At 43.4% G+C, this 72089-nt stretch overlaps 1 protein-coding gene across 1 annotated transcript; it reads right to left on the bottom strand.

The window, feature by feature from the left end:
- Positions 1-37707: 37707 nt before the first annotated feature.
- On the bottom strand, positions 37708-67917 carry LOC120050307 (tumor necrosis factor receptor superfamily member 11A-like). The gene is made up of 9 exons (XM_038996886.1): positions 67629-67917; positions 53617-53692; positions 52798-52923; positions 51907-52056; positions 51664-51748; positions 44610-44794; positions 44420-44469; positions 43380-44337; positions 37708-38787 (listed from the first exon to the last, which is right to left on the bottom strand). Exons 1-9 carry the CDS (start codon positions 67701-67703, stop codon positions 38471-38473), a joined length of 2022 nt encoding a protein of 673 aa, XP_038852814.1. The 5' UTR covers positions 67704-67917; the 3' UTR covers positions 37708-38470.
- Positions 67918-72089: the final 4172 nt, after the last annotated feature.

Here is a 72089-nt window from a genome sequence, read left to right as displayed (position 1 = left end):
TTGCCGACTCCCACCCAAGGCCAAAAGGGGGTGCCACTACATCCAGCCAGCTCCCTGCACCAGGGAGATGGGTGATATGGCCAGAGAGGGCTGGGGCCGCCCCAGGGGGTGTACCCCGGAGAGGGGGGCCAACCTCCTGCCCTCAACACCCAGGCGGCGCCACTACATCCACCCTGCTCTCTTCACCAGGAAGAGAGGGGGGAGACAGCCAGAGAGGGATGGGACAAACCCAGGGAGGAGGGGCTGACCGTCGGAGAGAGGGCCCGTCCCCTGCCCGTGGCCACCAGGGGGTGCTACTAAACTCACCCAGAGAGGGCTGGGACCAACCAATGGAGCCGGAGCCAATCCCAGGGCAGCAGGCACTAACTACGCCATGGTTCATTCGAGAGCCTATAGGGTAATAAATGGCGTTTTTGTATTATTTTGTATTATTATTGCCGAAAATGACTTATTTGGTAAATACAAAATAAAAAAATAAGTTTTGTTCTACAGTTTACATACACCTTAGCCAATACATTTAAACTCAGTTTTCACAATTCCTGACAATTAATCCTAGAAAAATTCCCTGTCTTAGGTCAGTTACGATCACCACTTTATTTTAAGAATGTGAAATGTTAGAATAACAGTAGAGAGAATTATTTATTTCAGCTTTTGTTTCTTTCATCGCATTCCCAGTGGGTCAGAAGTTTACATACACTCAATTAGTTTTTGGTCGCATTGCTTTGAAATTGTTTAACTTGGGTCAAATGTTTCAGGTAGCCTTCCACAAGCGTCCCACAATAAGTTGGGTGAATTTTGGCCCATTCCTCCTGACAGAGCTGGTGTAACTGGGTCAGGTTTGGAGGCCTCCTTGCTTGTGATGGCCACTCCAATACCTTGACTTTGTGGTCCTTAAGCCATTTTGCCACAACTTTGGAAATATGCTTGGGGTCATTGTCTATTTGGAAGACCCATTTGTGACCAAGCTTTAACATCCTAACTGATGTCTTGAGATGTTGTTTCAATATATCCACATAATTTTCCTGCCTCATGATGCCATCTATTTTGTGAAGTGCACCAGTCCCTCCTGCAGCAAAGCACCCCCACAACACGTGCTTCATGGTTGGAATGGTGTTCTTCGGTTTGCAAGCCTCCCCCTTTTTCCTCGAAACATAACAATGGTCGTTATGTCAAACAGTTCTATTTTTGTTTCATCAGACCAGAGGACATTTCTCCAAAAAGTATGATCTTTGTCCCCATGTGCAGTTGCAAACCGTAGCCTGGCTTTTTTATGGCGTTTTTGGAGCAGTGGCTTCTTCCTTGCTGAGTGGCCTTTCAGGTTATGTCGATATAGGACTCGTTTTACAGTGGATATAGATACTTTTGTACCTGTTTCCTCCAGCATGTTCACAAGGTCCTTTGCTGTTGTTCTGGGATTGAGTTGCACTTTTTGCACCAAAGCTCGTTCATCTCTAGGAGACAGAACGCATCTCCTTCCTGAGCAGTATGACAGCTGCGTGTTCCCATGGTGTTTATACTTACGTACTATTGTTTGTACAGATGAACGTGATACCTTCAGGTATTTGGAAATTGCTCCCAAGGATGAACCAGACTTGTGGAGGTCTAAACATTTCTGAGGTCTTGGCTAATTTATTTTGATTTTCCCATGATGTCAAGCAATGAGGCACTGAGTTTGAAGGTAGGCCTTGAAATACATCCATAGGTACACCTCCAATGGACTCAAATGATGTCAATTAGCCTGTCAATTAGCCTATCAGAAGCTTCTAAAGCCATGACATAATTTTCTGGAATTTTCCAAGCTGTTTAAAGGCACAGTCAATGTAGTGTATGTAAACCTCTGACACACTGTAATGTGATACAGTGAATTATAAGTGAAATAATCTGTCTGTAAACAATTGTTGGAAAAATTACTTGTGTCATGCACAAAGTAGATGTCCTAACTGACTTGCCAAAACTATAGTTTGTTAACAAGAAATTTGTGGAGTGGTTGAAAAACGAGTTTTAATGATTCAACCTAAGTGTATGTAAACTTCCCCCTTCAACTGTATGAGATAATCTTCATCAGCTAACGTCACATTTCATGATTTTTTAAAAAGCATTTACGCACATAAAGCACATATTGGCTTCATAATTGATAAAGGTGTTAAATGACTGATATTATCTCATAGAAGATGAGATGATCACCTAAGCCCATCTTAACTTCAGACCTTATTTTTTGGCATTTTGTCATATTTCTACCATTATTACATTTACATTTTAGTAATTTAGCAGACGCGCTGGTAATATTTTACTGGATACATATACTGGGACATCTTTTAGCATTTTCCTCACAGTAACACACATTTTCAGTCTTTATTTGTCTTATTACACCAGTTATTTACAGGATCGATGGGTCCCCTAGCGAGACAGTTGAGCTAACGTAGGCTAATGCAATTAGCATGAGGTTGTAAGTAACAAGAACATTTCCCAGGACATAGACATATCTGATATGGGCAGAAAGCTTAAATTCTTGTTAAATCAAATCAAATCAAATGTTATTTGTCACATACACATGGTTAGCAGATGTTAATGCGAGTGTAACGAAATGCTTGTGCTTCTAGTTCCGACCATGCAGTAATATCTAACAAGTAATCTATCCTTACAATTTCACAACAACTACCTTATACACACAAGTGTAAAGGAATGAATAGGAATATGTACATAAAAATATATGAATGAGTGATGGCCGAACGGCATAGGCAAGATGCAGTAGATGGTATAGAGTACAGTATATACATATGAGATGAGTAATGTGGGGTATGTAAACATTATATAATGTGGCATTGTTTAAAGTGGCTAGTGATACATTATTACATACATTTTTCCATTATTAAAGTGGCTAGAGTTGAGTCAGTATGTTGGCAGCAGCTACTCAATGTTAGTGATGGGTGTTTAACAGTCTGATGGCCTTGAGATAGAAGCTGTTTTTCAGTCTCTCGGTCCCCGCTTTGATGCACCTGTACTGACCTCGCCTTCTGGATGATAGCGGGGTGAACAGGCAGTGGCTTGGGTGGTTGTTGTCCTTGGTGATCTTTTTGGCCTTCCTGTGACATCGGGTGGTGTAGGTGTCCGGAGGGCAGGTAGTTTGCCCGCAGTGATGCGTTCTGCAGACCTCACTACCCTCTGGAGAACCTTACGGTTATGGGCGGAGCAGTTGCCATACCAGGCGGTGATACAGCCCGACAGGATGCTCTCGATTGTGCATCTGTAAAAGTTTGTGAGTGTTTTTGGTGACAATCCGAATTTCTTCAGCCTCCTGAGGTTGAAGAGGCGCTGCTGCGCCTTCTTCACCACGCTGTCTGTGTGGGTGGACCATTTCAGTTTGTCTGTGATGTATACGCCGAGGAACTTAAAATTTTCCACCCTCTCCACTACTGTCCCGTCGATGTGGATAGGGGGGTGCTCCCTCTGCTATTTCCTGAAGTCCACGATCATCTCCTTTGTTTTGTTGACATTGAGTGTGAGGTTATTTTCCTGACACCACACTCCGAGGGCCCTCACCTCCTCCCTGTAGGCCGTCACGTCGTTGTTGGTAATCAAGCTTACCACTGTAGAGTCGTCTGCAAACTTGATGATTGAGTTGGAAGCGTGCTTGGCCACGCAGTCGTGGGTGAACAGGGAGTACAGGAGAGGGCTGAGAACACACCCTTGTGGGGCCCCAGTGTTGAGGAATTGTGGGGTGGAGATGTTGTTACCTACCCTCACCACCTGGGGGCGGCCTGTCAGGAAGTCACAGGGCGGGGTCGAGACCCAGGGTCTCGAGCTTAATGATGAGTTTGGAGGGTACTATGGTGTTAAATGTTGAGCTGTAGTTGATGAACAGCATTCTTACATAGGTATTCCTTTGTCCAGATGGGTTAGGGCAGTGTGCAGTGTGATTGCGATTGCGTCGTCTGTGGACCTATTGGGGCGATAAGCAAATTGGAGTGGGTCTAGGGTGTCAGGTAGGGTGGAGGTGATATGGTCCTTGACTAGTCTCTCAAAGCACTTCATGATGACAGAAGTGAGTGCTACGGGGTGGTAGTCATTTAGCTCAGTTATCTTAGCTTTCTTGGGAACAGGAACAATGGTGGCCCTATTGAAGCATGTGGGAACAGCAGACTGGGATAAGGATTGATTAAATATGTCCGTAAACACACCTGCCAGCTGGTCTGCGCATGCTCTGAGGACGTTTAAATGTTTTACTCATGTTGGCTGCAGTGAAGGAGAGCCCGCAGGTTTTGGTAGCGGGCCGTGTCAGTGGTACTGTATTGTCCTCAAAGCGAGCAAAGAAGTTGTTTAGTCTGTCTGGGAGCAAGACATCGTGGTCCGCGACGGGGCTGGTTTTTCTTTTGTAGTCCGTGATTGACTGTAGACCCTGCCACATACCTCTCGTGTCTGAGCCGTTGAATTGCGACTCTACTTTGTCTCTATACTGATGCTTAGCTTGTTTGATTGCCTTGCGGAGGGAATAGCTACACTGTTTGTATTCGGTCATGTTTCCGGTCAACTTGCCCTGATTATAAGCAGTGGTTCGCGCTTTCAGTTTTTGTGTGAATGCTGCCATCAATCCACGGTTTCTGGTTGGGGAATGTTTTAATAGACGCTGTGGGTACAACATCACTGATGCACTTGCTAATAAACCCGCTCACCGAATCAGCGTATACATGTAAGAAATAACACATAAAAAACAAAATACTGCACAGTTTCCTAGGAACGCGAAGCGAGGCGGCCATCTCTGTCGGCGCCGGAAGATCTAATCTAACTGCACTGTCCAATTTACATAGCTATTACAGTGAAAGAATACCATGCTATTGTTTGAGGAGAGTGCACAGTTATGAATTTGAAAATGTATTAATAAACCAATTAGGCACATTTGGGCAGTCTTGATACAACATTTTGAACAGAAATGCAATGGTTCATTGAATCAGTCTTAAACTTTGTACATACACTGCTGTCATCTAGTGCCCAAAATCTATATTGCACCTAGACTCCTAAAGTGATATAATGATATTTCTCTTGCATTTCAAATATGTTTTGTCTTTGTATTATCTTATATTTTACCAGATCTAATGTGTTATATTCTCCTACATTAATTTCACATTTCCACAAACTTCAAAGTGTTTTCTTTCAAATGGTATCAATAATATGCATGTCCTTGCTTCAGGTCCTGAGCTACAGGCAGTTAGTTTTGGGTATGTCGTTTTAGGCGAAAATTGACATTTATTCAGTTCCTCCACATTGAAATGAATGGCGGCCAACATGAAAATAGGCTGTTGTGACTGATTTTACATAAAATCTATGATGACTCTATGAAACTTTTCCAATGGGTCTCCTTCTTCTGTGGGAAGTTTGGTGTAGTTATCATCTATGGTACGATATGATAATAAAACACATCCCAGAGCTCCCCATTCTGTCTCATCAATATACCTCAAAATGCATACAGGTATGACCTTTGACCCCCCCCCCCCCCCCCCAAGGTGGACCCATTTAGATGTCATTAACATTCCAATTATTTTATACTTTATTTCATACCTCAAGTTAATAACATATCAAGTGCCTTATATTGCATAGATTGTTCCCTGATAATACAAAATTACATTGCATATCCTCAATCTTGTTGGTCCAAATAACCAATGTCAGTGACAACCACATTTAGCTCCCTCCTATAAGTGTTTATCATACCAAAACATAACCCACAGACATGGACCTTAATGAAAATTGTCATTAGACTTTGACACACCAAAGTGGGAAAATGTGTGAAATTTGGCCCTCAGGGCCATGGACTCAATCATTATGTAATCCATATCTGGCTCTTATTGTGTTTTTTTATGCTATTTTTATTATGTTAACTCAGAATGTATTTTTTTGTTTTTTACTGTGAGCCATAAAAACGAATTCTGTTGTCATTGATATCAGAAAAGTCTCTTTGGTGACAAACAAATGCCTTTCTAAAGCTCAATGCCACGAATACAGTTTATCTTTTTAAATTTCTATACATCAACAATTTTGCCTCTGAAGTAACAAGCTATAAGTCCATGTGAAAATAAATCCCTTCCATCGTTTATTCATTATTCTATAAAAAAATATGTTTCTTCAGCCTTCGTCTTGAATGGTGATTTCAAACTCATTCTAATGACACTATACATCCACTAGATGGGGGTGTTTTTATTAAAGTACCTTCTTTTCCAAAACCCCATCTGATTGTTAGATTAATGTATTAATAGTCACTACCCTTTTCAAGACAAAGCCTGGATGAAAATATTGTTTCATGATGAGTATTTAGGTATTTCACGTTGCTCTCTGTAATTATTCTGGCTGCTTTGGTGATATTTTTGATGGTAGCTGCAATGTAAAACTATGATTTATACCTCAAATATGCACATTTTCGAACAAAACATACATTTATTGTATAACATGTTATAAGACTGTCATCTGCTGAAGTTGTTCCCTGGTTAGTGACTAATTATATCTCTATTTGGTCGGTTTTGTGATAGCTACCTATGCGGTAGAAAAATTGTGAAAATATGCGGTTGAGTCTTTTGCTATTGTGGTTAGCTAATAGAAATACATATTGTGTTTTCGCTGTAAAACATTAAAAAAATCGGAAATGATGGCTGGATTCACAAGATGTTTATCTTTCATTTGCTGTATTGGACTTGTGATTTCATGAAAATTATATTATATGATATCCCTGTCGCGTTAGGCTAGGCTATGCTAGTCAGCTTTTTTGATGAGGATGCTCCCGGATCCGGGATGGGTAGCAATGAAAGGTTAATAACCTCTTGACACTAGGGGGGCGCCATTTCAACTTTATATAAATTCGTCCCCAAATTAAACTGCCTCGTACTCAATTCTTGCTCGTACAATATGCATATTATTATTACTATTGGATAGAAAACACTCTCTAGTTTCTAAAACCGTTTGAATTATTTCTCTGAGTGAAACAGAACTCATTCTGCAGCACATTTCCTGTCAGGGAGTGAGATTTCAGAAATCGAGGTCCCTGTTCTGAGGTCAGTTTATAAGTCCCCATGTAAGCCATCGGGCTACATGCACTGCATACGTCTTCCTCTAGATGTCAGTAAGCGGGGAGAATTTGAATGGAGTGGATTGCGCAATCTGGGGCCCTATATAAGACCGTGGAACGGAAGTACCGTTCTTTTCAACTGGGCGCCTGGCGCAAGAGGGACATCACAATGGCCTCCTGCAAAGCTTTCGTTTTAGCAGTTCTGTATCTCCGGTCATGTTTTTATTCGTTATAGTTGTTAAAGACATCATAAGGTAGTTAATTTAAACCGACTTATAGCAGTTTATAGCAGTTTATTGCGATTTTCCTGGATTTCTTTGTGATGCGCCTTCACGAGTTGGACACCTCTCCAGTGGGTGGCTAACGTTAGCGGCTATTTCGACAGGACAAGAGGACATCTTTCAACCCAAAGACGATTGTTCTGGAGAAAGGACACCTTGCCCAAGATTCTGATGGAAGCTCAGCTAATAGTAAGCAGTCTTTATGCTGTTAATTCGTACTTATGTTGACAAATGTCAAATAATAATTCCGCCATGAATTATGGTGCGGTCTCGCTTTAGCGCACGCTGTATTGCGCAGTAACGTTAATTTTAAAAATCTAACACAGCGATTGCATTAAGAACTAATTTATCTTTCATTTGCTGTCCAATCTGTATTTTTTAGTCAAGTTTATGAATAGTTTTCGATTAGATTAGGTGCCTCTCCAAGATGGCGCCGGACAGATTGCTTGAAGTTTTGGCCACTAATCACATTGTATAACCACGATTTGTGCCGCTAAATATGCACATTTTCGAACAAACTCTATATGCATTGTGTAATATGATGTTATAGGACTGTCATCTGAAGAATTCTGAGAAGGTTAGTGAAAAAATTAATATCTTTTGGTGGTTTATACGTTATCGCTATGTTTGGCTTGAATCAATGCTGTTGTGATGTTTGCTATTGTGGTAAGCTAATATAACGCTATATTGTGTTTTCGCTGTAAAACACTTAGAAAATCTGAAATATTGTCTGGATTCACAAGATCTGTGTCTTTCAATTGCTGTACGCTGTGTATTTTTAAGAAATGTTTTATGATGAGTAATTAGGTAATACACGTTGCTCTCTGTAGTTATTCTAGTCGCTTTGGTGAGAGTTGTGATGGTGGCTGCAATGGTAAACTATGATTTATACCTGAAATATGCACATTTGTCTAACAAAACATATGCTATACAATAAATATGTTATCAGACTGTCATCTGATGAAGTTGTTTCTTGGTTAGTGGCTATTTATATCTTTATTTGGTCGAATTTGTGATAGCTACTGATGGAGTAAAAAACTGGTGGAGTAAAAAAAGTGGTGTCTTTTGCTAACGTGGTTAGCTAATAGATTTACATATTGTGTCTTCCCTGTAAAACATTTTAAAAATCAGAAATGATGGCTGGATTCACAAGATGTGTATCTTTCATCTGGTGTCTTGGACTTGTGATTTAATGATATTTAGATGCTAGTATTTACTTGTGACGCTATGCTAGGCTATGCTAGTCAGCTTTTTTACTGATGGGGGTGCTCCCGGATCCGGGTTTGGGAGGAATTAGAGGTTAACAGTCTGATGGCCTTGAGATAGAAGCTGTTTTTCAGTCTCTCGGTCCCCGCTTTGATGCACCTGTATATACCTCGCCTTCTGGATGATAGCGGGGTGAACAGGCAGCGACTCAGGTGGTTGTTGTCCTTGATGATCTTTTTGGCCTTTCTGTGATATCGGGTGCTATAGGTGTCCCGGAGGGCAGATAGTTTGCCCCCGGTGATGCATTGTGCAGACCACACCACCCTCTGGAGAGCCCTATGGTTGTGGGCGGTGCAGTTGCCATACCAGGTGGTGATACAGCCCGACAGAATGCTCTCGATCGTGCATCTGTAAAAGTTTGTGAGGGTTTTAGGTGACAAGCCAAATTTCTTCAGACTCCTGAGATTGAAGAGGCTCTGTTGCGACCTTCTTCGCCACACTGTCTGTGTGGGTGGTCCATTTCAGTTTGTCAGTGATGTGTAAGCCGAGGAACTTAAAACTTTCCACCTTCTCCACTACTGTCCCATCGATGTGGATAGGGTGGGTGCTCCTTCTGCTGTTTCCTGAAGTCCACGATCATCTCCTTTGTTTCGTTGATTTTGAGTGAGAGGTTATTTTCCTGGCAGCACACTTCCAGAGCCCTCACCTCCTCCCTGTAGGCTGTCTCGTCGTTGTTGGTAATCAAGCCTACTACTGTTGTGTCATGTGCAAACTTAATGATTGATTTGTAGGCGTGCTTGGCCTCACAGTCATGGGTGAACAGGGAGTATAGGAGGGGGCTGAGCATGCACCCTTGTGGGGCCCCAGTGTTGAGGATCAGTGAAGTGGAGGTGTTGTTTCTTACCTTCACCACCTGGATGTGGCCCGTCAGGAAGTCCAGGACCCAATTGCACAGGGCGGGATTCAGACCTAGGTCCTTATTTCAGAATAAGGCTGTAACATACGGCTCCCGAGTGGCGCAGCGGTCTCAGTGCTAGTGGTGTCACTTACAGACCCTGGTTATATTCCAGGCTGTATCACAAAAGGTTGTGATTGGGAGTCCTATAAGGCGGCACACAATTGGCCCAGCGTCGTCCGGGTTAGGGCTTGGCCAGGGTAGGCCGTCATTGTGGCCCATCCCAAGATGGCATAGCAGTCAGATGTCCTTTGTCCTCGTCTTGTCGTGTCTCGTGTATATATATATTTACATCTTTCTTCGCATATCTTTTATATATTTTCTTTTCCAAAAACTCAACTTCAAAACACTCTCCTGCAACCCACCTCACCAATTAAAAAAAAAAGTATTATTTACCTCAAATCTGAAATCCACAATAGAAGCTAGCCAGAAGCTAGCCAGAAGCTAACCAGAAGCTAAGCAGAAGCTAGCCAGAAGCTAGCCAGTTTACTAGCTAATGTTAGTATTCAGCTAACCACGGTTTGTGGTCATCAGCTATCCTTTAGCTCGAAAAGCTATTGCCAGTTTTGTACAACGTTACTCAGACCAGAACATACCAGACCTATTTTTCTCTCCATATCCCCGGATTTCAACCGCAAGCTCTGGACATTTACACCTGGATCTCGCAGCTAGCTAGCTGCTATCCGTGTGACTATTGGCTTACGTCGATCCCGGAGAAAACATCAATTATTCCGGAGCTAGCCAGCTGAAGAGTTCCATCAGCCACTCCTGGGCTACAATCACCTGTCCGGACCCGTTTTACTGCCGATGCGGAGCCCCACCGGGCCTTCACGACTAGACTACCGACGTTATCTGCCCGAGGGAGTTATCCAACTGGCCCCTCCGTCGCGACGTTTCCTGAACGCCCATCTGCGGCCCGCTAATCGTTAGCTGTCTTATCGGCTGCTATCTGAATAGGTCTATCTATCGGACAATTTTCCTTGGGTCACTATAACTATATCTATTTTGCCAATTGGACTGATCCCCTCTACCACACGGAACCCCACTAATCTACCGTCGGAAACGCACGAGGTGGCTTAAAACAGACTTCCATCCTATGCTAGCTTGCTACCGATGGCTCAGCTAGCTGTCTGAATCGCCATTACCCCAACCAACCTCACTACTCACTGGACCCTTATGATCACTCGACTAAGCATGCCTCTCCTTAATGTCAATATGCCTTGTCCATTGCTGTTCTGGTTAGTGTTTACTGGCTTATTTTACTGTAGAGCCTCTAGCCCTGCTCATTATACCTTATCCAACCTTTCAGTTCCACCACCCACACATGCCATGACATCACCTGGTTTCAATGATGTTTCTAGAGACAAAATCTCTTTCATCATCACTCAATACCTAGGTTTACCTCCACTGTATTCACATCCTACCATACCTTTGTCTGTACATTATACCTTGAAGCTATTTTATCGCCCCCAGAAACCTCCTTTTACTCTCTGTTCCGGACGTTCTAGACGACCAATTCTTATAGCTTTAAGCCGTACCCTTATCCCACTCCTCTTCTGTTCCTCTGGTGATGTAGAGGTGAATCCAGGCCCTGCAGTGCCTAGCTCCACTCCTATTCCCCAGGCGCTCTCTTTTGATGACTTCTGTAACCGTAATAGCCTTGGTTTCATGCATGTTAACATTAGAAGCCTCCTCCCTAAGTTTGTTTTATTCACTGCTTTAGCACACACTGCCAACCCGGATGTTCTAGCCGTGTCTGAATCCTGGCTTAGGAAGACCACCAAAAATTCTGAAATCTCCATTCCTAACTACAACATTTTCAGACAAGATAGAACGGCCAAAGGGGGCGGTGTTGCAATCTACTGCAAAGATAGCCTGCAGAGTTCTGTCCTACTATCCAGATCTGTACCCAAGCAATTTGAACTTCTACTTTCAAAAATCCACCTCTCTAAAAACAAGTCTCTCACCGTTGCCGCCTGCTATAGACCACCCTCTGCCCCCAGCTGTGCTCTGGACACCATATGTGAACTGATTGCCCCCCATCTATCTTCAGAGCTCGTGCTGCTAGGCGACCTAAACTGGAACATGCTTAACACCCCAGCCATCCTACAATCTAAGCTTGATGCCCTCAATCTCACACAAATGATCAATGAACCTACCAGGTACAACCCCTAATCCGTAAACACGGGCACCCTCATAGATATCATCCTAACCAACTTGCCCTCCAAATACACCTCTGCTGTTTTCAACCAAGATCTCAGCGATCACTGCCTCATTGCCTGCACCCGTAATGGGTCAGCGGTCAAACGACCTCCACTCATCACTGTCAAACGCTCCCTGAAACACTTCAGCGAGCAGGCCTTTCTAATCGACCTGGCCGGGGTATCCTGGAAGAATATTGATCTCATCCCGTCAGTAGAGGATGCCTGGTTATTTTTTTTAAATGCCTTCCTCACCATCTTAAATAAGCATGCCCCATTCAAGAAATTTAGAACCAGGAACAGATATAGCCCTTGGTTCTCTCCAGACCTGACTGCCCTTAACCAACACAAAAACATCCTATGGCGTTCTGCATTAGCATCGGACAGCCCCCGTGATATGCAACTTTTCAGGGAAGCTAGAAACCAATAAAAACAGGCAGTTAGAAAAGCCAAGGCTAGCTTTTTCAAGCAGAAAAAAAGTTCTGGGACACTGTAAAGTCCATGGAGAATAAGAACACCTCCTCCCAGCTGCCCACTGCACTGAGGAGAGGAAACACTGTCACCACCGATAAGTCCACTATAATTGAGAATTTCAATAAGCATTTTTCTACGGCTGGCCATGCTTTCCACCTGGCTACCCCTACCCCGGTCAACAGCACTGCACCCCCCACAGCAACTCGCCCAAGCCTTCCCCATTTCTCCTTCTCCCAAATCCAGTCAGCTGATGTTCTGAAAGAGTTGGAAAATCTGGACCCCTACAAATCAGCCGTGCTAGACAATCTGGACCCTTTCTTTCTAAAATTATCTGCCGAAATTGTTGCAACCCCTATTACTAGCCTGTTCAACCTCTCTTTCTTGTCGTCTGAGATTCCCAAAGATTGGAAAGCAGCTGTAGTCATCCCCCTCTTCAAAGGGGGGGACACTCTTGACTGCTGCAGAAACTGCCCAAACTGCTACAGACCTATATCTATCCTACTCTGCCTTTCTAAGGTCTTCGAAAGCCAAGTCAACAAACAGATTACTGACCATTTCGAATCCCACCATACCTTCTCCGCTATGCAATCTGGTTTCAGAGCTGGTCATGGGTGCACCTCAGCCACGCTCAAGGTCATAAACGATATCCTAACCGCCCTTGATAAGAAACAGTACTGTGCAGCCGTATTCATTGACCTGGCCAAGGCTTTCGACTCTGTCAATCACCACATCCTCATCGGCAGACTCGACAGCCTTGGTTTCTCAAATGATTGCCTCGCCTGGTTCACCAACTACTTCTCTGATAGAGTTCAGTGTGTCAAATCGGAGGGCCTGTTGTCCGGGCCTCTGGCAGTCTCTATGGGGGTGCCACAGGGTTCAATTCTTGGACCGACTCTCTTCTCTGTATACATCAATGATGTCGCTCTTGCTGCTGGTGAGTCTCTGATCCACCTCTACGCAGACGACACCATTCTATATACTTCTGGCCCTTCTTTGGACACTGTGTTAACAACCCTCCAGACGAGCTTCAATGCCATACAACTCTCCTTCCGTGGCCTCCAATTGCTCTTAAATACAAGTAAAACTAAATGCATGCTCTTCAACCGATCGCTGCCTGCACCTGCCCGCCTGTCCAACATCACTACTCTGGACAACTACAAATACCTAGGTGTCTGGTTAGACTGTAAACTCTCCTTCCAGACTCACATCAAACATCTCCAATCCAAAGTTAAATCTAGAATTGGCTTCCTATTTCGCAACAAAGCATCCTTCACTCATGCTAAACATACCCTTGTAAAACTGACCATCCTACCGATCCTTGACTTCGGCGATGTCATTTACAAAATAGCCTCCAATACCCTACTCAATAAATTGGATGCAGTCTATCACAGTGCCATCCGTTTTGTCACCAAAGCCCCATATACTTCCCACCACTGCGACCTGTACGCTCTCGTTGGCTGGCCCTCGCTTCATACTCGTCGCCAAACCCACTGGCTCCAGGTCATCTACAAGACCCTGCTAGGTAAAGCCCCGCCTTATCTCCGCTCACTGGTCACCATAGCAGCACCCACCCGTAGCACGCGCTCCAGCAGGTATATCTCACTGGTCACCCACAAAGCCAATTCCTCCTTTGGCCGCCTCTCCTTCCAGTTCTCTGCTGCTAATGACTGGAATGAACTACAAAAATCTCTGAAACTGGAAACACTTATCTCCCTCACTAGCTTTAAGCACCAGCTGTCAGAGCAGTTCACAGATTACTGCACCTGTACATAGCCCATCTATAATTTAGCCCAAACAACTACCTCTACTGTATTTATTTATGTATTTATTTTGCTCCTTTGCACCCCATTATTTCTATCTCTACTTTGCACATTCTTCAACTGCAAATCTACCATTCCAGTGTTTTTTTCTTGCTATATTGTATTTACTGCGCCACCATGGCCTTTTTTTTGCCTTTACATCCCTTATCTCACCTCATTTGTTCACATTGTATATACTTATTTTTTCTACTGTATTATTGACTGTATGTTTGTTTTACTCCATGTGTAACTCTGTGTTGTTGTATGTGTTGAACTGCTTTGCTTAATCTTGGCCAGGTCGCAGTTGTAAATGAGAACTTGTTCTCAACTTGCCTACCTGGTTAAATAAAGGTGAAATAAAATAAATTGTAAATGAGAATTTGTTCTTAACTGACTTGCCCAGTTAAATAAAGGTTAAATAAAATGTATTACATTAAATAACAAAATGTGTAAAAAGGGAATGGGTCTGAATACTTTCTGAATGCACTGTAGGTTGTAATATGACTTGTTTTTCTGGTATGGCTTCCCGAGGGATTTTACCCACACATGAAATGTATAGTTTTACCAGTGGTGATGCAAGGCTCGCTACCTTGGCTATACCCACTGGATACATGTATGGGCCTATAGTATTCACATAGTAATGGAGTTAGATTGATAAATGCAGTTTATTATTATTCAACATAAAATCTACATCAACTGAAATTGAACAATCCGCATTTGACTTTCTACCCATAATACAACAGCTGACCCATAATATACCAATCACACAACAAAAATGACAGCTGACATATGGGCGTAGGTGTGTGTGTGTGTGTGTGTGTGTGTGTGTGTGTGTGTGTGTGTGTGTGTGTGTGTGTGTGTGTGTGTGTGTGTGTGTGTGTGTGTGTGTGTGTGTGTGTGTGTGTGAGAGAGAGAGATGCATAATACAACATAACTAACAGATAACATATGAGACTGGTGGCCCACTAACGACTGTTTTATTTATTTTCAATGTGAGTTCCAGTCACTTCCAAGGAAGTGTCAGATGACATATGAGCGTGGTAAGTGCCCATGTGAAAGGTTATGTGTGTGTGTGTGTGTGTGTGTGTGTTTGTAACAGCTTTGATATGGGTGTGGTGTCCCACTAATGATTGGTTCATTTCTTTTCAATGTGTTTCTTGGAAAGTTCAGTTCTGTCATCTTTTTACAGCGTCAGACTCTAAACTCTAATGACATGCGGCTCTGTCAGCTCACCTAGTGTTTCACTTGATCAGAATCCTTTACTTCGTTTTTTACATCAGTCGACATCAGTCGACATATACTGCATTATTTGTGAAGAAGTGTTGTTTGAAAATGAGGGGTGCTGCAGCTCTGCTGGTGTTGCTGTTCTGTGTGTCTGGAGCAAGGGCTCAGGGAGAAAGTGGAGGGGTCAAGGCTGAGCTGAAGGAGCTGAGCAACACGGTGGTGGAACAAAAATTGGAGCCCAGAGTCACAAATACTGAACTGCAGCAGAGGAGCAGGATCGAGGAACTGAAGAACGAGAATGCAGGTATTAAATGAAGGTAGATTTACTGTTAATTGACAATTTATTGATGCTTATTAGGGCTCTAGCCTAAATTTCCCCCATAGCACCAGCACTGAATTTGGCAGCATGCTGTGCAATATGAAAATATGAAATTCACAAATCAGTATAGAAATGGAATTTGCTTTCCATTGAGTTAGGAAATATATTGTGCTGGGCCACCCAAGGAAAGAGACTGTTCAAATAATGTGCAACACTGCATTGTATAAAACAAATAGGCTATCAATAATAGACTTGCAATGATCAGCTTTATAGCAAGAAAGTCACAGGTCTGCCGTTTGGCCCAAAAAATGTATTTTAAAATATATATATATTTCACCTTTATTTAACTTGGCAAGTCAGTTAAGAACACATTCTTATTTACAATGATGGCCTAGAAACAGAGGGTTAACTGCCTTGTTCAGGAGCAGAACGACAGATTTGTACCTTGTCAGCTCGGGGATTTGATCTAGCAACCTTTCAGTAACTGGCTCAACACTCTAACCACTAGGCTACCTGTATTACAGATTATGTCTTTAAAGTTTACTAAGTGTATTTTTTGTATCTACAGCCTTAAAGGCCAGACTGAGTGCCAGTGAGAGGGAGGTGGAGGACCTGAAGAGAGCAAAAGCAGGTAATTAACAGATAACCAAAGAAAAGTGAATATTGTTTTCCCTTTTATTAGGAAAAAAACTGTTATATTTGTCTATTAATGGTTTCCTTTCATGTGGTGTCAGCCCTGGAGGCCAGAGTAACAGCCAGTGAGAGGGAGAACACAGGTAATACAAAGAAATTGATGCAATGAACTGTTATCCTAAAAACATGTGTCCTAATGTATCTTTCTATAACCGCAGCCTTCGAAGCCAGACTGAGTGTCATTGAGAGGGAGGTGGAGGAGCTGGAGAATAAGAAAAGTTAAACAGACTCAAACCTCACCAAAACATGTTGGCCATGATCATTTACCAACATATATTGTGAGATTTGATCTTCTCAGTAAGACATGATGTATGCTAACAATGTTCCTCTCTAACCACTAAAGATGTATTATAATAGCCAAACACATCTCTTTTGTATCCCTGACAGTTTACCATCAGTGATGTTAACAATTCTAACCGCTGCCTCCTTGCATATTGTTGAAACCTATCCTATTGCTTGGTTGACTGGTTAACTGCAAGAGGTGAGGCGAGAGGTTTTAATCCACACAAAATCTGTCCATGAAAATAAGCCCACGAAGTGAGGAGGTCAGTGAGAAAATGTGAAAATTAGTCAACAAAAAATGTTATTGCTAATTTGCTACGCGAGGCTTATTTGATGGAATATAAGTTTTGTAATGGTTAGGTTGTTACGAATGCACTGATATAAGTGGATGCACGTGTCATTTCCACAATCTACTCAAAAACAACTTTTTATCAGAGTTGTACCCGAACTTCAATGAGATAGAGAACTCATCATGGATATAACCCATTTTAGAATGGACACTGCCATTGAGGGCTTCCACCATTTTAAAGTAGTCAACTGGGTGGGGATTCGTATGAGATGGGAGCAATCAGCCAGTGAAGCAGAAGAAAATGGACTACTTTAAAATGGCACAGACGCTATAAAGGCACAGATACAAAAATGAGTCCTCTATATCTCTATGGTCTGTTGTTCACATGCATATCTGCCCTTTCATTGGCTAGAATGGTCCCACCTGATCTCGCCTCCGTTTGCCTCTCATCTTTGAAGACATATTTCTATTGTTAGAGCAGTCACTCAAATATCTTTTCAACACAATAGACCATCTTTGCTAAAATGCACTTCGCCATAGACTTACACAGACTTTTTACCCATCTGATGTGAACAGATCAATTGCTTCTACACCTGCATTGCTTGCTGTTTTGGGGTTTTTAATCTGGGTTTCTGTACAGAACTTTGTGACATTAACTGATGTAAGAAGGGCTGTATAAATAAATTTGATTGATTGATTGATTGACTGTATCAACATGAGTGTCACCTCCTAGTGGTGTGGTAGACTGTGCACATGACATCTATTATAATGATGAGTAGGAGACAACATTGAACAAAAATATAAAGCAACAGGCAACAATTTCAAAGATTTTACTGAGCTACAGTTCACATGAGGAAATCAGTCCATTGAAATAACTTCATTAGGCCTGAATCTATGGATTTCACATGACTGGGAACACAGATAAACATCTGGTCACAGATACCTTAAACAAAAGGTAGTGGTATGGATCAGAAAACCACTCAGTATCTGGTGTGACCACCATTTTACTCATGCAGCGCGACACATCTCCTTCACATAGAGGTGATCAGGTTTACCTACTTACAAGCCCCTAACCAACAATGCAGTTTAAAAAAATACAGATTAGAATAAGAACTAAATGTAACAAGTAATTCAAGAGCAGCAGTAAAATAACAATAGCGAGACTATATACAGGGGGGTACCGGTACAGAGTCAATGTGCGGCGGCACCGGTTAGCTGAGGTAACATGTACATGTAGGTAGAGGTATTAAAGTGACTATGCATAGATGACAACAGAGAGTAGCAGTGTTGTAAAAGAGTGCAAATAGTCTGGGCAGCCATTTGACTAGGTGTTCAGCAGTCTTATGGCTTGGAGGTACAAGCTGTTAAGAAGCCTCTTGGACCTAGACTTGGCGCTCAGGTACCACTTGCCGTGCGGTAGCAGAGAGAACAGTCTATGACTGGAGTGGCTGGTGTCGTTGACAATTTTTAGAGCCTTCTTCTGACACCGCCTGGTATAGAGGTCCTGGATGGCAGGAAGCTTGGCCCCAGTGATGTACTGGGCCGGTCGGAGGCCGAGCAGTTGCCATACCAGACAGTGATGCAACCAGTCAGGATGCTCTCAATGGTGCAGCTGTAGAACCTTTTGAGGATCTGAGGATCCATGCCAAATCTTTTTAGTCTCCTGAGGGGGAATAGGTTTTGTCGTGCCCTCTTCACAACTGTCTTGGTGTGCTTGGACCATGTTAGTTTGTTGGTGATGTGGACACCAAGGAACTTGAAGCTCTCAACCTGCTCCACTGCAGCCCCATCGATGAGAATGGGGGTGTGCTTGTATTCCTGTATTCCACAATCATCTCCTTTGTCTTGATCACGTTGAGGGAGAGGTTGTAGTCCTGGCACCACACTGCCAGGTCTCTGACCTGCTCCCTATAGGCTGTCTCATCATTGTCGGTGATCAGGCCTACCACTGTTGTGTCATCGGCAAACTTGTGTTGTTACCTACCCTTACCACCTGGGGGCGGCCCGTCAGGAAGTCCAGGATCCAGTTGCAGAGGGAGGTGTTTAGTCCTTAGCTTATTGATGAGCCCTATGGTGTTGAATGCTGAGCTGTAGTCAATGAATAGCATTCTCACATAGGTGTTCCTTTTGTCCAGGTGTGAAAGGGCAGTGTGGAGTGCAATAGAGATTGCATCATCTGTGGATCTGTTGGGGCGGTATGCAAATTGGAGTGGGTCTAGGGTTTCTGGGATGATGGTGTTGATGTGATCCATGACCCGCCTTTCAAAGCACTTAATGGCTACAGACGTGAGTGCTACGTGTCGGTAGTCATTTAGGCAGGTTACCTTAGTGTTCTTGGGCACAGGGACTATAGTGGTCTGCTGGAAACATGTTGATATTACAGACTCGGACAGGGAGAGGTTGAAATTGTCAGTGTAAGACACTTGCCAGTTGGTCAGGACATGTTCACACTACACGTCCTGATAATCCATCTGGTCCTGTAGCCTTGTGAATGTTGACCTGTTTAAAGGTCTTACTCACATCGGCTGTGGAGAGCGTGATCACACAGTCTTCCGGAACAGCTGGTGCTCTCATGCATGTTTCAGTGTTATTTGCCTCGAATCGAGCATAGAAGTAGTTTAGCTCGACTGGTAGGTCCGTGTCACTGGGCAGCTCTTGGCTGTGCTTCCCTTTGTAGTCTGTAATGGTTTTCAAGCTCTGCCACATCCGATGAGTGTCGGAACCGGTCTCGTAAGATTAGATCTTAGTCCTGTATTGAAGCTTTGCCTGTTTGATTGTTCGTAAGGAGGGCATAGCGGGATATCTTTTAAGCTTCCGGGTTTGTGTCCCGCTCCTTGAAAGCGGCATCTCTAGCCTTTAGTTCAGTGCGGATGTTGCCTGTAATGCATGGCTTCTGGTTGGGGTATGTGCGTACGGTCACTGTGAGGACGACGTCATCGATGCACTTATTGATGAAGCCAATGACTCATGTGGTGTACTCCTCAATGCCATCGGAGGAATCCCAGAACATATTCCAGTCTGTGCTAGAAAACAGTCCTGTAGCTTAGCATCTGCTTTATCTGACCACTTTTTTATTGATCTTGTCACTGGTGCTTCCTGCTTAAATTTTTTGCATGTAAGCAGGAATCAGGAAGATAGAATTATGGTCAGATTTGCCAAATGGAGGGCGAGGGAGAGCTTTGTATGTGTCTCTGTGTGTGGACTATAGGTGGTCCAGAGTTTTTTTCCCTCTGGTTGCACATTTACCATGCTGATAGAAATGAGGTAATACTGATTTAAGTTTCCCTGCATTAAAGTTTCCCTGCATTAAAGTCCCTCGATCGCCTACGAATTCTCATAAGGCAGCTCGCCCTCCGGCCCCATTTTCTCCGCTTCCTCTTCACGCAGATCACGGGGATCTGGGCCTATTCCCGAGAAAGGAATATATCATTCGCATTGGGCTCGTCAGAGTCGTTGCAGGAAAACATGGATTCTGCCAGTCCATGGTGTGTAATCGCAGTCCTGATGTCCAGAAGTTATTTTCGGTCATAAGAGACGTAGCGGCAACATTATGTACAAAATAAGTAAAAAAATAAGTTACAAACAACGCAAATAAACAAACAAAAAACACAATTGGTTGGGGACACGTAAACCTCTCTCTTCTTCTCCGGTGCCATTTTATTTTATTTTTATACATTTTTAATTGTTATGTTCAGTTAACATAACATAATTTAAAAGAATGACTTAAGTTGTCTGTAATAGAACATACTTGCTAAAAATGATGATAGACATTAATAAATGCATTTCTGTAAAGATGGCTGCACTGTGGCTTCAGTACACCGCCCTCTGTCAGTCATCCAGGGTTTACACATCATTGGTAGGGGCCCTATTCAATCCATTTCACTGAAGTTCAGCCCTATAGCACACTTGCTATTCAAAAGCAATATCGGATTGAGTCGGCAGCATTTACCGGTGAATGCAGTCTCTGCTAACACTGTTGCCTTTAAATGTCAAATGGGCTACAACGTGGAACAGCAGCGCTACTGATTGAATCCTGCCCTTTCAGATCAGTAGTTTATCATTTATGATGCTCAACATTCAATAACACTGTAACAGGAATAACATCTTTATTTTTTACATTTCTATCTGAAACAAACACTTGAGATTAAACAAATCCCAACATGAAATGCTTGATTGTACTTGTTCAGAGAGATTACTTGTGCAAGGTAAATTAAACATGGGCTCCCTGTTTTGTGCACAAGCACAAGTTTACATGTTACACATTCCAATTTTGTAGCTTTTTTTATGAGACAGGCCACCCAAGGGTGATTTTCATCCAATGAAAACCTCATCACGGGATTAGGTGGGAGTTACTGTGTGTGTGTGTGTGTGTGTGTGTGTGTGTGTGTGTGTGTGTGTGTGTGTGTGTGTGTGTGTGTGTGTGTGTGTGTGTGTGTGTGTGTGTGTGTGTGTGTGTGTGCGCGTGTGCATGCCTGAGTGTGCGTGCGTGTCAGCAGCATACAAGGCAGTTCTGTGAATTCCATTCCAGCCATTACAATGAGCCCATCTTCCTATAGTTCCTCCCACCAACCTCCACTGATCCCCAGGCCTAATGTGTCTCTCTCCTCACTGAATTAATGATGTCAATGACTGGCCGATATAAACCAAATAGAAACTGATAATCGTGCACATGACTTCACAATTGAGTTTGAATTAACAGAACGATGAGGATGAAGAAGAAGAGGGTGATTGAATTTAGAACAATAATGTAAGAATGACTCTTCCTCTGTCCTGCGAGAACACCCCAAAAAACACACTTCTTTTTCTGGTTCTACTTTGTCAGAAGAAGCTGTAACTGGACTGTAGTATATTACTTTCTAAAACGGTCAGGTTTTTATTATAAGAGAAACTGAAAGGTTTTGTTATATTCTTAAAATATATGTGTTGACTGAGTTTACGCAGCAGGTGATGTCTGCTAAATGAACAAGTTGATGGTGCAGCCACATAGCCTCGGCTACTAAGCAGACACATCCAGACCTGAGCTATTTCATTGGTTTGTTTAATTTATTAAAATGTACTTGTGGAATGTTACAGAATAAATCACAACAATAGAAAGAACCATCTGGTAGCATTGGTAGAGAGTCAGGCGGGGGAACGGAGTGGAAGATAAGTACAGTACAGGCTACATAGACCTATATATTTTATTTATTCAATTGACTTCTATTTTGCTAATTGTAGGCTTACTGTCTCTATTTTTTGCCTCAATATATTTCATAATGTGTAACAACATGCACACTGAAAATAGATGATTTACTGCATTATTAAAGGACAAGCTTTACAATAAGCCGCCTCAATATTTATTTTGCCCTAGGTGATAATATCTGTGTAGGAGCTGATCCGTCATCAGTATTGTGGAATAATTCTACACTCTCAGAAAAAAAGGGTACCAAAAGGGTGCTCCGGCTGTCCCAATAGGAGAACCCTTTTTTGGTTTCAGGGAGAACACATTTGGGTTCCATTTAGAACCCTTTAGAACCCTAGGTGGAAAGGGTTCTACATGGAACCCAAAAGAGTTCTAATTGGATCCAAAAGGGTTCTACCTGGAATCAAAAACAGTTCTTCAAAGGGTTGTCCTATGGGGACTGTTGAAGAACCCTTTTAGATTCTAGATGGCACTTTTTTTTCTAAGAGTGTAGTGTTAAGGTAAGATTTGAATGGGGAAAGCTTTCTTTTGATACTATCAGTATCGACACGTGCTCCAACGACACACTTAGTGAATGTTCTCTCTGCATTGTGTTTTGGGAAATGCATATTATATATTTGGCTGTTGCAGGAATGATACATCGTTAAAACACTGGCATGCATACTCTGATTTAGTGGAGCTAATCTGATAACACATACAAACTGAGTAGGCCTAGTATATCGTAGGTATCTTTCCTGCAGTCAAATAACCACATCGCCCTCTAGTGGCCTCATCAGGGGAACATTATTAAAAATGTGTCATCATTTCATAATTAAACCTTATTTCCAAAAACCTGCTGAAAATCCAGTGTTTCTATGTCAAACGCTTTTGTTACAGTTCAGTGTTCTGTGATGTATATAAAGTGTAATATTGGGATGCAAACTCAAAATGTAATAAATGTTCAATGCATTATATCTGAGATGGTACAGGTGTCTTATTTTTTAAGCCCATAACCATGTGCGTGAGGTGTATACTTTTGTTTCAAAGTAGATTTCTTTAAGACTACCAAGAAATACGAGTGGACGAGTGGAACCTTGATTCTAGGGCCTAGGTTTTTTAGAAGGGTTTAAGATTGGGTAATTTCATATGCATTAATAATTGGGCTTCAAGTTGATTGATTGATCTTACCCAGGTGGTAGACTCCAAACTGCATCTCGAAGCCGTCCTCGGTCTTACACAGAGGCAGGTGATAAGGTTAATAGCACACGGGAGGATAAATGTGAGAGATGGCATTGTTCATTTGCGTTTTAAAATCCCTCATCATCATAGTATGCATTGTTCTATACGGTAAATATCATCTGTCAAAACACAGGCATAATATCTCAGTTTACAGAATATTCAACTGTTCATTTAACAATGTTTGTCAATATATAAACAGACGACATTGTGTTTATTTAATCTGTATTCAACAATTTACTGTTAATCATCTTTAAATGAGCCCACGCACGCTTGCACATACACAAATACACACACACAATAGCTGTCAGGGCCCAGTAATTATGGAATAGAAGCCAGTCATTATTCCATTGGAGCGTTCCGTCTGGAAGCTATCAAAGTGCCCTTTTTCCTCTCTCTCTACTCTGATGTGGGAATCAGAATTGTTTCCTGAGTTCACTGGCAGAGGAACCAATCATAATTAAAAAACAAACAATTAGGAGGAAGTTAGAGTTTGAGTCAAGCCAATCGCACACACCGTGATGATCCAGGGTGATCTTATGCTGACGTCATTTATTAGTTCCACATGGGTGAGTTGTGTGTGTGCGTGCGTGCGTGCGTGCGTGCGTGCGTGCGTGCGTGCGTGCGTGCGTGCGTGCGTGCGTGCGTGCGTGCGTTGGACACTGGAACATTAGCTTCTCTAGCTGTTGTTTACTGTGCATAATAAACACATTTAGGGATTCTATTTAAAAAAACATTTTAAACTACACCAAAGTGAGTTGAAGGACAGAGGAAGGTAACTTGAGGATTCTATTTCCAGTTCTTTAAGTGTAAGACTGTTTTCCAAGACAGGAAATAGAATGTGACGAATGTAAAGTAAGGCTTTATCTTGGCCCGGCCTGTCTGGAAAAACATAAGCAAATCTCAAATGAACCTCCTGGTCAAATAAAGAGGAATGAAAGAAAGTGTAATACAATGATATAATTGATAACTTTATATAACCAATCTCTTTCAACTATTTCCTCTAGCCTACTTCTTGACACCATAAAGTATGATCAATACTTCCTTGTGTAAGAAATGGCTTTAGTAAACAAAAGGACCGGCGGTTATATATCTTTTGTTCCCAGCTCTAACCTCAGCTGTGAATGAGTGAAAGGTCTTTATGATATTTATTTTATTTCTAGGAAAGTGGTATGCCTGTCCCAGATGTGGTCAATTACACAACAACAGAGAAAATATGCTTGCTATACACACACACACACACACACACACACACACACACACACACACACACACACACACACACACACACACACACACACACACACACACACACACACACACACACACACACACACACACACACACACAAACTGTTGTGTTTTGTAAGAGGAAGTTGGTGCCAGCTTTTCAAGTGCAGCCAACGGCACAAAGCAGACAACGTGTGCAGAACCAGCTTTCATCTCCTTCTGTGTGTGTGTGTGTCCCATCGCATGCCTAGGACGGATGGTTAACGGTCTACTCTGACAATGCCCTCTTTGTCTCAACCTCTCCTGGATCCTTAATAACTGCTACTGAGTATATCACCAGCAGGCTGACCTCAGGAAGGGAATGAAAGCACTTCAACAATGTGACTTCAGGTGTAGCCAACAATCCCATGTACATCAGAACAAAACTGTGTGACATTTACACTTGACGGTCTTCATCCCCAAAATATTTCTCATTAAACTATTTCTGATAAAGGCACTGGGGCTGAAAAAGTGGCATATATTCATGGATGCCAACGGAAGCCAGGCTTCCCCCAAATATTGACCAAGAAAAAAAGAAAACAAATATAAAAGATTTTACTTTCGTCTCTCCGTTTTCATAATTTTCCTTCAATTCACAGGAAGCCCTATCTCAATGGAGAAAGCCTCAGGGCGAGCGAAACAGCGCACCTCTGTCTCTGTATATGTAGCCCATCTATCTGATGCTGTCTGGTCAAAAAGAGTATGATATTGTTGCCGCCCGTAGCATTGAATGCAATGGAAGCCAGCGAGAATCTGGCCTCGATTGATAAAAAAAATTCTACAGTAATAGCCAATCAGCGTTGAGCTAAACTGAGCGAGCTTAGCTGTGATTGGTCCTGGCACACCCCAAAAAAGTGTAAAGGAAAGCCAGTTGGATTTTGCGTCATACAAATCACATCACATCAAAAGCCAAATGTCATTGTCCTCCTGTGGCTAGCTAGCTAAAATTGTCCCTTTCCTAAGTTATCCATGGATGGAGATAGGGATTTGGACTTGTGGTTTTACTCAATTCTCCATACTGGTCAATGATTAAAACGGCTATTCTGATCCAACCATTAATTCATACATTGTTGTGCCCCTGGCCTGAGACGATGGAAGTTCGATATGTAGCTAGATGTAGTCGGCTAATGTTAACTAGCTACTGTTGCCCATGAATGGAAGTTAGGCTAGCAAGCAAGCATTTTAGCCAGGTAGCCTAGGACAACAAAAAATAAAAGAGTGTACTGTATGATAGAGTGATCTTTTCCACACACACACACACACACACACACACACACACACACACACACACACACACACACACACACACACACACACACACACACACACACACACACACACACACACACACACACACACACACACACATCAAGGCAGGCAGGGGTCAGTGAACCAGAGGTGGGGCAACGGTACCGGACGGCAGGCAGGCAGGCTCAGGGTAAGGCAGAGTGGTCAGGCGGGCTCAGATTCAGGACAAGCAAGGGTCAACACCAGTAGGGCGAGAAAAAGAGAGACTGGGGAAATGCAGGAGCTGAGAAAAAAACGCTGGTTGACTTGACAAACAAGACGAACTGGCAACAGACAAACAGAGAACACGGGTATAAATACACAGGGGATAATGGGGAAGATGGGCGACACCTGGAGGGGGGTGGAGACAATCACAAAGGTGAAACAGATCATGGTGTGACAGAGATAGAGAGAAAGAATGAGAGGGAGGAAATGGTGGAGAGAGAGAAAACGCCAATTGTAGATAATTCCACCGAGGTTGTACAGGCCAACACCTCATTCAACTACTCTAAAGATAACTACTCTGAAGAGAACTCTTGTGCGTAAGAAAAAAAGCCTGTACACCATGTGATATCTCTCTCCAGGACAGGAGTCACCCAGTAGAAAAGGAAATAAGAAATGAATAGGTGTGTGTGTTGTGTTCTCTACCTCTCTTGGTCCCTGGCGGTCACTTTTCCCATGCCAGTGTTAGCTGATGATGACAGTCTGACCGTCCAGACGCACGTCACACGACCAGCGACCACAGAACAAGTTCCTGAAAGAGTCAGTTACACAATCAACACAGTCGATCAACACAGTGTTGAACCCAGTTAAAATCATTTTGGGGATGTGGTAAGAAATGTTATTACAGGGACAAGAAGTCTATGTAGCACTAGACTAACACAACACACATATTACAGCATATCACAACAACAACATACAAACAATACACCCATAATGTAACTCTGACACCCAGAGCAGACAACAATCAGAACGTCAACTTAGACATCAGCAAGATAATAAAGTGAGACTACTTTCTAGCTTCAACAATGAACCACATTATAAAATGTAAATACTAACGTGTAACCCTATCCTGCAGTCAAATGACCTAGTGGCCTCATGGATGGAATATATCGTCACGCCCTGACCATAGAGAGCGTTTTAGCTTTTTATTCTCTATGTTGGTTAGGTCGGGGTGGGTCATCTAGGTGATTATGTTTCTATGTTGGCCAGGCATGGTTCCCAATCAGAGGCAGCTGTTTGTCGTTGTCTCTGATTGGGTATCATATTTAGGCAGCCATTTCCCCTTTGTGCTTTGTGGGATCTTGACTATGTATAGTTGCCTGTTAGCACTATTGTTAGCTTACCGTTTCGTTTTGAGATTTATTGTTTTTGTTTTGCTGGACCAAGCAGTGTGCCCAGGAGGAAAGCCAGGAGTGGAGGACATCCTGGACGTGGGACGAGATTATGGCAGGAGACAGAAGCCTGCCATGGAAGCAGGCGGAGGCAGCGAGGGAACAACAACGACAACACCGGATTTTGCGGCCACGACGGAAGCCCGAGAGACAGCCCCCAATTTTGTTTGGGGGGGGGGGGGGGGGCACACGGAGTGGTCGGCGACGCTGAGGGGCGAGTCAGAGACCGAGGAGGAATATTGGGACAGATTGAGCGAGGAGCGAAAGTTGAGGGGATTGAACCAGAGCCAACTCCCCGTACTCACCGTGGGGAGCGTGTGACCGGTCAGACACCATGTTTTGCGGTGATACGCACTGTGTCTCCAGTGCGCATTCACAGCCCGGTGCGTTCTGTGCCAGCTCCTCGCACTTGTCGTGCTAAAGTGGGTATCTGTCCAGGATGGGTTGTGCCGGCTCAGCGCGCCTGGTCTCCAGTGCGCCTTCTCGGTCCAGGATATCCTGCGCCGGCTCTACGCGCTGTATCCCCAGTGCGCCTTCACAGCCCAGTGCGTCCTGTGCCTCCTCCCCGCACTCGCACTGAGGTGCGTATCACCAGCCCGGTGCCACCTGTACCGGTCCCACGCATCAGGCCTCCAGTGCTCCTCAACAGTCCAGTTCTTCCTGTACCTCCTCCCCTCACTCGCCCTGAGGTGCATGTCACCAGCCCGGTGCCATCAGTACCGGTCCCACGCATCAGGCCTCCAGCGCACCTCCACAGTCCAGTAAGTCCTGTGCCTCCTCCCCGCACTCGCCCTGAGGTGCGTGTCACCAGCCCGATGCCACCAGTACCGGTCCCACGCATCAGGCCTCCAGTGCGCCTCCACAGTCCAGTATGTCCTGTGCCTCCTCCCCGCACTCGTCCTGAGGTGCGTGTCACCAGCCCGGTACCATCAGTGCCGGCCCCACGCACCAAGCTTCCGGCGACAGTTCCCAGTCCAGAGCTTCCGGCGACGTTTCACAGTCCGGAACCTCCAACGACGGTCCACGGTCCGGAACCTCCTATGACGTTTCACAGTCCGGAACCTCCAACGACGGTCCGCGGTCCGGAACCTCCTGAGACGGTCCGCGGTCCGGAACCTCCTGAGACGGTCCGCGGTCCGGAACCTCCTGAGACGGTCCGCGGTCCGGAACCTCCAGCGACGATCGGCGGTCCGGAGTCTCCAGTGATGGTCCGGAGCCTCCAGCGACGGTCGGCGGTCTTGAGCCCCCAGCGACGGTCGGCGGTCCGGAGTCCCCGGCGACGATCTACGGTCCGGAGTCCCCGGCGACGACCCACGGTTCGGTTCCCCCGGCGACGATTCACAGTCCGGAGCCCCCGGCGATGATCCACGGTCCGGAGCATCCGGCTACGATCCCCGCACCAGAGCCGCCATTGAAGATGATGTTTCTGCGAGCGGAGCGGGTACTTCGCCCCGCACCGGAGCCGCCCCCGATGGTAGATGCCCACCCGGACCCTCCCCTATTGAGTCAGGTTTTTGCGGTCGGAGTCCGCACCTTTGGGGGGGGGGGGGGGGGTACTGTCACGCCATGACCGTAGAGAGCTTTTTATTCTCTATGTTGGTTAGGTCGGGGTGTGACTAGGGTGGGTCATCTAGGTAATTATATTTGTATGTTGGCATGGTATAGTTCCCAATCAGAGGCAGCTGTTTATCGTTGTCTCTGATTGGGGATAATATTTAGGCAGCCATTTCCCCTTTGTGCTTGGTTGGATCTTGACTATATATAGTTGCCTGTTAGCCCTATTGATAGTTTCAAGTTTCGTTTTGAGATTTAGTGTTTTTGTTTTGCTGTGAGTTTCACCTATAAATAAAAGATGTGGAACCCAGATCACGCTGCGCTTTGGTCCACTCATTATAACGACCGTGACACTGACTGTCCTTGTTCAGGCCGAAACGTTATGGTTATGTAAACTGCCATCATCAGCCAATATGTTTTGTGTCTTTTTGTATTGTAGGGAAAAGGAACAAACCTTTTGAAAATAGGCCTGTATAGCGAGCGGTATGCTATCTCAGAACTGTTAGTAATAAACTGAACAGATCAATTAACCAATCAATTCAAAGGCAATGCGCATTCGAGCGGATCACTTTTGTTAAGTCTGTGACCATCGTTGGTCACCGCCTTTCAAAGTGTGTCGCATTATGGGGATAACAATTGTCCGACTTGATCCTACATGTGGACTGCATGAACTTGTGATCAACTTGTGAAAAATCATGTGATCAAAGGTCTTGAAGTTTTGACTGAAGACGACTGCAAGTTTCTGCAGTTGCTCTTCACCAACTTCATCCTGCAACCATCGCCTGCATTGTGGGAGGTTAATTGTCAACCAATCATTAGGGTGTTTATGTTTGACACCTGCAAACGTGATCAAAGACATGACTGATAGAGGAACCAACTTTGAGTCTCTCTCACCAATTGATTGTAGTCTACAATGTACACATTTGCATTTGTATACATTTTCAGTTTGTACGTGTGTGACATGGGGGTTGGGGACATTATAAAGATACACTTTTAGAAACAATGGCAACACTGCGATGTTGCACTGAGCCTTGCGGTTGGTTAACCACATCAGTGTCTGACTTTCGGCTGTTGCAGATGCACATCCCCGACTTCACTCCTCGACTTTCGTCTACAGTCAGTTGATTTTCGCATTACCACTGAAAAGAGTCCAATAACTTCACAGAATGGAAATCGATCACCCCATTTAACACAGTGTCTGGTACACCCTGACCTAAATCAGAGATGGAAGCGAGATACCCCATTTAACACAGTGTCTGGTACACCCTGACCTAAATCAGAGATGGAAGCGAGATACCCCATTTAACACAGTGTCTGGTACACCCTGACCTAAATCAGAGATGGAAGCGAGATACCCCATTTAACACAGTGTCTGGTACACCCTGACCTAAATCAGAGATGGAAGCGAGATACCCCATTTAACACAGTGTCTGGTACACCCTGACCTAAATCAGAGATGGAAGCGAGATACCCCATTTAACACAGTGTCTGGTACACCCTGACCTAAATCAGAGATGGAAGCGAGATACCCCACTTGCTCTTATTTTTTTCAGATTTTTTTCTGGTTCAGTGAATGTCAATGAATTATGTAGACCAGACCCAGCTGCTATTGCATTGATCTCTATGAGAGACACACCTAGTTAAGTAGACCGGAACGGACATTTTTTTTTATATGGTAAAAGGCCTGAGTGAACTGTCTTAAATGATCCACAATCTTTGAAAAAATGTCACTCTGTTCATTTGGGACATTAGTCAGAGATGAGCTCTGATTGGAGTAGCTGTCATTTTCTTGGTGTTCCAGACAGTAATTCAACAGAGTCGTGATCTCACAACATCTGGAAAATAAGTGTACATTCCAAAATATATTTTATTTTATTCGCTCATTTAACCATTGTTCAGCCAGACAATCATAACCAGTTCTCAATTAGCCACTGCTACATTATGGTAATAATAAAATGCATATTTTATCATTATATTCTCCAGCAGTTGCCGTTTAAAAAAAAATAAAAAAATCACCAAGCGGGGATATTTTGTTTGGAGGTCAATGAGAGAGTGTCAAATTTGGTTAACAAAAAATTGTATGATCGAATAGAAGTGTTGGTGTGATTATGTTGTTATGAGTGTATTGAAATAAGTAGGAGATGTGACATTCTGGCAACTTTGAGAAAAAACACTTTATATCTGAGTTATGCCATAAAGTCATAAACCCTGCCTATTTAAAAAAGGTATCTAATTTAAATGTGGTTTTTAACCTAACCTAACCATATGCCTATCCCCAACCTCTTTTTTTCATGAATTCTTACAATGTAGTCGATTATGACTTTGTGGCTGTGGTAACTAGTGGAAGCCTACTGACATGAAATTGCTATTAGGCTAGGCTACATTATATTTCCAGAGGGAACACTTGGTATATTTTAAAAAATAATGTATTTTTAACATATATTTTTTTAAATTATTATTCGTTTTCACTAAACACTTAATTTATCCAATTTTGATAGCCTCAGTACAATTTCTAAGATTATGTATTGAATGACTTCATCTAGTCTTACAGTGCCTTCGGATAGTATTCAGACCCCTTCACTTTTTCCACATTTTGTTACGTTACAGCCTTATTCTAAAATGGATTAAAATCTCTGTCAGGTTGGATGGGGAGCGTTGCAGCTCAGCTATTTTACGGTCTCTCCAGAGATGTTCGATCAGGTTCAAGTCTGAGCTCTGGCACGGCCACTCAAGGACATTCAGTGACTTGTCCTGAAGCCAATCCTCTATTGTCTTGGCTGTGTGCTTAGGGTTGTTGTCCTGTTGGAAGGTGAACCTTCACCCCAGTCTGAAGTCCTGAGCGCTCTGGAGCAGGTTTTCATCTAGGATCTATCTGTACTTTGCTCCGTTCATCTTTCCCTCGATCCTGACTAGTCTCCCAGACTCTGCCACTGAAAAACATCCCCACAGCATGATGCTGCCACCATCATGCGGGCTGTCATGTGTCTTTTACTGAGGAGTGACTTCCGTCTGGCCACTATACCATAAGGGCCTAATTGGTGAATGGTCTGCAGAGATGGTTGTCCTTCTGGAAGGTTCTCCCTTCTCCACAGGGGAACTCTAGAGCTCTGTCAGAGTGACCATCTGTGTTCTTGGGAACCTTTTCTGAATAATTTTTTTGGTACCCTTCCCCAGATCTGTGCCTCCACACAATCCTGTCTCGGAGCTCTAGGGACAATTCCTTTGTCCCCATGGCTTGGTTTTTGCTCTGACACGCTCTGTCAACTTTGGTACCTTATATAAACAGGTGTGTGCCTTTTCAAATCATGTCCAAACAATTGAATTTACCACAGGTGCACTCCAATCAAGTTGTATAAACATCTCAAGGATGATCAATGGAAACAGGATGCAACTGAGCTCAATTTTGAGTCTGATAGCAAAGGGTCTGAATACATATGTAAATAAGGAATTTCTGTTTTTGTTTTGTTTATATACATTTGCAAAGATTTCAGAAAAACAGTTTTTGCTTTTGCCTATTGATGAGAAAAAAAGTATATTTAATACACTTTAGAATAAGGCTGTAACGTAACAACATGTGGAAAAAGTCAATGGGTCTGAATACTTTCCAAATACACTGTACATACAAGATCATAACCTATGGCACTAATCTATAGTTAACATTTGACTGTAGTGTGCTAAATCAGGACCACATACTGTTTCTTGGTAGTGTCATGACGTGGCCCTTTCTGGGTGTAGAGAACAAACATTAAAATATATATATTTCCTGGTTAGAATAATATTAACTTTTCTTTCCTGGAAAAACTGGCCCACACATCCTGAGTGATTAACAACGTTTGTGAGACAATGCCAATGTTGTGTAGGAAAACTCAGGTGAGGTTCTTCAGGTTCTTCAGCAGTGCGATCAACAGTAAAATCCACTGTACAGTTCCAGTCCCCCCTAAAACCATACACCCCTCTTGGTCACACTGTCTTAAGGTTTCCTTTATTTGATCAAATACATAAATACGCTCTGTACCCTCATTAGGAGCATAAACATTAAAATAAATACATAACATCCGCCTTGACCAATAAAATCCGACCCTGATCACCCCTAAGCCCTAGGAAAACAAAATTGCCACCCCAGCACTGAAATTAGTACTGTTACTGAGTATATGCTGCCCCTCCCACCACAAACCCCAGTCAACCTCATTTTCCTCATCACTATGTGTTTCCTGAAGGAAAACTACATTAAGCCTTTTCTGTTTTATTACTTCTAATACCCAAGCCCTCTTATTCCTGTCCCTTCCCCCATGAATATTGAGAGAACCTCCCCTTAGTACCTCCATATAGAAAAGAGAAAAGAAAAGCAGAAGAAACCACAAAGAAAACAGATGTAGGGAAAAAAACACCCTATGAGGCATGATCATCATCATCATTGTTTTCATTTTCTCTTAATCTGACCACGTTTCCCACCACCTTTTGCTGCCGTGACAGCAGTAACACATTTCCTCAAGCGGAAATACTTCTTCACACTCAACTGGTCTAACCCCACCGTCTTCTGTAACATCACAGCTGACCTCACAAACTTACCAACATCAAAGAAATCTGCCAATTTGACAGATTTCCCAAAAGTCTGATCCAGAAACCCATTTACCTCCTCTAGATTGTAAATTGAGTCGTCACCAGCTTCTATCATATCAAGAGAGATATCCATATCCTCCTGATCCTCCTCAACTGAGGACACAGACCCCTGACTCCCCTCTGCCACATCCCTCTCAACACTCCCCACTTGCACACCATCACTGGTACCGGGCATCTCCTCCACTACCTGGGAGACTAGCCCCACCTGAACCCCCTCCTGTACCCCATTACTCATAGTGGGCATCTCCTCCACTACCTGGGAGACTAGCCCCACCTGAACCCCCTTCTGTACCCCATTACTCGTAGTGGGCATCTCCTCTACTACCTGGGAGACTAGCCCCACCTGAACCCCCTCCTGTACCCCATTAATCGTAGTGGGCATCTCCTCCACTACCTGGGAGACTAGCCCACCTGAACCCCCTTCTGTAACCCATTACTCGTAGTGGGCATCTCCTCCACTACCTGGGAGACTAGCTCCACATGATCCCCCTCCTCTACCCCATCTCTCGTACTGGGCATCTACTCACCAGTTTGGGGAAATGGTTCCCCAGATCTGTCTTACCTCCTACAACAATATTTTTATGCTGCACATCAGACGCTATGTTCCTCTCTGGTACATGCTGCAACTCATTACTCTCAACACAAACAACTTGTTCCTCAGCAACAGGTACTTGTGGCTGTTCTACCACTGTCGGCCCACCTCTCCCTGCATCAGTGGACCCAGGCGTTACGAGGACCACCTGCGCCCCTCCCTCCGCCTTCTCCCTTTTCAGGCAAGCATGTTGCTTATAGCCAACATCCCCACACTCAAAACACCGCTGACTAACCATACTAGCATGAGCCATATACAGTCTATTGTCATACTTGACAAGTGACATAACCTGTTTCAAAGTGTTTGCAACACAGTGGGACAATTTAAATTGAACTTGCAAACTTCCCAAACCACAATAACTTGCGCTCCAATAGCTCATTGGGAATAAACGGCGGTACATTTGAATTCGTCACCCTTGTTGACGGAGAAAAAAGCGGTGTACCTTGAATAAACATACCTTTAAGAAGTACGCCTTGCTCAACCATAGGATCAACAAGACGCTCTTCTTTAAGAAAAACCTCCACCTTAATCATGCATAGAAAAAGGAAAACCACCAAGAAAAGTAAAACAAGAAAGAAAAAACAGGCAATCTAACTCCAGGTAACACTCGCTCATACAATTTCCAGCATGCACCAAACAATCCCAGCATGCACCAAACACTCCCAGCATGCACCAAACACTCCCAGCATGCACCAAACACTCCCAGCATACACCAAACACTCCCAGCATGCACCAAACACTCCCCAGCATGCAGAGAGAGAGACATTGTTACATCATGCCAATTAAGCAAATGTAACTTGATTGATAGAGAAGGAGAGATAATTATAATTATTTTAGCTCAAATCAAGTACAGTACAGGTTAGTGTTCAGGGTCAGGTGTGAGAGGTGAACGGTCACTGACCTGTAGTAACCCCCAGAGGTGAGATCAGTGTCAGCTGCAGTCCAGAGTGGTGTAGGCTCCCTCTGCTGGCGACTTGAGGAAGTAGCTGAACTTCTTAAACATGAGCTGTAAGGGGCGCTTTATGCAACGCATCAGATCAGTGATCACTACCCCTGGGGGCACTGCATAGGCTGTCACACCTAGACCTGTCAATACACGCATGCACGCACGCACACACACACACACACACACTCTCCTTGTACAAGTGCTCAGGGCATCTTTGCTCCATTTCCAACCCCTTAATATTGGTGGTTAAGCCGTTAGACACTCACACTGGTACATGCTTAGATCCAGTCTCCATGTAACGGGGCGCAGACACACACACACACATACTCAAACCAGGCCCGAAATCAGCGTTACCAACCCTTCTCATGTGGTTGTAGAGAAGGTAGTCCAATCTGTCTCTGTGCTTAGAAAGCAAATATCCTCTGAGAGACTTCAGAAATCCCCTCTTCAATCAGTCTGTATTTCTGCCACACAAATGGATGTGTTAGAGAACTCTCTCTCTCTCTCTCTGTGTGTGTGTGTGTGTGTGTGTGTGTGTGTGTGTGTGTGTGTGTGTGTGTGTGTGTGTGTGTGTGTGTGTGTGTGTGTGTGTGTGTGTGTGTGTGTGTGTGTGTGTGTGTGTGTGTGTGTGTGTGTGTGTGTGTGTGTGTGTGTGTAAATCCTCCACTAGGTGTAATCCTGTGAGTGCCAGGGTGTGTGTAAGTCATGCCTCCAAATTGTTAATGAATGATTGATAGGCTACAGATAAAGTCCCTCTTTCATCAGAGGAGAGTTATGTCGTAGAGCAACTCTCACAAAATGTCTATCTGAATAGTAACAGTATTCTCATTCTGTGCCAAGTAGGACCATTTATTCAGCTGTAGCCCGGAGGCTCCTTATATTAGCTGGGCATCAAGTTTCACCTGACCATGTGACTTGACTGTGAAAACCTAGTGTCATATCATCAGGTAAAACCCAGGCCCCTACATGAGAGAGACTGTAAGAAATGAATCCTACACTCCCATGCAGGTTCTGTTTCACCTCAGGTGTAATTCAAGCCTGTCTAAACAGCAGCTGAAAATATTCCAGTTTCAGTGTTTCTCTCTGAGATGTTTCTGGTAGTTTCCAGGTGAGCATCTGTATTACTGTGTCACCAGCAGCAAACCAGAAAACCTCATCCCTACTGGGAATGCGGTGTATATGTGTGTGTGTGTGTGTGTGTGTGTGTGTGTGTGTGTGTGTGTGTGTGTGTGTGTGTGTGTGTGTGTGTGTGTGTGTGTGTGTGTGTGTGTGTGTGTGTGTGTGTGTGTGTGTGTGTGTGTGTGTGTGTGTGTGTGTGTGTGTAAATCCTCCACTAGTTGGAATCCTACCATAGTTAGGTGCCAATGTTCTCCAACCATACACTGTTCAAGAAACCAGCCTCATGTTACACACTTCTCTGTTCTGTTCTGTTCTGTAGAAGAAGCTGAGGACATCTCATTTAAACCACGTGCAGACTAGTTATAACTTCCTGTTTTCACAGACAACAGAAAATACCCTCCTCTCCTGGTGGGCCTCGGTGCCACTACCATACAAATGCACGCACGCACGCACGCACGCACGCACGCACGCACGCACGCACGCACGCACGCACGCACGCACGCACGCACGCACGCACGCACGCACACACACACACACACAGACACACAGACACACAGACATACAGACATACAGACACACACACAAACACAAACCAGGCCCAAAATCAGCTTTGCCAGCCTTTCTCATGTGGTTATAGAGAAAATAGTCCAATCCTAAATGCTACGCTATCTAAACTTGGCCTATGCTATGTTGGTCCTATACTGCCAGCTGGCAGTCATCTTGTGTTGTAATGAAAGACTGTCAGTCTGTCTGTCAGCATTGGGACAGTGACAGAAACTGAAGCCTGGCCGCATGTGTAATTAGCGTTGTTTTCACAGTCATTATGGCTCTGAGAGAAGATTAATAACTATTCATTGTAATTACCAGATAATAGACAGTAAACCATGAAGTAACAGTAAGACTGCTGTCACAACGGGGCTTGATGAAAAAACACGATGAATTTTCATCAAAACAGTTCTGTCATTTATTGCAATTTGATTTGAATCAATATGTACATTTTATTTACAGATATGAACAAGGTAAAAGTTTCCACTTTCAACTCCTGAAAGCTTTATTTTATTGGATAGCTATTGAATACCTGGTCTCAGACCTGGACTTGTGGAGGCAGATAAACAAAATGTCTCGGCTTACACAAACTCTCAGTTCTTATTAAGGAAGGTCAATATCTAATCATGAGTAGGTGCTTAATTATTTTGGTGGGTGAATCCTAGGTCTCCTGCTGGGCACAAGACTGTTACCCCTCTGAGCTAAAGCTAACACCAGTCTTTTTAAACACGGTTACTCACAACAGTGTGGATCACCAAACCACTTCCATGGTTTTTGTAGTAAGACAATAAGGTCTTTGGTTCCAGAGATTTCTTCATTAGTCCTACACCTGACAGCATAAAACACGTTTTAACAAACATTTACATGTATATTATTCACTGAGTCCACAAAACATTAAGAACACCTGCTCCTTCCATGAAATAGACTGACCAGGTGAATCTGGGTGGAAGCTTTGATCCCTTATTGATGTCACTTGTTAAATCCACTCCAATCAGTGTAGATCCCCACAATGCCCACTGGCTGCAAAAGGCATGGATTCTTTTAGGGGGCATTAAGGCCACACAAAGGGGATGTAGCCGGGACATTCGAGGCATTATCAAGTGCTTGTCAAATTGTGAATGAGAGACTGATGAAGTGTGTACATCCTGCACAAAAAAACAAAGCAGAGCTCCTGCCTTTCATGCAACTTTTTTTCAAATCATCATGAGTCGCATCATGCAGCCTTAAAATGTATTAGAAATCAAAACATATAGCCCAACATTGGTATCACAACTAAAGTTACACGAAAACCTCTAAATTAAGCACATGGGAGTACTATACCTGATTCTTTGTTAACCACTCAACACAGACTAGCCTCGTGTTATAATTATTCAGCTTTGTTCCATTAACCCTTTGTTCATTTGTATTCTTCATATTATAAAATATAAAATAATGCCACAGAATTCTAAACAAATCTTGTCTGCTAAATGAACTAGTGTAGCCCACAGACATTTGGCATAGCCAGATCAGGACCTAACATAAGGAATTAGACTACATTTTCTTCATATCATGTTTCTTTAGACCACTCAAAAGAAATAATGGATTTACTGTGATGGTTTCGGCTATATTACATGGATTTATTCAATTTTTAAAGGTCTGCATCAGTGGCTTGTAGGAAGTGGAAGCCAGGAGATGCTAAATGTGTTTATGTTAATTAACAGTCAATTACTGTGAGACAGGCAGTTATTTGCTTGACATTCACCAGCTGACAAAATTTCATTACCGCCAAAGCTCTACGTGAGACTATTGAGAAACAACTACAAGGGCCAGATGAGGATCACAGTCCTCCAGGTTCCAAGTCTATGGCCCAGTTCCAATACTTAACACCAACCCAGGAAGAACACTGACTATTGTTTGGAGTAGGTCGTAGCAGTAGGCTTTGGACTGGCTTCGCTCCTCTCGTGGTTTAATGGTACACTATCCACAATGTTCACGTTTCAATTCTCCCTCGGCCACTGATCAGTCACTTCCTGAACCGGCAGGTTGTCCTCCTGCCGTAGGGGGTTATGGGTAATGGAGTTTACTGAGGACGCCACTGACGAATGGCTGACACTTTTGGAGGAGATGGAACTCTGGAACATCGGAGCTCTCTCATTGGCCTGTTCCTGGACAGGGCTTCCGAACGCATCGTCTGGCCCCTCCCCCTCGTTGCCTAGAGATGTCTGGCTGACGTAGACGACGATGACGTCAGCGTTGAAGTTCATCACCTGACCGCTAGAGATGAAGGTGGTATTGTTGTTCCCCGTCACCTGACCTGAGAGAGAGAGAGAGAGAGAGAACAAGAGAGAGAGAGAACAAGAGAGAGAGAGAGAACGAGAGAAAGAGAGCGAACGAGAGAGAGAACGGGGGGGAGAGAGAGAGAGAGAGAGAGAGAGAGAGAGAGAGAGAGAGAGAGAGAGACAGAGAGACAGAGAGACAGAGAGACAGAGAGACAGAGAGACAGAGAGACAGAGAGACAGAGAGACAGAGAGACAGAGAGACAGAGAGACAGAGAGACAGAGAGACAGAGAGAGATAAGGGGTCAGTTTAGCCAGCATGTTAGGGGCAACCCCAGATGACTAATAGCCAGTGGGCGTGATGATGACGGTGCACAGTGACCACAGAAAGACCGTGGTTGGCTGCGGTACCTTTGACCATAGACCTGGTCAAGGACATCCTAACCATATCCTTGAACATCAGGGTTTCAGTGTGACAAGCAGTTTTCATTCTATGTGAAAATGTCCAACTTTATTCAAACCACCACTTAGACATAGAGAAGTATAGTTTGTCAGAACACTATCACAGACGACATGTCCTGTTCACTACAGAAACAGATACTGTCATTAAATCTGACGTTATACAGTGGCAAAAAAAAAGTATGTGAACCCTTTGGAATTATCTGGATTTATGCATAAATTGGTCATCAAATTTGATCTGATCTTCATCTAAGTCACAACAATAGACAAACATGGTGTGCTTAAACTAATAACACACAAATTATTGTATTTTTCTTGTCTATATAGAATACATAATTTAAACATTCACTGTGTAGGTTGGAAAAAGTATGTGAACCCCTAGGTTATTGACAAAAGCTAATTGGATTCAGGAGTCAGCTAACCTGGAGTCCAATCAATGAGCCGAGATTGGAGACGTTGGATAGAGCAGCCTTGCCCTATAAAAACACTCACAAAATGTACGTTTGCTATTCACAAGAAGCATGGCCTGATGTGAACCTTGTCTCTTTTACAAAAAAGATCTCAGAAGACATAAAGTTAAGAATTGTTGACTTGCATAAAGCTGGAAAGGGTTACAAAAGTATCTCTAAAAGCCTTGATGTTCATCAGTCCACGGTAAGACAAATTGTCTAAATGGAGAAAGTTCAGCACTGTTGGTACTCTCCCTAGGAGTGCCTGTCCTGCAAAGATGACTACAAAAGCACAGCGCAGAATGCTCAATGAGGTTAAGAAGAATCCTAGAGTGTCAGCTAGACTTACAGAAATCTCTGGAACATGCTAACATCTCTGTTGAGGAGTCTACGATACATAAAACACAAAACAAGAATGGTGTTCATGGGAGGACACCACGGAAGAAGCAAATGCTGTCCAAAAAAAACATTGCTGCACATCTGAAGTTTGCAAAAGTGCACCGGGATTTTCTACAGCTCTACTGGCAAAATATTCCGTGTACAGATGAAACTACAGTTGAGTTGTTTGGAAGGAACAGACAACACTATGTGTCGAGAGAAAAAGGCACAACATCAAAACCTCATCCCAACTGTAAAGTATTTGCTGCCTCAGGGCCTGGACAGCTTGCTATCATCGACAGAAAAATGAATTCCCAAGTTTATCAAGACATTCTTTTAATTTAACCAGGAAAGTCAGTTAAGAACAAATTCTTATTTACAATGACGGCCTATCGGGGGAAAAGTGGGTTAACTGCCTTGTTCAGAACAACAGATTTTTACTTTGTCAGCTCGGGGATTCGATCCAGCAACCCTTCAGTTACTGGCCCAAAGGTCTAACCACTAGGCTACCTGCCACCCCTAAATTTTATTTTCAGGAGAACGTTAGGCTATCTGTCCGCCAATTGAAGCTCAAAAGAAGTTGGGTGATGCAACAGGACAACGATCCAAAACACAGAAATAAATCAACAACAAAATGGCTTCAACAGAAGAAAATACACCTTCTGGAGTCCTGACCTCAACCCAATTGAGATGCTGTGGCATGACCTCAAGAGAGCAGTTCACACCAGACATCTCAAGAATATTGCTATTTTGTAAAGATGAATGGTTCAAAATTCCTCCTGACCATTGTGCAGGTCTGATCCGCAACTACAGAAAACGTTTGGTTGAGGTTATTGCTGCCAAAGGAGGGTCAACCAGTTATTAAATCCAAGGGTTCACATACTTTTTCCAACCTGTGAATGTTTACACAGAGTTTTCAATAAAGACATGAAAATGTATAATTCTTTGTGTGTTATTAGTTTAAGCAGACTGTGTTTGTCTATTGTTGTGACTCAGATGAAGATCAGATCAAATTGTATGACCAATTTATGCAGAAATCCAGGTATTTCCAATGGGTTCACATACTTTTTCTTGCCACTGTAACTTCCAGCTACTGTAGCATCAATCCTTGCAGCCAGACACCACACTGAGCCGTCGGAACATTCAAATCAAGAGGGACAAACTTCCATCTGTTCCCTTATTTCCATATTCATAGATCACACTACTGATGGCATTTATAAACACGACCGGAAACTTACAGACATCCATGTCTGATGCCGTCTGCCGCCCATTCCAACACACCTCCTCCTCCGTTCTATCCTTCCGTCTCGCTCTCTCTCCATTTTTCTTTCCTTCTCTAGTTCCTTTTTTAAAACTCTTTAGAAGTGCAACGAGACCCCAGACCTTCATTGAGTCACTCTTCACACATTTTTGTACACACAGACACTCACGCACACATTTATCATAACATATGTGTCAGTGTCTGGAATCACATCTGAAATAAGTTACTGGAACTGTAATACCAGTCTGTGCAGGAATACCTGCTGTCTCTGTTTACAGTAGACTGTTTACAGTTGAACTACCCTAGAGAGGCAGATAACATAAACCGTACACATGGCATAGTAAGAATAGAAAAACTATCTGACCACATAATTGTGAAACATTTTCATCTAAAGTGGCTTCCTCTCTTCATGTCCTTTCCTTCTTCCTTCCTCATGTGATCATGTGGAAGAAGTGTCCTTGCTTCGCTCTCTGTACTGTTCTCACCTATCCTGCAGCTCTTTGTGAAGGAGAGGAGAGACAAGGAAAGGAAATCTCAATAGACTGTTGAGACTGTCCCTGTCTCTCTGAGGTGTGATCCCATGTTTAACCTCTGAGCGGGAAGTCCAGTTAATTACATGTTATTACTGCATTATGGGAAACTGTGTTTATTTGCTTACTGCTGCATTGGGGCATAATTCAAGTATACAGTGATCAATGAGAGTTTAAAAGTGTGTGAGTCTGTGTATTACTCAAGGGCTGTGTATTCAGAGCACATCTTGTTTCAATTACACCTGTGGTCACTTTGAATAACCCAGTGGAACTCTGGGTAAACAGGAGTGTTGTTTGTGAGCTCACACTCGGAGAGTTAAACACCCACCCACGCACACACACACAACCACACACGCACGCACGTGTAACAGTATAACTTTAGTACGTCCCCTCGCCCCGACACGGGCGCGAACCAGGGACCCTCTGCACACATCAACAACAGTCACCCACGAAGCGTCGTTACCCATCGCTCCACAAAAGCCGCGGCCCTTGCAGAGCAAGGGGAAACCCTACATCTAGGTTTCAGAGCAAGTGACGTAACTGATTGAAACGCTACTAGCGCGTACCCGCTAACTAGCTAGCCATTTCACATCCGTTACACTCACCCCCCTTTCAACCTCCTCCTTTTCCGCAGCAACCAGTGATCCGGGTCAACAGCATCAATGTAACAGTATAACTTTAAACCGTCCCCTCGCCCCGACACGGGCGCGAACCAGGGACCTTCTGCACACATCAACAACAGTCACCCACGAAGCGTCGTTACCCATCGCTCCACAAAAGCCGCGGCCCTTGCAGAGCAAGGGGAAACCCTACTTCAGGTCTCAGAGCAAGTGACGTAACCGATTGAAATGCTATTAGCGCGTACCCGCTAACTAGCTAGCCATTTCACATCCGTTACACACGCACGCACGCACGCACACACACACACACACACACACACACACACACACACACACACACACACACACACACACACACACACACACACACACTGAATGTTACAGCGTGTAATCACTGGCTCATCACACACATTCTTACTGTGTGTGGTCGTTAAGCCAACAGGAGGACATTAGGTGGAAACCAATACATACATTTTGGAGGAGCAACATTGAGATTTCAGAATCATCTTTTCACAGTCCTATACAATAACCCAGGTCCAATAAGAATCATCTTTTCACAGTCCTATACAATAACCCAGGTCCAATAAGAATCATCTTTTCACAGTCCTATACAATAACCCAGGTCCAATAAGAATCATCTTTTCACAGTCCTATACAATAACCCAGGTCCAATAAGAATCATCTTTTCACAGTCCTATACAATAACCCAGGTCCAATAAGAATCATCTTTTCACAGTCCTATACAATAACCCAGGTCCAATAAGAATCATCTTTTCACAGTCCTATACAATAACCCAGGTCCAATAAGCCAGGAGAAACACCAGTGGATTTATTTATCTTTCCTCTTTAACAATGGTTGGAATGTATAATGACATGTGTATTTAGCCTTTTTCTTATGAGTGTGGCACTGCTAGAACTCTGCGCTGTATCTACCTGAGGTGAGTGCTGGTTCCGTGAGTTGACTCTGGAGGCTCTCAGGGGCACAATCCAGTTCCGAGCCCCCAGACGAGAGCTTGTTTCCCCCACTGTTCCTCCAAGAAAGTCCCTGGTTTTGCTCACTGCTGGAGGCCTCAGAGGTCAGCTCGGACTGCCGGTCACCCACAGTTACAGAGGTCACCGAGGGGTAAGGAGATATTGTGGAGGTCAACGGGGCTTTTGTGGTGGGGGTGGAGCTTATGCTGCAGTTCAGTCTGTATAGCTCCTCCCCTTTCCCCTGTGAGCTGTCAATAAGCTGACCTTTGACCTCTGACCTGACTTGGGTCAGTGGCGGGTAGAGGTCACATGAATGGTCAGCAGGGGAGAGTGGGGAGGAGGTGGGAGAGAGGGAGAAGGGGGAGGAGGTATGGCTGCTCCTCTCAGAGCTTTTCACTTGCAGGCCCTCTACCACCTTGGCCCTCTCCCTCCCTCCATCTTTCCTTTCATCCTTCTCTCCCCCCTTGCTCTCCCCCTCTCCTCCACAGGAGCAGGTCCCGAGGGTTCCAGGGTTGACAGCCTGGCTACAGTCTTCATTATCCCCTACCTCTAATGGTTCCCTGACAGACAACACACACACACAGGAGCCAGCCCACAGTGGAGACACACACACATCCTCTGGTACAACCTCCTCACACACACCATCCTCAGAAACCTCCTCCGCCTCCCCTGACCCCTCACTCCCCACCCCCTCATCCTCCTCCTCCCTCCTCTCCTCCTTCTCCTTCCTCTCCTCCTGCATCTCTTTGGTGGGTGGCAGTTTGACTTGGTCACCAGGTGTAGCTGTAGGACAGGTGTGTGGGGTTTCTGAGGGGCTGTGAGCCAGGCCAATAAGACAGGTTGTCTCACGTAGAGTGCCGCTCTGACCCTCTAGTCCCCCTCCCACGACCCCACTGTGGTAGAGAGGGGCCAGAGTCTCCTGGAAAGAGAGACAGACAGATTAGACTATTTGTCAACTGTTAATGTGTGTCATCTTGACCCCTAAAGAGAGTCTACCTTACCTGCTGTATCCTGGTCCTTTTCAGATTCTGGACACATGATCGTAAATTCACTGTAAGACATAAGAGGATGACATTAGTCAGTCATTTCACTCATTAGTCAGTCATTTTATGCCGAGACATATTTCTATAAAAGCAAAATTCCCTCAACATCATGGTCATACATAACACATGTGATCTCTTCCTCAGGTACCTGAGAGTAGTCGAAGTTTTTTCTTGTAGCAGAAGAGCAGGAGGATGAGGAGACAGAGGACAGTGATGACTGACAGAACCCAGAGTAGGACCCAGGAGGTAGAGGCACCAGAGAGAGGGGGTCCACAGACAGCATCAGTCTGGTCGTTCCCCGTCTGCTTGTCACTCTTCCCCAGACCGTTACAACTGGGAGGAGAAAACACAGGAGAGGACACATTGTAATTATTTCTGTTTTTAGCAATCCAGGCATTCCATCTCTCTTTATCTCTCTTTTTCTCTTTCTCTGCTCTCTCTCAATTCAATTCAATTCAATTCGAAGGGCTTTATTGGCATGGGAAACATATGTTTACATTGCAAAAGCAAGTGAAATAGAAAATAAAGAAAAGTTAAATAATCAATAAAAAATTAACAGTAAACATTACACTCACAAGTTTCAAAGGAATAGAGACATTTCAAATGTCATATTATGGCTATGTACAGTGTTATACTGATGTGCAAATAGTTAATGTAAGAAAGCAAATATAAATAAACATAAATATGGGTTGTATTTACAATGGTGTTTGTTCTTCACTGGTTGCCTTTTTCTTGTGGCAACAGGTCTACTAGCATGTTACATGTGAAACAAGAGGGGAAAAAACTCTAAACCACCTTTACACCACACAGAGATGCGTACAAAGCTCTCCCTCGCCCTCCATTTGGCAATTCTATCCTCCTGATTCCTGCATACAAGTGAAAACAAAAGCAGGAAGTACCAGTGACTAGCTTAATACGGAAGTGGTCAGATGACGCAGATGCTAAGCTACAGGACTGTTTTGCTAGCACATACTGGAATATGTTCTGGGATTCATCCGATGGCATTGAGGAGTATACCACATCAGTCACCGGCTTCATTAATAAGTGCATCGATGACGTTGTCCCCACAGTGACTGAGTGTGGGGACAACATGCCCCAACCACTACATGCCCCAACCAGAAGCCATGGATTACAGGCAACATCCGCACTGAGCTAAAGGGCAGAGCTGCCGCTTTCAAGGAGCGGGACTCTAACCCGGACGCTTATATGAAATCCCGCGATGCCCTCCAACGAATTATCAAACAGGCAAAGCGTAAATACAGGACTAAGATTGAATCCTACCACACCAGCTCCGGATGTGGCAGGGCTTGAAAACTATTCCAGACTACAAAGGGAGCCCAGTCGTGAGCTGCCCAGTGACACAAGCCTACCAGACGAGCTAAATTACTTCTATGCACGGTTCGAGGCAAGCAACAATGAAACATGCATGAGAGCACAAGCTGTTCCAGACAACTGGGTAATCATGCTCGCAGTAGCCGATGTGAGCAAGACCTTAAAACAGGTCAACATTCACAAGCCTGCAGGGCCAGACGGATTACCAGGACGTGTACTCCTAGCATGCGTTGACCAACTGCCAAGTGTCTTCACTGACATTTTCAACCTGTCCCTGGCCGAGTCTGTAATACCTGCATGTTTCAAGCAGACCCCCATGGTACATGTGCCCAAGAACACCAAGGTAACCTGCCTCAATGATTACCGAACCGTAGCACTCACGTCTGTAGTTATGAAGTGCTTTGAAAGGCTGGTCATAGCTCACATCAACAACATCATCCCAGAAATCCTGGACCCAGTCCAATTTGCATACCGCCCCAACAGATCCACAGATGACTCTATTATAATCAACAATGAATGCCCTTTTCCACCTGGACAAAAGGAATGCCTACATGATAATGTTGTTCATTGACTACAGCTCAGCGTTCAACACCCGTTACGAAGTCCACTGGCTCCTGGACTTCCTAACGGGCCACCCCAGGTGGTAAGGGTAGACCACAACACATCTCCTATGCTGAACCTCAACACGGGGGCTCCTCAGGGGTGCATGCTTAGTCCCCTCCTGTACTCCCTGTTCACCCATGACTGAGTGGCAAAGCACGACTCCAACACTATCATTAAGTATGCCTGGAACTGTGGTGCCAGGACAACAACCTCTCCCTCAACGTGATCAAGACAAAGGAGATGATCGTGGACTACAGGAAAAGGAGGGCCGAGCATGCCCCCATTCTCAGCGACAGGGCTGTAGTGGAGCAGGTTGACAGCTTCAAGTTCCTTGGTGTCCACATCACCAACAAATTATCATATTCCAAACACACCTAGAAAGTCGGGAAGAGGGCACGACAATGCCTATTCCCCCTCAGGAGACTGATAAGATTTGGCATGGGTCCTCAGATCCTCAAAAATGTATACAGCTGCACCATTGAGAGCATCCTGACTGGTTGACTCACCACCTGGTGTGGCAACTTCTCGGCTACCGATTGCAAGGCGCTACAGAGGGTAGTGTGTACGGCCCAGTACATCACTGGGACCAAGCTCCAAGCCATCCAGGACCTCTTTACCAGGCGGTGTCAGAGGAAGGCACTATAAACTGCCAAAGACTCCAGCCACCCTAGTCATAGACTGTTCTCTCTGCTACTGCACGGCAAGCGGTACCGGAGCGCCAAGTCTAGGTCCAAAAGGCTGCTTAACAGCTTCTACCCCCAAACCATAAGACTGCTGAACAGCTAATCAAATTGCTACCCGGACTATTTGCATTAACACCCCCCCTTTTTATGCTGCTGCTGCTCTCTGTTATTATCTATTATCTACGCATAGTCACTTTACCCCTATCTGCATGTACATATTACCTCAATTACTTCAACTAACCTGTACCCCCGCACATTGACTCGTAACCGGTACCCCCTGTATACAGTGCCTTGCAAAAGTATTCATCCCCCTTGGCGTTTTTTCCTATTTTGTTGCATTACAACCTGTAATTTAAATAGATTTTTATTTGGATTTCATATAATGGACATACATAAAATAGTCTAAATTGGTGAAGTGAAATGAAAAAAATTATACAAAATTAAAACTGAAAAGTGGTGTGAGCATACGCATTCACCCCCTTTGCTATTAAGCCCCTAAATAAGATCTGGTGCAACCAATTACCTTCAGAAGTCACATAATTAGTTAAATAAAGTCCACCTGTGTGCAATCTAAGTGCCACATGATCTGTCACATGATCTCAGAATATATATAGACTGGTTCTAAAAGGCCCCAGAGTCTGCAACATCACACAGCAAGGGGCATCACCAAGCAAGCGGCACCATGAAGACCAAGGAGCTCTCCAAACAGGTCAGGGACAAAGTTGTGGAGAAGTGCAGATCAGGGTTGGGTTATAAAAAAATATCAGAAACCTTGAACATCCCACGGAGCACCATTAAATCCATTATAAAAAATGTGAAAGAATATGAAACCACAACAAACCTGCCAAGAGAGGGCCGCCCATCAAAACTCACGGACCAGGCAAGGAGGGCATTAACCAGAGAGGCAACAAAGAGACCAAAGATAACCCTGAAGGAGCTGTAAAACTCCACAGAGTGGATTGGAGTATCTGTCCATAGGACCACTTTAAGCCATACACTCCACAGAGCTGGACTTTACGGAACAGTGCCCAGAAAAAAGCCATTCCTTAAAGAAAAAATAAGCAAACACATTTGGTGTTCGCCTAAAGGCATGTGGGAGACTCCCCAAACATATGGAAGAAGGTACTAGGGTCAGATGAGACTAAAATGTAGCTTTTTGGCCATCAAGGAAAATGCTATGTCTGGCGCAAACCCAACACCTCTCATCACCCCGAGAACACAATCCCCACAGTGAAGCATGGTGGTGGCAGCATCATCCTGTGGGGATGTTTTTCATCAGCAGGGACTGGGAAACTGGTCAGAATTGAAGGAATGATGGATGGTGCTAAATACAGGGAAATTCTTGAGAGAAACCTGTTTCAGTCTTCCAGAGAATTGAGACTGGAACGGAGGTTCACCTTCCAGCAGGACAGTGACCGTATGCATACTGCTAAAGCAACACTTGAGTGGTTTAAGGGGAAACATTTAATAGACTTGGAATGGCCTAGTCAAAGCCCAGACCTCAATCCAATTGAGAATCTGTGGAATTACAACTTCTTAGGGCTAGGCGTCCTAGTGCGCAATTCTAGTAAATAATCATACAAATTATGGATATTAAACATTTAGGTACATACAAGTGTCTTATATCGTTGAAAGCTTAAATGCTTGTTAATCTAACTGCACTGTCCGATTTACAGTAGCTATTACAGCGAAAGCATGCCATGCGATTGTTTGAGGATGGTGCCCCACATCAAAATATTTTTCCACCGGCACAGGTTTCATAAATTCACAAATAGCGTTCAATATTCACTTACTTTTTGAAAATCTTCCGCTGATTTGTCATCCAAAGGGTCCCAGCTATAACATGGTGTCGTTTTGTTAGATAAAATGCTTCTTTATATCCCAAAAAGTCAGTTAAGTTGGCCCCATCGATTTGAGTAATCCACTCGTTCAACATGCAGAGATAGGAATCGAAAAATCTACCCCTAAACTTTGTTTCAACAAGTCAAAATACATTTCTATTTACTCCTCAGATACCCTCAAATGTAATCAAACTATAATATTTCTTACGGAAAGAAGTATGTTCAATAGGAAACCGATTTTAGCAGGTGTCCCTGTACTAAAACTGATGTTTCTTAATCGTTTTGGAAGTTACAAGCCTGAAATCTTGGAAATAGACTGCTGACTCCCTGTGGAAGTATGCCCCTATACTTTCCATTGTAATTTCCATTGTATGGTCTCTCTCTCAAAAAATATTCTGGTTGGTTTTTCTTTGGATTTTCTCCTACCATATCTATTGTGTTATTTTCTCCTACATTATTTTAACATTTCTACAAACGTCAAAGTGTTTCCTTTCCGATGGCACCCATTATATAAATATCCTGGCTTCAGGGCCTGAGCAACAGGCAGTTTACTTTTGACGCATCATTCAGGCAGAATTTGAGAAAAAAGAGGCCTAGCCCTAAGAAGTTTTAACGAACCCATCCAACTTGAAGAAGCTGGAGCAGTTTGCCTTGAAGAATGCGCAAAAATCCCAGTGGCTAGATGTGCCAAGCTTATAGAGACATACCCCAAGAGACTGGCTCTACAAAAGGTGGCTCTACAATGTATTGACTTTGTTTTTTTGTCTTATTTCTTGTTTGTTTCACAATAAAACATATTTTGTATCTACCAAGAGGTATGCATGTTGTGTAAATCAAATGATACAAAATCTATTTTAATTCCAGGTTGTAAGACAACAAAATAAGAAAAATGCAAAGGGGGGTGAATACTTTCTCAATTCACTGTATAGCCTCGTTAGTGTTATTGATTTGTTGCTCTTTAATTTTTTACTTCTGTTTATTTAGTAAAAATTCATATTTTTCTTAAAACGCCATTGTTGGTTAAGGGCTTGTAAGTAAGCATTTCATGGTAAAGTCTACACCTGTTGTATTCGGTGCATGTGACAAATACATTTTGATTTGGTTTGAGATCTTGCTGCCGTGATGGCACACTGTGGTATTTCCCCCAATATATATATGGGAGGGAGGTTATCATAATTGGATTTGTTTTGGAATCCTTTGTGGATCTGTGTAATCTGAGGGAAATATGTATATCTAATATGGTCATACATTGGGCAGGAGATGAGGAAGTGCAGTTCAGTTTCCACCTCGTTTTGTGGGCAGAGTGCACATAACCTGTCTTCTCTTGAGAGCCAGGTCTGCCTACGGCGGCCTTTCTCAAAAGCAAGGCTATGCTCACTGAGTCTGTACATAGTCAAATCTTTCTTTAATTTTGGGTCAGTCACAGTGGTCAGGTATTCTGCAACTGTATACTCTCTGTTTAGGGCCAAATAGCATTCTAGTTTGCTTTGTTTTTTGGTAAATTCTTTCCAATGTGTCAAGTAATTATATTTTTGTTTTCTCGTTATTTGGTTGTGTCTAATTGTGTTGCTGTCCTGATTTTCTCTGCCCCTGTTTGTGTTTGTGAACAGAGCCCCAGAACCAGCTTGCTTAAGGGACTCTTCTTTAGGGTAATCTCTCTGTAGGTGATAGCTTTGTTATGGAAGGTTTTGGAATCGCTTCCTTTTAGGTGGTTGTAGAATTGAACACTCTTTTCTGGATTTTGATAATTAGCGGGTATCGGCCTAATTCTGCTCTGTATGCATTATTTGGTGTTTTACGTTGTACACTTGTTGTTTGTGTACATAGATTTTATAACGTCATATGTGTTTCCCTCAGCACCACAGGCCTTTTTGGGTTGGATGGTTTGTATTTTGTCCTGTAGTTCATTCAATGCAATTGGAGAATCCTGCAATTGGAGGTTCTGGTAGTCTTTAGTAGCTGATTCTAAGATTTGTAATTGATCATGTACAGTATATGTTTTTGCTCTTTGTTCTTTGTGATAGAGCCAAAATGATTGCAGAAGTGGTTTATCCACACATCTCCATCTTGGATAGATAACTCTTCGTGTTGTTGTTTGTTTAGTGTCTTCCTATTTTCCCAGAAGTGGTTAGATTCTATGGATTCTTCAGGTACATTGAGCTGATTTCTGACGTGCTGTTCCTTCTTTTTTGTAGTTTATTTCTGTATTGTTTTAGTGACTCACTATAGTGAAGGCGTATGCTCAGGTTTTCTGGGGCTCTGTTTTTGGTTGGATAGGTTACTCAATTTCTTTCTTAGGTTTTTCCATTCTTCATCAAACCATTTGTCATTGTTTTAAATTTTCTTAGGTTGTCTGCTTGAACGTTTAAGATATCTTTCACTCTTTCTTTCTTTCTCTCTTTCTCTCTCTCTCTCTCTGTCTCTCCCCCCTCTCCCTCTTCCCCATATCCCTCACCCTCTCTCTCCTTCTCTCTCTGCTCTCTCTGCTCTCTTTCTTTCTCTCTCCCTCTCTGTTCGTTCTATTGGTTCACCACAGAGCCAGGCAGTGGTAGACGCAGCTTTGTGTTCCAGGGGAAGTGGTGTGGCATTAGTCAGAACACTGATGCGGTGGAGCTTTGGGCGCCTGCAGAAACCTGTTCCTGTCTCACTCGGGCACACTGGACTAAAAATACGAGCACCCAGAGAAAAATCTGTGTATGACGGGACATGGTGTACAGTATTTGTGTGTGTGTGTTAAACTCACTTGGTCCACAGACTGCATGGTTCCATAGAGGTGTTGGGAGAGAAATGTCCTCTCCTGCACGCAACACAAGTTCTCCTGCCCGACTCTGAGTTTAAAACACAAACAACAGAGGAGAAAGAGTAAACAACTGGACTGCTGACAACAGTAGCGACACAGACGTGTATGTGTGTGTGTGGTTTTGTGTGTGTGTGTGTGTTTGGGTATATGCATTCCTGCATGTGTATGTGTGTCTCTCTCTCTCACCAGTGTCAGTCTCCAGTCCATATCCTGGTCCACAGGTAGGAATCTTCTCACAGAACTCACAGTTGATGGGAGAACACTGTAAACCAGGTTTACACTGACAGGGTACTGCAGCCAGGCGGTTACTGGGCCTCACACGGTTAAAGCCCTTACCTGGGGGCCACACACAGGTCAGGGGTTAGAGGTCAGCAGACACCACAGACATCAGCATCTCCAAAAGGCTTTGTATAAAATGTCAGACAAACACCAGTTGAAACTGACTAGAAAACAAAGCTTCAACAATAGACTACTGACTCCCCCAGATAGACTCCACACTACACCCAGTCCAAGGCCCAGTCCCCCAGATAGACTCCACACTACACCCAGTCCAAGGCCCAGTCACCCAGCTAGACTCCACACTACACCCAGTCCAAGGCCCAGTCCCCCAGATAGACTCCACACTACACCCAGTCCAAGGCCCAGTCCCCCAGATAGACTCCACACTACACCCAGTCCAAGGCCCAGTCCCCCAGATAGACTCCACACTACACCCAGTCCAAGGCCCAGTCACCCAGCTAGACTCCACACTACACCCAGTCCAAGGCCCAGTCCCCCATATAGACTTCACACTACACCCAGTCCAAGGCCCAGTCACCCAGCTAGACTCCACACTACACCCAGTCCAAGGCCCAGTCACCCATATAGACTTCACACTACACCCAGTCCAAGGCCCAGTCACCCAGCTAGACTCCACACTACACCCAGACCAAGGCCCAGTCCCCCATATAGACTTCACACTACACCCAGTCCAAGGCCCAGTCCCCCAGATAGACTTCACACTACACCCAGACCAAGGCCCAGTCACCCAGCTAGACTCCACACTACACCCAGTTCGAGGCCCAGTCACCTACTGACCTGTGTCACAGAACTTCTGAGGCAGACATTTGGTCTCGTTGGTCCAGTCAGGCTGGTACTCATCACTGCCACACGGACGACACTTTGTGTCAGAGTATCCAGCACACTCTGCAAACACATAGAACCCTGGGGGGGAGAGAGACGGTTAGGGGGAGGCCAGACTGGCCCGCTGGTATTATCCCAATACCTGATTTACAATGCTTTCTCAATGGGAGTCGTACATTTGATGTGCCGACGGATACGTAACCATCCGTTTAGCCAATTAGAAAACAGGGAAGTTTATACGTCACACACTGACCACGGACCAAAATGAATTTGTTCTAATTTGGTGTCCGTAAGCCACGGATCAGTCTGACTCAGCCCTTAGTCTGGACACCAGTTATACACCAATGTTCCAGTGGTCTGTTGATGTAGGAGGGGAATGGAGTATGTTTTTGTGTGCGTGTGTGTGCGTGTGCGTGTGCGTGTGCGTGTGTGTGTGTGTGTGTGTGTGTGTGTGTGTGTGTGTGTGTGTGTGTGTGTGTGTGTGTGTGTGTGTGTGTGTGTGTGTGTACAGTGGTTCTTCCTTTAAAAGTTGCGGAGTACTGCAGCACAGCTTGCGGGGTGCCGCAGAATTCTGTGGCACGTTATTAAGTGTCAGCCATTGTTGCCAGAATGACGCGATTTACCACAATCTTCCACCATCTACCACAAACGGTCACGGCATAAGCTCCAAACTTTTAAAGGAAGAACCACTGTATGTGTGTGTGTGTATGTGTGTATGTGTGTGTGCGTGTGTGTATGTGTGCGTGTGTGTGTGTGTGCGTGTGTGTAGTTTACCTGGTTCACACCTGCTGCAGCATCTCTTTTCTTTGAGGTACTGCTGCTGGGAACAGGTGGGTCTAGACAGGGCTCTCTGGAAGGCAAAACACAGACCACTATGATCAATCTGGTTGTGTCAAGGTGACAGTAAATCCAAGCACAACATCATTCATTCACTCATTCATGCATTTGTTTGTTCATCCATCCATCCATCCATAGGCATGATAAGCCTATTAGCTCTCAGCTCATGAAATGACAGCCTGTCAGGACTTAACGGTGGCTGTAGGAAGGATAGGAAAGGGAGGAGGATTGCCCAACTCTTGCCTGCTGTCCGAAGAAAGAGAGAAAGAAAAAGAAGACCTTAAAGGCATTCCATGGCGCGCCTGTTACCACGGCAAACTTTCTCACATTCTTCCTGTTCCATGGCTCACGCCTGTTACCACGGCAAACTTTCTCACATTCTTCCTGTTCCATGGCTCACGCCTGTTACCACGGCAAACTTTCTCACATTCTTCCTGTTCCATGGCTCACGCCTGTTACCACGGCAAACTTTCTCACATTCTTCCTGTTCCATGGCTCACGCCTGTTACCACGGCAAACTTTCTCCCTGTCAACAGAGCTCCTTCTGGAATAAAACTTTGCTCTAATGATTTGACTACAAACTGTTCTAACAATCAAGCCCTTTCTACAACTCCAAATGTCATCCATTAAAACAAAGCCATAAAAGTCCTAGTGCTTGCCTCAGCAGAGCAGACTGGCAGAGAGCCTGTAGAAGTCAACAGGATGGATCCCAGGCTATAAAGGGAGGGTGGCCCCCTCAGCCCTCAGTGGTTTGTTAACTTCTCTAGGATAGGGGGCAGCATTTTCACGTTTGGATGAAAAGCATACCCAAATTCAACTGCCAGCTACTCATCCCCAGAAGATAAGATGTGCACATTGTTAGTAGATTTGGATAGAAACACTCTGAAGTTTCTAAAACTGTTTGAATCATGTCTGTGAGTATAACAGAACTTATTTAGCAGGCGAAACCCCGAGGACAAACCATTTTTTTTGAGGTCACTCCCTTTTCAATGAATTTTCATTGGGAATACAGATTTCTAATTGACCTTCTTGCAGTTCCTACCGCTTCCACTGGATGTCAACAGTCTTTAGAAATTGGTTGATGGTTTTTCCTTTGTGTAATGAAGAAGTACGGACATTTTGAATCAGGGTCACTTGTGGTGTACTATTTGTTAGAGGCGCGTAACCAGAAAGCTAGCTACAGTTTGTTTTAATCCTGTACTGAACACAGATCATCCCGTCTTCAATTTTATCGATTATTTACGCTAAAAAATACCTAAAGTTGTATTATAAAAGTAGTTTGAAATGTTTTGGCAAAGTTTACAGGTAACTTTTGAGATATTTTGTAGTCACGTTTCACAAGTTGGAACCGGTGTTTTTCTGGATCAAACGCGCCAAATAAATGGACATTTTGGATTTATATCGACGGAATTAATCGAACAAAAGGACCATTTGTGATGTTTCTGGGACATATTGGAGTGCCAACAACAGAAGCTCGTCAAAGGTAAGGCATGAATTATATTTTGTATTTCTGCGTTTTGTGTTGCGCCTGCAGGGTTGAAATATGCTTATCTCTCTTTGTTTACAATGGTGCTAACTCAGATAATAGCATCGTTTGCTTTCGCCGAAAAGCCTATTTGAATTGTGACATGTTGGCTGGATTCACAACCAGTGTAGCTTTAATTTGGTATCTTTCATGTGTGATTTAATGAAAGTTTGATTTTTATAGTAATTTATTTGAATATGGCGCTCTGCATTTTCTCTGGCTTTTGGCCAAGTGAGACAGTAGCGTCCCGCCTAAACTCAGATTTTTGGATATAAATATGAACTTTACCGAACAAAACATACATGTATTGTGTAACATGAAGTCCTATGAGTGTCATCTGATGAAGATCATCAAAGGTTAGTGATTCATTTTATCTCTATTTCTGCTTTTTGTTACTCCTCTCTTTGGCTGGAAAATGGCTGTGTTTTTCTGTGGCTATGTACTGACCTAACATAATCGTTTGGTGTGCTTTCGCCATAAATCCTTTTTGAAATCAGACATGTTGGCTGGATTCACAACAAGTGTAGCTTTAATTTGGTGTCTTTCATGTGTGATTTCATGAAAGTTGGATTTTTAATAGTAATTTATTTGAATTTGGCGCTCTGCATTTTTACTGGCTTTTGGCCAAGTGGGACGTTAGCGTCCCACATATCCCAGAGAAGTTAAAGCACGGAGATCATTATAATGAACACTTCAGCATTAGTCCCTCTCTACTGTGAACACTGATGGTGTTGTGATCTAGCCACCCTGTGCTGTTGGCAGGGGTACGGTGGTAAGCTAATACAATACCCCCCTAGAGTAATAGTGTTATGAGAGAAAACCGAACCCAGACGTAAAAAAACGACTCATTCTTCATTTCTATAAATCTTCACCACCACAGGCCCAGAGTGCTACGGCCCAGTATTACTGACCCCATCCTAAAGCATCTGACATTAGCTCCGCATCACTGTCACATGGTACAACTCCTGTCCCCTTCCCTCTGTCTCTGCCCCTACCAATTGTACTCCAGTCACAAAGAAAATGAATTTAAAGCTTTTCACCTTGGAGTTTTTCTTGTGACCCACCAAGTAAACAAAACAAAGTCTCTAGCCAATTTATTTAACCTTTATTTAACGAGGCAAGTCAACTTAAGCTGCATCCCAGAACGAATCAGCTGACTGGCTGCAACCAACCTTTTGAAACCCCCCAATGATAAACTGTTTCGTCTGTGCGTCTGCAGTGCCCCAAAAACATGATGACACAAATCCCAACAAGTGTTTAATTACTTCCACAGAGTGTCTCACATGAGTCATTGTTTAACTTTAAACGATGGACGCCACTCACAGTTGTGACCACAGTCATAATGATCAACATGTGTTAGAAGAGACGAGATGACGAGAAGGACACAGTTCCCATACATCCGCAGAGAAGACAATCTTATAGCGGGATAAAAACAAAGAAAGGAGGTGGGCGAAGAATGGAGACGTGGTTCTGGGCGAAAGGGGACAGGAAACCAAAAGAATGCTGGGAATCGTATTTCTGTTTTAGCTGCCTCCGAACATCAGGCAATAATTATCAAACATTGTTGCAATATGTTTTCATTCCCTAAATATATAAGAGCATGGCCAGATCCACCCTAAATGATTACAGGCTATACAGAGAGAGACGGGCCAGGATGTAACATAGACAAACAACCTTTCTAACTTTATCTGACAGTGCAACTACAGTCAGTTCAGTTACATACAGACAGCGGTTCCCAAACTGTCTGGATGCCAAACTGTTTTTGTGTGTGCTTTGACCGATCAAAAAGTATTTGAGTTTATCTTCTGTTGTGACCCACCAAGAGAGAGAGAGAGAGAGAGAGAGAGAGGAATAGAGAGAGAGTGAGAAAGCGAGAGAGAGAGAGAGAAAGAAAGAAAGAAAGAAAGAGAGAGAGAGAGAGAGAGAGAGAGAGAGAGAGAGGGGGAGAGAGATCTGTGATCCCTGATTCATATCATCTCCTATCATGTGAGATATATTCCAGTCTTTCTCAGCACGCTGGCTGATTTGCATAACTGCCACGCCAAGCTCTGACTCCTGGCCAACGTCCCTCACAGCTAAACCTGACTCCTGGCCAACGTCCCTCACAGGCAAACCTGACTCCTGGCCAACGTCCCTCACAGGCAAACCTGACTCCTGGCCAACGTCCCTCACAGACAAACCTGACTCCTGGCCAACCTCCTTCACAGGCAAACCTGACTCCTGGCCGACGTCCCTCACAGCTAAACCTGACTCCTGGCCAACCTCCTCCACAGGCAAACCTGACTCCTGGCCAACGTCCCTCACAGCTAAACCTGACTCCTGGCCAATGTCCCTCACAGGCAAACCTGACGCCTGGCCAACGTCCCTCACAGGCAAACCTGACTCCTGGCCAACGTCCCTCACAGGCAAACCTGACTCCTGGCCAACGTCCCTCACAGGCAAACCTGACTCCTGGCCAACGTCCCTCACAGGCAAACCTGACTCCTTGCCAACGTCCCTCACAGGCAAACCTGACTCCTGGCCAACGTCCCTCACAGCTAAACCTGACTCCTGGCCAACCTCCCTCACAGCTAAACCTGACTCCTGGCCAACCTCCTTCACAGGCAAACCTGACTCCTGGCCAACCTCCTTCACAGGCAAACCCGACTCCTGACCAATCTCCCTCACAGGCAAACCCAACTCCTGGCCAACCTCCTTCACAGGCAAACCTGACTCCTGGCCAACCTCCTTCACAGGCAAACCTGACTCCTGGCCAACCTCCTTCACAGGCAAACCTGACTCCTGGCCAACCTCCTTCACAGGCAAACCTGACTCCTGGCCAACCTCCTTCACAGGCAAACCTGACTCCTGGCCAACCTCCTTCACAGGCAAACCTGACTCCTGGCCAACCTCCTTCACAGGCAAACCTGACTCCTGGCCAACCTCCTTCACAGGCAAACCTGACTCCTGGCCAACCTCCTTCACAGGCAAACCTGACTCCTGGCCAACCTCCTTCACAGGCAAACCTGACTCCTGGCCAACCTCCTTCACAGGCAAACCTGACTCCTGGCCAACCTCCTTCACAGGAAAACCTGACTCCTGGCCAACCTCCCTGATATGAAATTAACTGGCCAGTGTTTCCAGATTTCTAAGAAATATGACCTATATTTAATTACAATAAGACTGAAATAGTTTTCCTTCCAAGTAATTATAATTAAGTATGCTAAAAATCCACTTTTCTGGTTTGGAATGATGTGGGTGTACACCGTTCACTAAACATATTCGTGCGAGTAGACCACCGATTGACCAGCTCATCCTCTCTTTGAGATACAAGTTGGAGGTTGGCTTTTTTTAAAGTCTTTTTTTCTCCAATTAATAATGCTTTGGCCACAAATACGAGTATAGCATGAATCAACAACATTATTTAGGTATGAGTTAACAGAATATTAACTTTTAAAAGTGAGATTTTCACTAGTTACTTTAAGGATTTTATACCTGGATCTTTGTAGACTAGAGATTTGAATCTACAAGTAAGTAAAATAAAATAAACATACATGAGGGATACAAAGTATATTGAAAGCAGGTGCTTCCAGACAGGTGTGGTTCCTGAGTTAATTAACCAATTAAAACGTCCCGTCGTGCTTAGGGTCATGTATAGAAATGCAGAGTTGCCAATTGTTTTGGCTACCATGGCTAGAAGAACAGTACTCAGAGACTTTGAAAACGGGGTCTCAAATGAGCATAGGGGGTGTAAAGTGTGTGTGTGTGTGTGTGTGTGTGTGTGTGTGTGTGTGTGTGTGTGCGTGTGTGTGTGTGTGTGTGTGTGTGTGTGTGTGTGTGTGTGTGTGTGTGTGTGTGTGTGTGTGTCAGTCACAACCCAATTGAACACTTATTAGAGATTCTGGAGCGGTGCCTGAGAACGTTTTCCACCACCATCAACAAAACACCAAATGATGGAATTTCTCGTAGAAGAATGGTGTCGCATCCCTCTAATAGAGTTCCAGACACTTGTAGAATCTACAGTACCAGTCAAAAGTTTGGACACACCTACTCATTCAAGGATTTTTTTTATATTTTTACTATTTTCTACATTGTAGAATAATAGTGAAGACATCAACACTAAAAAAGAACACATATGGACTCATGTAGTAACCAAAAAAGTGTTACACAAATCAAAATATATTTTATATTTGTGATTCTTCAAAGTAGCCACCCTTTGCCTTGATGACAGCATTGCACACTTTTGGCATTCTCTCAACCAGCTTCACCTGGAATGCTTTTCCAACAGTCTTGAAAGAGTTCACACATATGCTGAGCACTTGTTGGCTGCTTTTCCTTCACTCTGCGGGCCAACTCATCCCAAACCATCTCAACTGGGTTGAGGTTGGGTGATTGTGGAGGCCAGGTCATCTGATGCAGCACTCCATCACTCTCCTTCTTGGTCAAATAACCCTTACACAGCCTGGAGGTTGTTGGGTCATTATCCTGTTGAAAACAAATGATGGTCCCACTAAGTGCTAAACAGATGGGATGGCGTATCGCTGCAGAATGCTGTGGTAGCCATTCTGGTTAAGTGTGCCTTGAATTCTAAATAAATCACTGACAGTGTCACCATCAAAGCACCCCCACATCATCACACCTCCTCCTCCATGCTTCATGGTGGGAGCCACGATGCGGAGATCATCCGTTCACCTACTCTGCGTCTCACAAAGGCACCATGGTTGGAACGAGAAATCAAAAATGTGGACTCATCAGACCAAAGGACAGATTCCCACCAGTCTAATGTCCATTGCTCGTGTTTCTTAGATCAAGCAAGTCTCTTCTTCTGGTGTCCTTTAGTAGTGGTTTCTTTGCATTAATTCGACCATGAAGGCCTGATTCACACAGTCTCCTCTGAACAGTTGATGTTGAGATGTGTCTTACTTGAACTCTGTGAAGCATTTATTTGGGCTGCAATTTCTGAGGCTGGTAACTCTAATGAACTTATCCTCTGCAGCAGAGGTAACTCTGAGTCTTCCATTCCTGTGGCGGTCCTCATGAGAGCCAGTTTCATCATAGCTCTTGATGGTTTTTGCGACTGCACTTGAAGAAACTTTCAAAGTTCTTGAAATTGTCTGAATTGTCTGACCTTCATGTAATGATGGACTGTCGATTCTCTGTGCTTATTTGAGCTGTTCTTGTCATAATATGGTCTTGGTCTTTTACCAAATAGGGTTATCTTCTGTATACCACCCCTACCCTGTCACAACACAACTGATTGGCTCAAACCCATTAAGAAGGAAAGAAATTCCACAAATGAACTGTTAACAAGGCACACCTGTTAATTGAAATGCATTCCAGCTGACTACTTTAAGCTGTCATCAAGGCAAATAATGTCTACTTTGTAGAATCTCACATATCAAATATATTTTGATTTGTTTAACACTTTTTTGGTTACTAAATTATTCAATATGTTATTTCATAGTTTTGATGTCTTCACTATTATTCTACAATGTAGAAAATAGTAAAAAATAAAGAAAAACCCTGGAATGAGTAGGTGTTTCCAAACTGTTGACTGGTACTGTATGCCAAGGGGCACTGAAACGGTTTTGGCGGCTCGTGGTGACCCAACACCCAATTGAGACAGTTTTTGTTGCTGCTTCCTATATGTTGGCAGTTACCTCTAAGGTACTCAGCGAAGTTACTGCATGATAATCTCATGTCTTTTCATGCTAATAAGCAAGTGACATAAATTATGACTTTCAAACATTTTACTATTGGTTAACAAACCATGGAACAGCTATTTAGAAGAACTATCTCTGTCTAAATAACTGTCTGTTAATCTCTTGATGTGGACAGTAAACAGAACATTCTGCTGCTCCATTGCAAAGTACAAGGCTGCCAATGTATTTGACCGCAACTGTAGTTCCTGTATTTCTCAATGCTACATCTGTCATGCAGCCCATTGCTCAGAAAGTTGCGACATAAACCTGCAGGATGGGGGAAAACAGGGAAGCGAAAACCTCCTTAATCTCCCAGTCAAACCCACATGATTCTGACTTACAGTTACAAGACAGAAGCCAAACACACACACACACACACGCACGCGCACGCACATGCACACACACACACAGTGACTAAGGGGCTGTGTGAGGGGCCTCCAGCCAAGCCAAGCCTGCAGTTACATCTTTGGTGCCAACCAAATAGACCTCAACCACATACATACTTCCACCAGGACACAGTGAACCTAAAGAACTTAACAATAACATACCAAGAATGGACATAAAATCATCATCTTCTGACCAAAATACTGCCTATTTCCCGAATTTGATGAGGCTTTCTGTATGCAAAATACACTTTTCATCTATCTGAACAGTGCCAAAACAGAGCATGTCTTTATAAGGAATGTCATAACCTCATCCTACTTCATCCCATATTTTCACCCAAATAACCACACCAATAACAGGTTATAACCTACTATACACCCATATACCACACCAATAACAGGTTATAACCTACTGTATGCCCATATACCACACCAATAACAGGTTATAACCTACTATATGCCCATATAACCACACCAATAACAGACTATAACCTACTGTACACCCATATAACCACACCAATAACAGGCTATAACCTACTATATGCCCATATAACCACACCAATAACAGGCTATAACCTACTGTACACCCATATACCACACCAATAACAGACTATAACCTACTGTACACCCATATAACCACACCAATAACAGACTATAACCTACTGTACACCCATATAACCACACCAATAACAGGCTATAACCTACTGTACACCCATATAACCACACCAATAACAGGCTATAACCTACTGTACACCCATATAACCACACCAATATCAGACTATAACCTACTGTACACCCATATAACCACACCAATAACAGACTATAACCTACTGTACACCCATATAACCACACCAATAACAGACTATAACCTACTGTACACCCATATAACCACACCAATAACAGACTATAACCTACTGTACACCCATATAACCACACCAATAACAGGCTATAACCTACTGTACACCCATATAACCACACCAATAACAGGCTATAACCTACTGTACACCCATATAACCACACCAATAACAGGCTATAACCTACTGTACACCCATATAACCACACCAATAACAGGCTATAACCTACTGTACACCCATATAACCACACCAATAACAGGCTATAACCTACTGTACACCCATATAACCACACCAATAACAGGCTATAACCTACTGTACACCCATATAACCACACCAATAACAGGCTATAACCTACTGTACACCCATATAACCACACCAATAACAGACTATAACCTACTGTACACCCATATAACCACACCAATAACAGGCTATAACCTACTGTACACCCATATAACCACACCAATAACAGACTATAACCTACTGTACACCCATATAACCACACCAATAACAGGCTATAACCTACTGTACACCCATATAACCACACCAATAACAGGCTATAACCTACTGTACACCCATATAACCACACCAATAACAGGCTATAACCTACTGTACACCCATATAACCACACCAATAACAGACTATAACCTACTGTACACCCATATAACCACACCAATAACAGGCTATAACCTACTGTACACCCATATAACCACACCAATAACAGGCTATAACCTACTGTACACCCATATAACCACACCAATAACAGGCTATAACCTACTGTACACCCATATAACCACACCAATAACAGGCTATAACCTACTGTACACCCATATAACCACACCAATAACAGGCTATAACCTACTGTACACCCATATAACCACACCAATAACAGGCTATAACCTACTGTACACCCATATACCATACCAATAACAGGCTATAACCTACTGTACACCCATATAACCACACCAATAACAGGCTATAACCTACTGTACACCCATATAACCACACCAATAACAGACTATAACCTACTGTACACCCATATAACCACACCAATAACAGGCTATAACCTACTGTACACCCATATAACCACACCAATAACAGACTATAACCTACTGTACACCCATATAACCACACCAATAACAGGCTATAACCTACTGTACACCCATATAACCACACCAATAACAGGCTATAACCTACTGTACACCCATATAACCACACCAATAACAGGCTATAACCTACTGTACACTCATATAACCACACCAATAACAGGCTATAACCTACTGTACACCCATATAACCACACCAATAACAGGCTATAACCTACTGTACACCCATATAACCACACCAATAACAGGCTATAACCTACTGTACACCCATATAACCACACCAATAACAGGCTATAACCTACTGTACACCCATATAACCACACCAATAACAGACTATAACCTACTGTACACCCATATAACCACACCAATAACAGGCTATAACCTACTGTACACCCATATAACCACACCAATAACAGGCTATAACCTACTGTACACCCATATAACCACACCAATAACAGGCTATAACCTACTGTACACCCATATAACCACACCAATAACAGGCTATAACCTACTGTACACCCATATAACCACACCAATAACAGGCTATAACCTACTGTACACCCATATAACCACACCAATAACAGACTATAACCTACTGTACACCCATATAACCACACCAATAACAGGCTATAACCTACTGTACACCCATATAACCACACCAATAACAGGCTATAACCTACTGTACACCCATATAACCACACCAATAACAGGCTATAACCTACTGTACACCCATATAACCACACCAATAACAGGCTATAACCTACTGTACACCCATATAACCACACCAATAACAGGCTATAACCTACTGTACACCCATATAACCACACCAATAACAGGCTATAACCTACTGTACACCCATATAACCACACCAATAAATTGGCTATAACCTACTGTACACCCATATAACCATACCAATAACAGGCTATAACCTACTGTACACCCATATAACCACACCAATAACAGGCTATAACCTACTGTACACCCATATAACCACACCAATAACAGGACTATAACCTACTGTACACCCATATAACCACACCAATAACAGACTATAACCTACTGTACACCCATATAACCACACCAATAACAGGCTATAACCTACTGTACACCCATATAACCACACCAATAACAGGCTATAACCTACTGTACACCCATATAACCACACCAATAACAGGCTATAACCTACTGTACACCCATATAACCACACCAATAACAGGCTATAACCTACTGTACACCCATATACCACCAATAACAGGCTATAACCTACTGTACACCATACCACACCAATAACAGGCTATAACCTACTGTACACCCATATAACCACACCAATAACAGACTATAATCTACTGTACACCCATATAACCACACCAATAACAGGCTATAACCTACTGTACACCCATATAACCACACCAATAACAGACTATAACCTACTGTACACCCATATAACCACACCAATAACAGGCTATAACCTACTGTACACCCATATAACCACACCAATAACAGACTATAACCTACTGTACACCCATATAACCACACCAATAACAGGCTATAACCTACTGTACACCCATATAACCACACCAATAACAGGCTATAACCTACTGTACACCCATATAACCACACCAATAACAGGCTATAACCTACTGTACACTCATATAACCACACCAATAACAGGCTATAACCTACTGTACACCCATATAACCACACCAATAACAGGCTATAACCTACTGTACACCCATATAACCACACCAATAACAGGCTATAACCTACTGTACACCCATATAACCACACCAATAACAGGCTATAACCTACTGTACACCCATATAACCACACCAATAACAGACTATAACCTACTGTACACCCATATAACCACACCAATAACAGGCTATAACCTACTGTACACCCATATAACCACACCAATAACAGGCTATAACCTACTGTACACCCATATAACCACACCAATAACAGGCTATAACCTACTGTACACCCATATAACCACACCAATAACAGGCTATAACCTACTGTACACCCATATAACCACACCAATAACAGGCTATAACCTACTGTACACCCATATAACCACACCAATAACAGACTATAACCTACTGTACACCCATATAACCACACCAATAACAGGCTATAACCTACTGTACACCCATATAACCACACCAATAACAGGCTATAACCTACTGTACACCCATATAACCACACCAATAACAGGCTATAACCTACTGTACACCCATATAACCACACCAATAACAGGCTATAACCTACTGTACACCCATATAACCACACCAATAACAGGCTATAACCTACTGTACACCCATATAACCACACCAATAACAGGCTATAACCTACTGTACACCCATATAACCACACCAATAAATTGGCTATAACCTACTGTACACCCATATAACCATACCAATAACAGGCTATAACCTACTGTACACCCATATAACCACACCAATAACAGGCTATAACCTACTGTACACCCATATAACCACACCAATAACAGACTATAACCTACTGTACACCCATATAACCACACCAATAACAGACTATAACCTACTGTACACCCATATAACCACACCAATAACAGGCTATAACCTACTGTACACCCATATAACCACACCAATAACAGGCTATAACCTACTGTACACCCATATAACCACACCAATAACAGGCTATAACCTACTGTACACCCATATAACCACACCAATAACAGGCTATAACCTACTGTACACCCATATAACCACACCAATAACAGGCTATAACCTACTGTACACCCATATAACCACACCAATAACAGACTATAATCTACTGTACACCCATATAACCACACCAATAACAGGCTATAACCTACTGTACACCCATATAACCACACCAATAACAGACTATAACCATATCTTCGTCATTAATACAACCATAACCCATCACGATGCATTGGAATGGAAACGAGAACGTCCGGTAAAAACAAGGCCAGCAAGAATGCATCCAGTTTTATGTGGCTTCTGAGGTTTACCGGGACCGGGAGAGGGGCGGGAGCGTGTGGACACGTCCCAAACATAACTGTTTCCAGTCATCGCTGGAACATAAACATTTCTTTCAATGTATATTTATCTGTCAACTCCACCAGAACAATAACAATGGCTAGATGGAAACTGTGCAACAACAAGCACACACACATGTAGGTGTTTCAACTAATTATTAACAACTGGTTCCACAGCCTTTTTATTTGTTTACTAAACTTGTCGGTCCAAGTGTTACCTGAACCCCCCAAAAAATCGTTGCCCAAAATTAGCTCCAACTTGAGAAATCTTTGGCCAAAAATTCAGTCAATTTAAAATTATGCTTTTGCTCAAGTTGTCTCACATGTTAGTTCAACTATGAATTATTGTTTGGGCATTTGAACTAAAGAAGGCTTTGCAAGTAGTTATAGTAACAGTGCTTTTAACATACAATGTTTTACATTTACAAATTTGACACACCTTGACATTGTGCATGTTCATTTATACAATAATTATTATTCAAACATGTCCTCATCTGTGATTTGAACTCACAACCTCGGTTCAACGCAATCCGAGCGTCCTGCTACGCCACCATGGCTGTGTCAGTTATCAGTTCATCTGACTATTCTCTCACCATTGATTTAATTGACTTATTTCAACAATTTGAGGTTTTCAGTCTAGTTGTCTAATGTTGTCTGGGGCATATTATTATGTTTTAATGTTACTCCTGAATCACTGTGGTAAATGTAGTAGTTTTTCTTCAGTGTGTTTTTAACAGAGCTGGGATTTACTTCGAAGTGTAAATTGTAGCAGTACAAGTTCAATCAGTTATTGACATAGACATGGCTGCAATGCAGGAAGATTGGAATGCTGTGAACCAAGAGGTTGTGAGTTCAAATCCCAGATGAGGACATGTTGAGTAATAATTGTATAAATGAATATGCACAATGTAATCATGTAAGTCAAATGTGTAAATTGAAAACATTGTATGTTAAAAGCACTGTGTGTAACTTCTATTTTAGTTAAGATGCCGAAATAATAATTTCTAGTTGAATGAACATACGAGTCAATTTAAGCAAAGACATTTTTGCCTACATTTTCTCATATAGGAGCTAAGATTGGACCACCTAAAAATGTTAAGTTCAGGTAACACTTTGACCAAAGAGTTGAGTAAACAAAGAAAGCATGTGGAACCAGATACTTAATTAATAATATTTAGTTAAAACAACTCAACAAAAAAATCACAGTGTAGGCTAGATCTAGAGGACAGAAAACGTTTGATACATCAACTAAAACAGTTGTCTTGCAATGGCTAGTGTCAATATCCAGAATACACAATCAATCTATTCTAATCTATATGCAGCATATAGATGTATGCATGTATGCATGTTTGACTTACCTGTGCGCACAGAGTGAGAACCAGATGGATGATCCAGCCTTGAAATATCCAACTGGTGGAGAAGTGAACTCTCATTTCTCCTGATTATTCACACACCAGAAAAGAGAAGAGAGCCAGTTGTCTTGTACAGATTTAGGATGATGGATATTGTCGACATTCAAAGGAATCAGTGTGGTTTGTCTGTAAGGCTGGGGATCTTTGAGGGAACTGCAAGGAGCCTCCAGACCGTATATCATTCTCGCTCCGCATGCCCGGTAATGCACGCTCTGCTCTCCTCTCTCCTCACCAATGCACTCTGGAGTGAGCAGCCTCTTGTCTGAGCAAGCTTGTGAAAACAGAGTAAGCTTACTAGGGGAGAGAGATAGTCTAAGCTCCTCCTATACCCTTGTAACCCCCCTCCGTGTGTGTGTTTTGATTGCCTCAGACATGTGTGAGATGCTTTGCGTCTCACAGTTAAAGTAATGTGCTTTCACATTTAAATGAATCCATATAAACCATATAAATCCACATAACTTCATACATCTAGGCTGTCTCTTCCTCTCCACTGTCTTAAACTAACATGACATTCTGTGGTGAGTGCTGTAATGTATTCATTGCAATGAAAACAATGCACAAACCTAGTAATATAGAGATTTAGGGGCGATATTCTAAGGTTTGAACCACTGACCCTACATTCATAGGGTAAACACAATACCTATTGTGCCATAAAAGTTCAGACCCCTTGGCTGGTGGGTATGTGATATGTGTAACAAAATGAGTGAGTGGTATTTGTGGACCCTTTGTACCAGCCTCATTTATCCTCTCTCTCTCTCTCTCTCTCCCACCTCACCTCCCTCTGTTCTCCTGTCTGTACTCCACTCTCAGCTCTACCCCTCCTGCATCCATTCTAAGCCTCCAGCTATAATTTTATATTTGCATAACCGTCACTTTAGATTAGAATGGCTTTCTTCACATTTACTCACCCCTCCTCTCTCTCTCGTTCTCTCTCTCTCTCTCTCATACCAGGGACCAGCATAATCTCAAATGCAAATTCTTGTAATTTTATTTTTTTCTAGGTGTGAGAGGGGGGGGGGGGGGGGATATTTCCTGGAAGCATTCTCTGGAACTTGAGAAAAGGAAATCTTCTAATTCCATGCTCCAGGTACACAGAGCCGACTGAGACGGAGTTGGACTTCTAATTACTGTAGGTAATTCCAGGATTCCGTGAAACTTTGCTTCAGATAACGATGATCCAAAGAAGCAGGGATGTGTTGTATGAGTGATATCTGATATAAAGAAAGATATACTCTCTGTTTGTATATACTGTATATGATTTGCTGCTATTGTTCCTGTTATACAATTATAAGCCTACACTTCAATGTAAGTTATTTTCTATGTCAATAAAAATTACTATTATATTTTTTTCCCTCACCTTTATTTAACCAGGTGGGACAGTTGAGAACAAGTTCTCATTTACAACTGCGACCTGGCCAAGATAAAGCAAAGCAGTGCAACACCAACAACACAGAGTTACACATGGGATAAACAAACGTACAGTCAATAACACAATTGAAAAGTCTATATACAGTGTGTGCAAATGTAGTAAGATTAGGGAGGTAAGACAATAAATAGGCCATAGTGGCGAAATAGTTAGAATTTAGCAATTAAACACTGGAGGGATATACAGGATGTGCAGAAGATGAATGTGCAAGTAGAGATACTGGGGTGCAAAGCAGCAAATTAAATAATATGGGGATGAGGTAGTTGGGTGTGTACAGGTGCAATGATCAGTAAGCTGCTCTGACAGCTGATGCTTAAAGTTAGTGAGGGAGATATAAGTCTCCAGCTTCAGTGATTTTTTGCAATTCGTTCCAGTCATTGGCAGCAGAGAACTGGCCGCCTTTCCTTCCAAAGGTGGAGTTAGCTTTGGGGGTGACCAGTGAAATATACCTGCTGGAGCGAGTGCTACGGGTGGGTGCTGCTGTGGTTACCAGTGATCTGAGATAAGGCAGGGCTTTACCTAGCAAAGACTTAAGGATGACCTGGAGCCAGTGGGTTTGGCGACAAAGGCACTGTGATAGACTACATCCAATTTGCTGAGTAGTGTTGGAGGCTATTTTGTAAATGACATCGCCGAAGTCAAGCATCGGTAGGACAGTCAGTTTTACGAGGGTATGTTTATCAGCAATTCGTTCCAGTCATTGGCAGCAGAGAACCGGAAGGAAAGGCGGCAAAGGAGGAGTTGGCTTTGGAGCTTGTCTCTCATTGATGAGACCTTTACAACGACACTAAATGGAGACGTATTTGTTTTCAGTTAGTCACTGGAAGTGCTTCACTCTGTTCTGTCTTTTGCCCCCCTCACTCTCCCCCTCTCTCTGGCTCTTCCCGTAAGCCTTCGCTTAGTAGGCAGGGCCTATCTACAGTTAGCAGTGGCAATTAGGAGCTGGAACTGACTAGCGTAGCAATTAAATGTTTCAACTTAAACTCTGAACATATCGCTAACACACAACATGCACAGTTCAAGGCTTGTTCAGCCTCTAATACCAAACACAGCTAACGCCACAGAGCCATCTGCCTGTGTCTGTCTGTCTGGCTAAACATTGCCCAAAAGGCCAAAGCAAAGTGATTTATTGGGCATGTTCGGCAAATAAGCCTCCACCCACCCTAATTTCTGCTACAGGCAACCCACTTACAAAGGGAGAGTAGAACCTGGACAACCAGGAAAGGGCAAGGAAGGTTTCCATTAATACATGCTCGTGGTCTGCCACACTCGGAATGTGACTGTGTGTTTTCGGCCATAGAAGTGACCACAGTGCTGGACTCGGCTCAAAGGGTTCTTTATCCTGTTTGCAGGTGTCACTGGCAAACGCGTGCGTGCACACACCCACCCACACACACACACACACACACCCTAAAGGGCAGAGAACGGTAGAAACAGTAGAAGGGAATCATGTGGTTGCGACATGAAGACCATTTCAAATAAAATAAAATGTTATTAGTCACATGCGCCGAATACAACAGGTGTAGACCTTACAGTGAAATGCTGAATACAACAGGTGTAGACCTTACAGTGAAATGCTGAATACAACGGGTGTAGACCTTACAGTGAAATGCTGAATACAACAGGTGTAGACCTTACAGTGAAATGCTGAATACAACAGGTGTAGACCTTACAGTGAAATGCTGAATACAACAGGTGTAGACCTTACAGTGAAATGCTGAATACAACGGGTGTAGACCTTACAGTGAAATGCTGAATACAACAGGTGTAGACCTTACAGTGAAATGCTGAATACAACGGGTGTAGACCTTACAGTGAAATGCTGAATACAACAGGTGTAGACCTTACAGTGAAATGCTGAATACAACAGGTGTAGACCTTACAGTGAAATGCTGAATACAACAGGTGTAGACCTTACAGTGAAATGCTGAATACAACGGGTGTAGACCTTACAGTGAAATGCTGAATACAACAGGTGTAGACCTTACAGTGAAATGCTGAATACAACAGGTGTAGACCTTACAGTGAAATGCTGAATACAACAGGTGTAGACCTTACAGTGAAATGCTGAATACAACAGGTGTAGACCTTACAGTGAAATGCTGAATACAACAGGTGTAGAGCTTACAGTGAAATGCTGAATACAACAGGTGTAGAGCTTACAGTGAAATGCTGAATACAACAGGTGTAGACCTTACAGTGAAATGCTGAATACAACAGGTGTAGACCTTACAGTGAAATGCTGAATACAACAGGTGTAGAGCTTACAGTGAAATGCTGAATACAACAGGTGTAGAGCTTACAGTGAAATGCTGAATACAACAGGTGTAGACCTTACAGTGAAATGCTGAATACAACAGGTGTAGAGCTTACAGTGAAATGCTGAATACAACAGGTGTAGACCTTACAGTGAAATGCTGAATACAACAGGTGTAGACCTTACAGTGAAATGCTGAATACAACGGGTGTAGACCTTACAGTGAAATGCTGAATACAACGGGTGTAGACCTTACAGTGAAATGCTGAATACAACAGGTGTAGACCTTACAGTGAAATGCTTACTTACGAGCCCCTAACCAACAACGCAGCTAACACAAAAAAAATACAGATAAGAAATCAAAGTAAAAAGTAATTGAAGAGCAGCAGTAAAATAACAATAGCGAGACTATATACAGGGGGCAGCGTTTAGTTGATTTAATATGTACATGTAGGTAGAGTTATTAAAGTGACTATGCATAGATGATAACAGAGTAGCGGTGGTGTAAAAGGAGGGGGGGCAATGCAAATAGTCTGGGTAGCCATTTGATTAGCTGTTCAGGAGTCTTATGGCTTGGGGGTAGAAGCTGTTTAGAAGCCTCTTGGACCTGCTGCGTGCTTTGGAAACAGACATGATCTTCTGACTCGCCACACAAACACTGTAGTAAGTTAAATAAAAACACAGGACCCCAAGTCATGATTCACCAAAGTTTCACCAAAGGCTT

The sequence above is a fragment of the Salvelinus namaycush genome, chromosome 7, assembly GCF_016432855.1.
Source record: "Salvelinus namaycush isolate Seneca chromosome 7, SaNama_1.0, whole genome shotgun sequence".
Classification (NCBI taxonomy): domain Eukaryota; kingdom Metazoa; phylum Chordata; class Actinopteri; order Salmoniformes; family Salmonidae; genus Salvelinus; species Salvelinus namaycush.
This window is presented reverse-complemented; position numbering and strand designations above follow the sequence as displayed.

Excerpts from the sequence above, each read along its gene's own strand:
- LOC120050307 (XM_038996886.1), bottom strand. The coding sequence starts at position 67,703 with ATGAGAGTTCACTTCTCCACCAGTTGGATATTTCAAGGCTGGATCATC. Across the intron at positions 52,924-53,616 it reads CTGCAGCAGGTGTGAACCAG|GGTTCTATGTGTTTGCAGAG; the intron begins GTAAACTACACA and ends TCTCCCCCCCAG. Across the intron at positions 52,057-52,797 it reads TCAGAAGTTCTGTGACACAG|GTAAGGGCTTTAACCGTGTG; the intron begins GTCAGTAGGTGA and ends TGTGGCCCCCAG.